Here is a 62,974-nt window from a genome sequence, read left to right on the forward strand (position 1 = left end):
ATGAACCGTCTATACCATCCTGCCATTCCTAAAAAGCTCTGAACCTCTTTCCCCGTTGACGGGGTTGGGTAATTCAGTATTATGTCAACTTTAGAAGGATCCATGCGCAAGCCATGTCTGTCTACAAGGTATCCTAGGTACTTAAGCTCTTTCCTACAAAACTTAGACTTATCCATGTTTATGGTGAGATTCGCATTCTTAAGCTTTTCGTATACACGATGCAACAATTTTACATGCTCATCGAACGTGCTCGATATTATAATGATATCATCTTGAAAACAAAATACTTTATTATCAAATTCCGCACCGAATATCCTATCCATGAGCCTTTGCATGGTGGCCGAAGCCCCCACAAGGCCAAAACACATGACATTAAAATTAAATAACCCCCTTCGTGGAACCGTAAAAGCAGTTTTTTCAGCTGAAAGCTCATTATCGAACGGTATCTGCCAATAAGCGGCAGATAGGTCAATCGATGAGAGATATTTAGCATCTCTAAGTTGGTCCAATATACTAGTAATGTATGGCAGTGGATAAGCATCCGGCTTAGATACTGAGTTGAGCTTTCTACAGTCTAAACACAGCCTTAAGTCGCCGTTCGGCTTTTCAACCATGACTACCGGGCTATTCCAACCAGATTGCGATGGTGATACTACCCCCAAGCTCAACATCCTATCAAGTTCCTTTTCTAAAGCTTGTTGTTTAATAGGAGACAAAGGATAGTATCTCTGTTTGATAGGTTTACAGTCACCCGTGTTGATAGTATGAGTCGCCAAGTCCGTACGGCCTAAACCTACTTTATTCGTATTAATTGAGTCAAATTTTACTATTAAATCGTCTATTGTTATTTTTTGCTGTGCCGACAGAGACTCATATTCTTCTAAACCGTTGTTAGGCGAGACAGACGAAATATACGAATCCACATGTTCTTCGAAATCTAAGTTTGTCTTAAGTTTTGAGATTAACTCATCCGCTAAGTGGAATTCTAACCAAAAATCCACCCCTAATATTATCGGAGTCGTTACCCTCGGCATAACGTGAAAATTAATCACTCTAAGCATGTGATTGAATTCTATAGGTACAGATATATATCCAATACGATCTAAATTCGTACCACAGGCAGAACTAGCATTATTATTCATTTTAGAAGGATTAAGTTTGAAACCGTATTCCAAAAACTTTAAGTGTGAGTTTGCCCCTAACACAGAGCAAAACGCACCCGAGTCAAGTAATCCAAAAACCTCCAATTCAAATATTTTAAGTTTTAAATGTGGTCTATTATCGCTATCATGTTTTTTAAACAGGACTTCCTCGATGCGTCTCACGGGCTTATTATCGTTAGGCACAGTCGCGTCGAGTAGTCCCGGCACTACTAGTTTTTTGAACTAAGGCTACATTCACACTGCGGACGCTTAACACCCTTTTTACCGCACTTAAAGCATACTACCTCTCTAGATTTACATTGATTAGTAAAGTGATTTGTACCATTACATCTAAAACATCTTTTTGAAGATTGATCTGAAGTACTTGGCACGTTAAGTGCAGCAACCTGTTTACTAAACGTCTTAGACACGGGCTTTGTATGCATATCCGCTGTAATGCGGAAATTATTGAAGTTAGGCTCATCAAATTGATCCGCACGTGCGCGTGCTAGTTCCAGCTGTTTACAATAATGTTTTAATTCGTCTATTGTAGTTATGTTGTGGAGTGCCAAATGTTTAATATATTCGGGACGTATGTTATGCATAAGGATCCCTAATTGTTCAGAACTCGATAAGGGAGTGGTAAGTCGCGAAAACATACCTTGCATGATAGACAGGTAAACTACTATTGTCTCGGACTTAGACTGAGTGCGTTGCCTTATTTCCTTGCCTAATTGATAATCTAAATCCGGTATATCAAAATCTCTCTTTAGGCATTCTAACAACTGTTTATAAGTTTGAAAGTTATCTTTATTGTTCCTATACCAATAAAGCACCGATTGGTCAAGTAAGTCCGAGAAAGCCACGAGCATTTGTTTTTCTGAAATGTTTCTAGCCTGCCTAAGTTCCTCCAATCTCTCAACAAATACTCTCACACACGAGGTTCCGTCATATTTTAAATTGAGTGTATTTAAATTAATTGGTTTCTCCCTAACGTATACGACTTTGTTTTCCTCGGTCTGATTTAACTGTGGCGCTTGGGTATCCTCATATTCACTGTCTGCCTCACTATCGTCTGGATCTACGATACTCAGGATTTTCACTAGCCTACTCCGCAATTTTTCTAAATCCGGACTGCTTTCTGATATCCTAGCCAACCTATCTATAAGATAATTAGCACGCCGTGAAAGCTTTACAAGAAGTCTTCGGTCACCTACCTTGCTGGGTTCCGGAAGTTCTGATTCTAGACTCGCGATCTTTAGACTGCAAAGCTTGAGTTCGGACGCCGCATCCGGTGTTCCAGATGGTTCTCCCCTCATGCTTCCTCTCCTTGCTAGTTTGTAGACCTGGCGGATCCGCTTCCTCAAGGCATCCACGTTCACATCACTATCTGTGGATACACCAAGTACACCAAGTTCATATACCAATTCATCCTTATGCAAATAATCAATATACTTTTGGATAGACATCTTATATTAAGTTTAGTACAGTATGTATTAATGTAGTCACAGGTATTCAAGGATGATGAAGTTAAGTTGAGCCAAATTATTTAAATTATTAAGTAAAATTAATTTCCTTGTACGCCTGAGACTATTCAATATCAATTATTTTTAACACAATATAGTAAAATTTGTTTTATGTAAAATTAAGTTACACTTCCTTACACGTGGTTAACCTTAAACTATAAAATTAAACTCGCTATTTTAACACTTTAAGTCCATAACTTTCCAGATAATTATTAATCATCACAACTCAGTTTTTCCAGTTTAAGGCCCCACGTTGGGCGCCACTTTGTAACAGTTAAAATTGGGCTGATTGCTGTTACTCACCGGTTCGCACAGGGTTAGCATGAGCTCTTTCAAATATGTCCTCAGGGCGCCTTACTGGGTTGTGATGTAAATAAAAGTTGCGAATATGCTGGAGAAAGCCTTTTAATTCTGGATATACTACGTCACAGTCACTCTTTGAAGATTGTCCACTGATGTTAAGATAAAGTTCAAATTAAGCTTAACTAACCTTGCAATCACTTTTTAATTACACATACGGAATCCTGTACGCTGACGCTGATGCCTTCAGGAAGCAGGTCCCAGGGTTAAGGTGTGAGGTGGAAAGCAAGCTCAAACACAGGATGCGGTCCGAGGTTCATTTCCCATCAGCTATGGCATTCTCTCGTGCAATTGATCAGGATTTCATAGCGACACAAGGACCCCTATAACAATTCGAAACCCAGCTGTAGAACCAAAGTAATCTTGCAAAGCTGACACGTGCTATGTATAGTTTTGAGGTTAAGTAGCGGTACTTACAGTATTGGGAATTAATTTTCTTCAAAGTAGTGCTTTCTCCAGGTTTTTTATGTTAATATGTTACGACTATTCATTTTAACCGCCCAGGCTGCAAGGTTCCCTCCGGTGAACCACATTTTATAAAAATCAATTTTCAGTCTTGTTTCCCAGTCGCTGTTCGTATTAGAAAAGAACGTCGGACTCTGACGCGCGCGCCAGCTATCGTCTGCGGATGTTTTTGTAACTAACTCCTTATCTACTTGGCTAACACGTATGTGCGCGCGAGTGGATGCCTTGAGCGGGCTTGTTAGTTCGATATTTTATCCCGAGAGGGCGCTGAAGTTAAATTAGTGACTTATTTATAATTAATTTATTAAAAACACAATTTTTTATTTTATGTTAAATATTTATGTTACACGTTTCGTGAGCGTTTCGTGAGCGTTAGTGCCATTCGGCTACGCACCCAGTTGGAGGGTGCTATCAATAATGTTTGCATGCAATGTTTCGCTTTTACAAGCCGTTGTCTCTCTATCAATTAAAATTTATGTGACTGCATTTTCATATTTACATAGTAAAGTCGCCTCATCGACATTCATAATACATTATTAACAATGTGTAAGTTGATACAGCCTATAGCTACCATAATTTAGTCGAATGGAATATTGTTTACAAGTTAAATTCAATCTATTAGAGATAGTTTTGGTTAACATTAGACAAATTGTGCCCCGAGGCGACACTCCGTTTGATATCCTTTCCTTGCTGACGGTGGTAACAAGGGACTTCCCTTTAAGTATGTAAGATTATATGTATAGAACATTTTCGAAAGTAGCTTTTTGATAATATTCGTTTTGGGCATTGTAAGAACATTATCCGGATTTGTTATCGTTTTGAGATGCATTTGAAATAGGATGAATAGGATTCATAGTGACAAAATAATGTAATACCTACACCCTTAGGTTTTTATTTGCCGTGTTAGTGATTGTGATTTGATTGATTTGATACTTGTGCAGATTATAGTTTGTATAAATTATAATTATAGTTTTGTAGTAAGTATTTAAATACGAGCAGGGTGCGTAGCCGAATAGCACTAACGCTCACGAAACGAAACGCTAGTAGATATCTATCTCTATCGCTCGTGCGTATTGGCGCGACAGAGCCGGACTAACTGGCGCGGCGTTTAGTTTTCGTTTGGCATCGGAGAAATGCCATTCGGCTACGCACGCAGAACAGATTAACAATATTGATATATAAAGTCAAAAACCAGTTTTCTGTAGTTATCCTGCCAGGTCTGAAGAGTAAAAAGTACAAGTTCATAACAATTGACGTTGTTGTTACTATTTTATTACTTGATTGCCTTTTAATAAAATATATGTTTATGTTTAAATAGTAGGTATAAGAATGGCCATACCCTACCAGGGTGCCATGTGATCCATTGTACCTATACCTACATATATGAATAACTTTGTACCATGGTTTACAATAAACGATTATCTTATCTCCTTACTGTACATATAAGTAAATAACCGAGAGCAATCTGCTCATAATAAATTGATAATGTAGAATGCATGTGTTCAGTTCAGTAGCGATTGTTACGAATAACAAACAAAAGAGTAATAAAAATGCTCATAGCAAATATAATTCAATTCAGAGAAAGCCATCAGTGAAGATGAAACAAATGACAGGCATCCATCCCCTTCCGCGATAGAGGCTAATGCTCATCACATTTGCACACCGGCGCTGTTGAAGAGATAATGGAAATAGATGTGGCATTTTTAACTGAATAAAAAGTTTTTGATACTACTACTATTGTAATTGGTCTAGATAGAATATATATTTTTTAATGGAAGTTTATACAAATATCAGATAAAATATATTTGATTCTGCTACTTAGAGAATAGATTCAAACCAGTATCAGTTTACCTGTCCCAAGATGTAGTTTATACATAGGTATTTATACATCTCGGATATTAGGCACAATTAACATATTTTCGGTGGCCTTACGTTACTTAGTGAATAAATAAAGATACAAACTATTCGTGCTTTTGATGGATGCAAGAAAAAATATGCTCTCTCATTTGGGATTGTCTAATTTTATAGTCTAATACCAATCATATTCAACACATTAATCAAATTGTATGTTTGAAGTATAAATTAGTAGTATCGTACATTTTCAATAGATGTTTACATGCCGCATCTAAAAAGGGATGGTTTTAGTAAATCCCCCTACTTATACCAAACAAATATCTGCTCATATTTTAGACATGTATCTCTCAAATTATTTGTTTTCATCGACTGTATCTGAACTGACATATACCTTTCCTTATGAATGTTATGATGTATTTTGTCTGCTTTATTTGACGTAATTTATTTCTTCTTTGTCACATGTTTCTTATAGGTGTATATAATAGGTTCGGTGTAGGTAATAACGGTACGATCTTGCAGATATTTGAAATAAGGTATTAACTAAATTACACACCTCTATCATAAACATAAAATAATATATTATGACAATAATTATTATAATGGAACGTTGATCATATAATTCTGGATTCCTACTGTTAAACAGGCATCTTCTGGGCGAGCTCATTTCATCGTAGGCCACGATACGGCTAGTCTGTGGCCAAGAGTACTTATATTTATAAAAAAAAAACCGGCCAAGAGCGTGTCGGGCCACGCTCAGTGTAGGGTTCCGTAGTTTCCGTATTTTTCTCAAAAACTATTCAACCTATCAAGTTCAAAACAATTTTCCTAGCAAGGCTTTAATAAAGTTCTAACTTTTGTGATTTTTGTAATTATTTTTTAAACTTATGGTTCAAAAGTCAGAGGGGGGACGGGGAACACATTTTTTAAACTTTTGGAGCGATTAGTTCCGAAAATATTAACAATATCAAAAAATCATTTTCGAAAACCCCTATTCATTTTTAAATACCTATCCAACAATATATTACACGTTAGGATTGGAAGGAAAAAAATCACTCCCCACTTTACGTGTAGGGGGGGTACCCTAATAAAACATTTTTTTTTCACTTTTTATTTTACCACTTTGTCGGCGTGATTGATATACATATTGGTACCAAATTTCAGCTTTCTAGTGCTAACGGTCACTGAGATTATCCGCGGACGGACGGACGGACGGACGGACAGACATGGCGAAACTACAGGGGTTCCTAGTTGACTACGGAACCCTAAAAAACCGGCCAAGTGCGAGTTGGACTCACCCACCGAGGGTTCCGTATCCGCACAAATTTACAATAGTTAAAATAATCTCATGTTCGTAACTGTTCCAAATTTCAAAGCGATAGCATAAGTAGTTCTCGAGATATTTGAAATGTTATATATAAGGGTTCCTTTTGTACATTTTTGGTACGGAACCTTAAAAAGAAATCTTAATGTAAGTACCAATATTATGTGCAAAGCTATAAAAAAACGGACATATATTCAAATACACTCATATATCTTGAAATACACCGGTCTCAGAACCACACTTTACTGATTAAAGAGAAAATCTAGTCACCTGTAACGTATCCAAGCTAGCACAGCTCAAAATTGGAAAAGGGACCACGATTAAGTATCCACCATCTGTCTTCAATGAGGACAATGAGTACTGACATACTTCGGCCACATAGCTCGCAGAGACATTGTAGAGACTTCTAGTGATGAGGAAAGTGAAAGACTGCCTGTAGAACCAAATCCAACCAGAGGGTGACCTATTAGTTATTTGTTATACAAGGGGGCAAAGTTGTATTTTAACGCCGAGTGTGGAATTGAAAAACGAGCAAGTGAAAGGATTCTATAGTTGAACCACGAGCGAAGTGAGTGGTTCGAGAATAGAATCCTGAACTTGCGAGTTTTTTAACACACGAGAAGTAAAATACATTTGCACCCGAGTGTAACACAAAACTTTTCCCCTCACTATAGCGAGGAAACTACAACGCAAAAAAATGCGTTTATCACTACTTCCAGTATTTCCACAGGTGGTAAATCATCTTTATTACTAGATTCACCTACTTTTATCAATTTTAAAGCAGTTAATTTGACTTTATTCAAGGACAAATTACTTTACCCACTAGTGAATAAAATGCGTTTTTACCCGCTGGTATTAAAGGACAAAACACGTGTTTTCGAGCTAGTGAGGGGAAAAATAAATATCTATCCCGATTGACAATTGACATTACACTTAGCAACAATTTCCTCACGCGATAAAACGATTTAGAGAGCTCTGCTGCCATAAAAATTGTTAGCATGATAGAAGTAACATTCCTCAGCACTGAGGGGCCGACTTAGAAGAAGTGTCGCCTTCAAAATATGTCATAATAAATCAGCAAAATGGTAAAAACAGGTTAAAGGCCTCGACCCCAAATAGAGGTAGCGTAATAAGTCAACTTAATGTATAATTTTATTGCTTTCTCCTTTCAAATAATAGCATGTCTGAAACTGAAATCGATATACACATCGATATTACATTATGGCTGATGTAAGTTTTCTAGGTAGGTGTAGGTACCTAAGCTATCTGTAATTCAACGCTTTGGATGTGGGTGACTAATTTAATAATTTATTAATTTATATTAAATACCTATTTAGTTTTCGATTTCTTTGAATCAGTAAGTTAAACTTTATGGGAAATGTATAAGTATGTCATGAAATACAATATATCGTCACTACTTTTAATAGTTATTTGTTATACAAGGGGGCAAAGTTGTATTTTAACGCCGAGTGTGGAATTGAAAAACGAGCAAGCGAAAGGATCCTATAGTTGAACCACGAGCGAAGCGAGTGGTTCAAGAATAGAATCCTGAATTTGCGAGTTTTTTAACACACGAGAAGTAAAATACATTTGCACCCGAGTGTAACACAAAACTTTTCCCCTCACTATAGCGAGGAAACTACAACGCAAAAACTGCGTTTATCACTGCTTCCAGTAGTTTCACAGGTGGTAAATCATCTATTACTAGATTCAACTACTTTTATCAATTTTAAAGCAGTTAATTTGACTTTATTCAAGGTCAAATTACTTTACTCACTAGTGGATAAAATGCGTTTTTACTCACTGGTATTAAAGGACAAAACACGTGTTTCCGAGCTAGTGAGGGGAAAAAAACTTGTATCTTCATCTGTCAATGAAAAGAAAATTGTAGTAAGTATGTATGGAATGCATATAGACTTACTGCGTTTTAACTTTGAGGAACAGCGTGAGATACGAGATTTTTTAAAAGTAGTGACGATATGTATTTATTTATTTATATTTTAGTTATTTAGTTCCTAAGCAACTAGTGCAATTTTGTGCCCTATGCACTGCGTGACAACGAGATTTTGGCCGTATGGTATTTTGTGGCCGCGGATTGTAAGGGAACTCATAAGGTGTCCATATAAATGAACTATTTCCTATATTTTGCCCTTATTTTTCAGTTTCCCTGAAATACATCACATACGTACGAACTTCTTAAGTTTTTGAAAAGATTGATCCGCCCTAAACCCCTTAATTTTAAAAATACGAAGCAACTGTGACGTTCTGCTGACAAAAGCGCGAACCGGTGAATCTGAATCTACCTCTATAGCCTCGGGCGGTACCTACCTCTATAATATGCCGTACCGCCTTTAGGTAGGTACTCCGTGGGGTAATAGGGTTTCATATATCAACTACATAACAAGCATTTGAAGCGATTAAAGGAATCGAAATTTATTACCATAATACATTTATATATATGGTATAACTTAGACCTTAAATAATGCAAGAAAAATATTGATAAAATTACATTTTAAATACGTATTTTCCTTTAAACATTTCAGCTTTACCACCTTACCAACACCTAAATAGTCACGACATGAGAAGAAGTACCCTGATTCAGCTGATAACAATTTGGCTATGTTTTGTAGCTGAATCTTAAAAGGCAGACAAAATTTCATAAACATAGGTACCTGGGATAACTCCGGGCACGTTCTATGGCTTTGATATCGATATAAAAAGATGATGATATAATTAATAGCTATTTATACTGCTCATACAAAATTTTCTATTACTAAAAAATGGTTCGATAATACAGATAACTTATGATAAAAAAAAAATTAACCTCTCATTCTCAAAAAGTGCACCTTTATGTCGTGTGTAGATGACATAAAATCGCATTTCACAACATCGCATATTGCACAATTTTACTGAGCAATAAAATTGTGTACCTAGATGACAAAACTTGTTAGATATATTATTTTATTTACGCTACAATTTATTAAAATTCCGTGTTTTCTGTCATCAAATTTAGTAAATTACATAAAATAGGAGTCGATTATCGTTCAAAAATGTTTGAGTTGGCAGAAAACCAAGCGTCTGAAACTCTGATCACAGTCATGTTGAAAATTAGAAAGTTAGTTGTCGGGAATTGTTTATATATTATGTTCTTTCCGTGATTTTTGGCTTTACAATAATTTCGTGGTGTAAATTGCCGTGAAAAATATAATTATTTCCTCGCAATCGAAGTGAAAAGCAGAGTCTACAACAAGGGCATAAATGTCCATTTTTACCCTCGTCTACTTTCGCTCACCAAAAAATTGCCTCGCGTAAAAATGGGTCACTTTAGGCCCTTGTTGTACAATTTATTATTTATCATTAAGAACCTAAAATTACTTGAAACATCAAGTGTTGGTCTAACCGCACTTATACTTAGAGCTCTATAGAAAGCTGATAATTTTCTCGTTTTCATTTTTAATTGAAGGGACAAGAAATAGTATTAATTTTCTAGAACATTTTTATATGTTGACAGTAGGTAACATCTATTTATTAATTTTCGATAAAATATTTTGCTACTTCACTTTAGTGTAAGTGCCCCGATTATCCATAAGTATTTTTTTTTATTTTTTCTTTTAAAGATAGAGGAGAATGGAAGAGGAAGACGTATTCGTGGGATAAGGGTAGGAGGAAGAAGAAGATTCATAAGTATTTTTTACCATACTGGTAGGTAGTGATATGACTATTCGTTAGTAAAGTATTTCAACAGAAATAAACTAAAAACCTAAAGGTTTAAAGCAGCCGTTCAGTCATCTTTCTCTATTTATTATTCCTGGGAGTTCCCGGCAATATGTAAGCGTACATTAATATTAAAATTAGTTTTCATTTAACCGGGTTGAAGTCTGACGCGGCTTGGACACTGAGAAATTGCAGTCGGGGGAAAATTTTTAAATTATTATACTAATGTTGCCAGACGCGAACATGAAACATCTTCGTGGATGAACGAATAGGAGCTATGTTCAGATTAAGACATAAGTTATGGTTTTGAATTTTGATACAAATATGATAAGAAAATTCGGCCTTACATTTATACATATCAATGCAAGTTTCCTGACTGAGTCGCTGACTGATTCATCAACGCAGAGCCGAAACTACAAATGCTAGAAAGTTGAAATTTGCACACTATAATGAATTTATAAAGTGTTCAAGAGATAACAGGCGATTTGTAAAAATTCCACCCCTAAATATAGGCATTTATACTTATAACTATTTAACTAAAATAAGCATAACTACATTAAGTTAGATTTTACCCTACATATAGGCTTTTGTGGAAACAGGAAACAACATTCTACAGGAAAACATCTTAAAACTATATACATTTACTAAAAATAAATATAAATAAAGGTTTGTACCTGATATGTAATTTGTATGGAACCTTCGGTGGGCGAGCCCGACTCGTACCTACTTGAGCCTGTTTTTTTGATAATTGACATAATAAGTTTATTATATTTGCTGCTACGGAACCCTTTGTGCGCGAGCCCGACTCGCACTTGGCCGGTTTTTTCCTTTTGAAACACGGAAACCTAAAACACAAATTATTGGATAAGTATTTATCTAAGAGAAATAAATAGGATAAGTATTTATCTAAGAGAAATCTGGGGGCACGGCAGTGCCCCCGCCAAGTCGAGCAAAAATAGGCACGGCCGTACCATACCATCCTTTTCTCGAAGCATTTCAGACCATTTTCGACCCCCTGTTACTCCGTTCTGGATAAAACTAGAAACCTCAATTTTCAGCACCCAAGTAGTCATTGTATAAACACGGTATATTCCAAATTTCATTAAATTTGAACCAATAGTTTAGGAATAATTACTAGCCAAAGTTTCTTAGTTTTGTCACTCACTGGCTGACTGACATACGATCATCAATGATAATAAGACACTTCTAGTACACCTGGAAGCTTCAAATTTAGAATACAGTTAGTGTTTAGTGTATAAATCACACAAAAATTAAAAAATGTTGCAATTTCATTCCAGGTTTTCAGATACACCAACTGCATAAATAACTTTGTAATCTCATGTCAATATATGGGATTTTTGAAAACTTATCCCAAGATTTAGCGTTGGCACTAGTTTTTACGAAAGCGACTGCCATCCGACCTTCCAACCCGAAGGGTAAACTAGACCTTATTGGAATTAGTCCGGTTTCCTCACGATGTTTTCCTTCACCGAAAAGCGACTGGCAAATATCAAATGACATTTCGCACATAAATTCCAAAAAACTCATTGTTGCAAGCCGGGGTTCGAACCCGCGACCTTCGTATCGAAAGTCGCACGCTCTTACCGATAGGCCACCACAGCTAGCGAGAGGTGTCAGGAATTAATTCAGATATTGAAATTATTGTGGAACGATGTATCAAAATGTCGCAGTGTACAACATTCATAAGGTGCAATTAAATGAAAGAAGGATTTTAGTCACTGACAATAAATATTGTCTGGCATTCGCGCTATGGAGTTGAATAGTCATAATATACCAATCAACCAAATGATTACTCAATCGTTTACAGACAATTACTTTTCGTATCGATATTTAAAGCCATCGTAAACATGTGCACTAAAACAATCATAAAAATCGAATTTGAATAAGATCGTAAACATTTTGAATGATGGCAAGCAGTTAGAAAGGCAAAATAGGAAATGGCGAAGCGAATACTAGTGCCTTGAATTCGTTTTTGTTATCTCCAAGTGCATTTTCCAACTTAAATGGCCACCTTGCCCCATTTCATAGAAAAGCATTACGAACCTTCTACATCTATACTAAAAGCCAGGATATGTACGGCATTATTTCATTTTTGGCGATCCATGATTAATCTCTTCCAAATTTCGAATAACTTGAGCAATTGGATTCAAATATAAATCATTATTTTAAATATAATTCTCCAATTTAGGTACAATTCGTTCAATAATAAGGGCACACCCCTAGAAACATAACATACTTGAATGAAGGTAAAGGTAATGCGTTACTGGCAGCGAATGTGAGGGCTTCAAGTGGGTATCTACCAAACAGCGTCACTTTTTCCTATTCAAGCATTTTATGAGAGACAGCTCGTATAAGGTATGCCATTCCTTTTCATTGGTCGTATAGGTGTTTTCTAGACCATCAAAATGGCTTTTGTTATGCATTGGGCACTGAATTTTGAGTTCGAATAGTCCAATAAGGTTTCAAAGGCAATAAGGGCAACCGCTTTGATGCAATGCGTTTGTATAAGTAAGATCGACCGCGCGGAGCGATACGCACTGGACTAATATCTGATAACTTCAGGGAGCGTTTCAGAGTGGCGCGGACGTCAATCTCAGCTTCATACAAATTGGTCGCGCGGATCGCTCCGCGCGGACGGTCCGCGTGACACTAAAACCAGCCTAAGGTCTACAGAAAGTGTTTGTAGAATAACCAAGATGAAAAAGACACGTTTACTACTTCTATAATAGTTTGATCTCTTCCGTTTGAGTCCAAATACAGAGTCCAACTTTCCGAGACTGAGATGGTAGGTAATTCTTTTACTAATAAAAAGAACTGTCACTACTCTCCTTAAACAGTCATTTATCTGTCTGAGTACCTATTCCGAGTAAAAATTATGATACATTTTCTATAATATTAAACAATGTAATGTTTTCTAATTACTTACTTACCCAACACATTATTATTTTCTTTGGAGCTTTTGGACTAATGACTCGCGTACCTACTTGAAATAAAATTGGAAACTGCATACTTAATATGTGGAGAACAAACGGTGTAAAACGGGGTAGATGGAAAACATTAGCATTACACACTTGCACTTAGTTCTTAGTTTTTAAATCAATTTGTTCACAAAATATAAAAAGCTCATCATGATTGACTCGCGGTATTGTCGCGGGACTCCATCCATAGTCGGGGGACTGTTTTTAGGGTTCCGTACCAAAAAGGTACAAAAGGATCCTTATGGCGCCGCTCTGTCCGTCTGTTTGTCTGTCTGTCTGTCACATTATTAAATATCTCGAGAACTACTTATGCTATCGCTTTGAAATTTGGAATACTTATGAACATCGTTAACCTCTACAAATTGAAAGTATAATTTTTTTAATTTATTAATATTAATTACAGAAAATGGCCAAAATGAAAGGAGGGCAAACAGTAGGTACATTTCAAGTAACTAGGTCAAGTTAGGTATAGTTAGAAAGAGCTCAAACTGTACATATCAAAACAATTTTTTATAATTTTTTGGTTGAGGAAAAAAAATGTTTTTTTCAAGGAATATGTAAAAAAAATACCGCCCCCCCCCCTTATCTCCGAAGTTTACCAACATAAATTTATGAAATTTTCACCAAACATGCCTATTATAAAAATACAATCGTACACGTGTCTTGAAAACTTTTTTTTATTTATAAAAACCTTTCAGATTTACGTTTTCAATTTCAACACCCTTGCGGGTGTTTATTGTACCTGTATTTTTTAACAAAATAACAATGAAATTACCTGCTTTCAAATAAAGGCAAAATGGTTACAATCGGTTCACGCAATAAACAATTAGGGGTAGAATCAAGCGACACGTTAAAATTGTATTGTTCCGTTATTGTATGGCCCTGTGTACTAAGTCGTTACGTAAAAACGAATTGAACGCCAAATTTTCTTTTACAAATTATAATAAGCGTATATTCTAAATCGCAAAATCGAGTTAAACGCCATAAAGATGACAATTAATTCGTTTTGGTTTAAAGTTTTGATGATTTATAAACGCAATATCGATTTAACCGCCCTAATGGTGTCGTTTAATTCGTTGTTACATATTTGAAATTGCAGGATATTTCGCTTAATGAGAACTAAGTATCAAGCGGTTTTGTTATATCATAATATCTTATGTGTGTAATCCTGGCTAGTACTAATGAATTATTATTAGTTACAATGCCAATTTTGCCATATATGCTGAATTTTTTTGACATTTATTAAAAAAAGTTGATTGCACAACAAAACTAAATTGTTAGACGGATTAATCCTAATCATTGTGGAGGAAAACATTGTTGTTGATTTATTTACAATAGCACTATTTACTCAAATATATGGAATTTTATTTTATTCCAGTATTCACTTTACCTCTAACAATTTGCATTAAAGAATCAAGCGACAAAATATGTCTCATAGTACGCTACGGCGAAATAAATTAACCTCATCGCAGTATTAGTTCAATAAAGAATCAAGCGGAAAAACGTTAATAACTTCGAAACTAGAATAGGTATGGTGTTATTTATTTTTCTATTTAAATTATGAACACTTTTATAGGTTCAATGTCAAAATTAACTTTTTTGCTTTATAAATGAACTTACAACAACTGATTCAAATTTCAAATCTTTCTAGCTCATTTTCTCGATTTCAACTAACTGTCGCTTGATCGCTTATTCCATAACACTGTCCAATTATCCCATAAAAATCACCTTCCATACTAGCTCGCGCGCATTAGTTTACTCAATTTGCCGATAGATGTCGCTGTACGTTGAACGCTCATTTCCTACATCGCGTTTTTCCTGATATAATGAGGTCGGTTCAGGAGCGTCCTTGCGACATGTCGTAAATTATTAATGTCGTAAGTCGAATAGTCCTTATTTTATTTGGACGTTGTCTAACAATAAAATTGTATATTAAAATATTACTCGTTATGTGGGAAATTGAGTCTTGAGGGATTTAGTCTATGAATAACATTTTGATGATTCAACTATTGAAAGTTTGTACGGAACCCCCGGTGAGCGAGTCCGACTCGCACTTGACCGATTTTTTGTTTTTCGGTTTACGCATATACATGGAATAATAGTACATTACGATACAAGTGCGTAAAAAAGGAAGTTCGAAACGAGTGGCGATAAATTAAAACACGACCGAAGGGAGTGTTTTAAATCGACACGAGTTTCGAATTTCCTTTTCGCACGTGTATCGTACGATGTTTTTCAGTACTTCGGAGGTCCATCTGTACTGAAAAACGTCGTTCGATACACGTGCGAAAAGGAAATTCGTAACTCGTGTCGATTTAAAACACTCCCTTCGGTCGTGTTTTAATTTATCGCCACTCGTTTCGAACTTCCTTTTTTTCGCACTTGTATCGAAATGTACTATTTTAAATTTTACCATATCAGGGCTGTACTATAAACCATCAGCCACGACATTTCTACGACTACATTGAAGCGAGACAGCGATGGGACTTTTCATTCGCACATATGTTGCCGCTGTTGAAAACTAATGTCGTGGCTGGGCCGTAAACAAACCGGAGCTGTCAAATTTGACAGATCCAGGTGTAGTGAACCTTTTTAAAGGTCATTGAAGATCAAAATAGGTGGCTACTTACTTGGTACTTTTTATTTATGGTGAGCCAATTTATAATGATTATAAACACATAAATGGTAAGTAAGGTGAAAGTAACAATGCGATACCTTGTATTTTTAGGTATTTAAAAAACTGTGAACAAACCGTCAAAGGGGTTGTTTATAAGGTAACGTTTGGTTCCTGTTCAATTTTTTTAGTAGTTTTTGAGAAAAATACGGAAAACTACGGAACCCTACACTGAGCGTGGCCCGACACGCTCTTGGCCGGTTTTCGTATTTAAATAGTATTTTATGCAACAGGCGTTTAAAGGAGGTCAAAAAAGACGAGTGGCGTGGGTAACAATTTGAGGCGAAGCCGAAATAGTATTTTATGCAACTGGTGGTTAAAAGAGGTCAAAAAAGGTGAGTGGCGTGGGTAACAATTTGAGGCGAAGCCGAAAATTGTTAATAAAGACGCCACGAGCATTTTTTGACTCAGTTAAACACCGTTGCATACAATACTTTTTCTACGACCAAGCACTTATTTTGAAAGAAAATTATAAATCAACAAATACCTACTTTCAGTCATCTTAGTTATCTAGTGGACCGCCTACCATTTTGAATATGCAGTTTGAGTGCAAACATGAAAATAAAACTGTCTATGGTATGGTTCTTTGAAGCCTGGCCACTAAGACGAATCGAGCCGAGTTGAGTCGAAAAATTGTTTTTAAGACGCCACGAGTATTTTTTGACTCAGTTAAACACCGTTGCATACAATACTTTTTCTACGACCATGTACTTACTTTTTAATAGTTTTCTAGAATAACTTTCGTGAAATTAGTACTGTTCCCTGTATTTTGACTTGTCCTCTGTAATGATCCTGTACTCACCCTGTCGCTCGCACTCCCCCGCGCCGCCGCAACCCCCGGCGCCCCGCGCACCCACGCAGGCTACCTAACAAGTATAAGGGTTAGTACCTTTATATTTTAGTAGTGTTACACTTACACCAAGATTAAAATGCAACCATGAGGAATTTAGATAGTACGCTAGCAATAAGGATCAAATAAGGATACAAAGGATATGATGAAGATATGTTTGTATTTGAGAAGGCGTATATGTTTCGTCAAATTAATAGTACATTACGATACAAGTGCGTAAAAAAGGAAGTCCGAAACGAGTGGCGATAAATTAAAACACGACCGAAGGGAGTGTTTTAAATCGACACGAGTTACGAATTTCCTTTTCGCACGTGTATCGTACGACGTTTTTCAGTACAGATGAGCTTCTGAAGTTTCGACCTGGCATATAATGAACCACTTCTCGCACTAGTGCGTAAAAAAAACACCATCTGTACTGAAAACGAAATTACGTGTTAGTGGAATGAAATGGAAAATAGTAGTGAGCTCAATTTTTTTTTAAATAAGGAAAAAAATTCAGGAACCAAACGTTACCTAATAAACAACCCTCTAATTTGACAGCTCAGGTTTGTTTACTTTTTTCAACGGCCAAAAGTACAAACTATAATAACTTCCTTGATTGCCATAGAATATTTTAATTTCTTGCATTTTTTTCTCTGACAAATCCGTTTCGGCCCTTTGTCGTTAGAAAAGATGGCTGCAAAGCGTTACACTAAAGAAAATTAGTATTTAGTTAGTCTTTTTCTACTCACAAACTCGGTGGAACGATTCGGAAACCTTATGCGTGCTGGCCAGCTTTATTAATTATACAGTTGTTGTATTTTGTATTAATTATTCAGTATCCAGGCCGATAGTCCAATATCATATGTTTATCATAGAAATATGTAACATGCCGTCCTTTTTCTTCACGTTGGAGAAAAAGGGAGGCGTACAGAGCTATGATCATATTTGTATGATAAACATATGATAGTGTACTTTCGGCCGTATAGGGAATTAGGGAAGGTAACAGAATACAACAAAATGTAACTACTTACAACATAAACCATTTTATTTGTACAAGAACACGTAATATACGATTAATTCGTTTTTTGATATAAAAATATACATAAAACAAGCAGCCTTCTTAACAAGCAATTCCTAGGATTGTGACACTTTCCCATCAGCTGTATAATGTCCACTAAATATTCTACACAAAATAATTCTCAATTCAATTTTTGCAAAGCAAAAGACAGCTTGTGCAATAGGCCTGACGTTGTTTTATAACTCATAATTGATGTCAAGGCCAATAGTCCACTATCATATGTTTATCATAGAAATATGATCATAGGTCTGTAATACAGACTCTGTATGCCTCCCTTTTTCTCCAACGTGAAGAAAAAGGGCGGCATGTTGCCTATGATCATATTTCTATCACAAACATATGATAGTGGACTATGGGTCTTAGGCCGATAGTCCACTATCATATGTTTCTCATAGAAATATGATCATAGGTCTGTATGCCTCCCTTTTTATCGAACGTGAAGAAAAAGAACGGCATGTTGCCTGTGATCATATTTCTATGATAAACATGTGACAGTGGACGATCGGCCTAATTGCTTCTTAATTATGATCAACTACATAGTCGCGTGAAAACGATAAAGCCTTCCTGCATCATAACTTGCTTGCCCTAGTCCCATTTACTTGGAGTCGGTGCATCATGTTTGTTTCTTCCACATCTCTCTATTGGACATTGTCGTTATTCACTTGTACTCCTTTAATATCATCGCTCACACAGTCCATCGACCTTTTATTCGGATCCCGCTACCTCCCTCTACATTGCTTCTCTGCAAATCAATTGGTATTCCAACAAGACATAAGGTTTACAGTACCAAGCGAAAAACTTTACTATTGCAGATTACCAGATATTGATTAGCAACTTGTATATTAAAGAGAACAATTAGACAATTACCCTAACTAAGCTGTAGACTAACATACATTATAATGAGATACCTACTTAACCTTACGTTTTATAATACATTGTAATTTGGCAAACTTAAATGTTTAACGAGTATAATATAAACATGGACGAATCATATTAAGTAATACAGGCTTTGCATTGATTGACCTTGTGAGTTTTAAAATAATTCGATTAAAATACCCAATGTAAAAAATCGTTAACTATAACATAACAATGAACATATATAAAAATAACTAGTCGTTTCTAGAATTTAAAATAGACGATTAGCCGATAGTGTTGGAAAGTTAGAATGCACACGCATTTGTCCCTATTCAGAGAAAAGACAAGAACTAAGAGAAAATATACCTCTCTTGCATACTCAGGGCCCAGGGCTCATTTACACAGTGCGAGAACTTGCTTGCGAGTTTGTGGTGAGACATTGTGGCATTTCATTGGTGTGCTGAATTGAACGTAGGCTACACCCCGCAATGTAACTAGTTCGCGCGCTGTGTAAATGGGTCCAAACTTTTATGCTGGGCGCGTGCCTACCTTTTGTAAGCAACTTACTGTACAAATTACAATGTTACATAGGGCCTTCATATCCGCTCAAAACGTACCACAAAATGAATATGTTACGAACTTAAACCAAGAGACTATCTAAGTTATTAGGACCGTCATACTGTGCATATTAATAATTATTTAACATATCTAAATTTTAAAAATGAGAATCTGAGTTAAAATACTTTCAATTATAAAACGCAATTGTTGCATACTTAAGACTATTTGAGGACCTACTTAGTCATTTTTATATATTTGAGGTTCAATATTAACACAACTATAAAATTAGGGCGAACATGATTACTAATTCTGAGCAGTCACATGTATATTATAAAATTAAAACGAGACTAATGGCCAGTTGCATCAACCATATTTGACAGACACATCATCGTCAAGCGGCAAACGTCTACGGAACTTCCCATACAATAAAATTTAACGAACGCTTTAACGGTAACAGACGGTTTGATGCAACCGGCCCTTAATTGCGTAACACTTACGTTTATATTTTGCCCCACGTTTCGGAAGGAACATTACAGCCGTGGTTACGGACAGATTCCCTTGAGTCTGATAAGCCCTCTTATATTTTATAAACGTAAGTGTTGACAATATGAGTGAAATTTGGTCACATGTAATACACTCTTGTTATTCATGTTAATGTGCAATATGTAACAGACCCATTACCAACAACACTACAGCTACGTACACCGAGTTTCTAAAGACAGAAACATTGTTCTAATTATATTCGAAGTCGTTATTATCAGCAGGCGGTCTCGGGTTGTTTATAACCGACTCTAAAGACGTACGCACCGCGTGCCCGTTCAGGATCCTGTCTGCGGTGTGGTGAAAGTGTGGCAATCTGCCGAGTTCCAGAAGCGGTAATCTCAGAACAAAATCTTGGTCTAATGATCTATCGAATTGCAGTCTGGACCGTTCGGACCACGGGATGACCCGAAAGTCTGTAGAGGCGCCTGAAGTGGACTGGCCGGAGGTGCTGGCGACTATGGGGTTGAGGCGGGGGATCCTCTGGGCTAGAGCGCGCAGCCTGGAGCTCTCTGGCCGAGGCTCGGGGACTACGCTCTGTCGGGCCGGCTCCGTGCGCTCTCGAGATTGATTGTTGGTGAACATGTGTTGGTACCTGTAAACAATTATTTTGTCCGTAATCACGTTTGTTTTAAAATGTAGTCATTATAGAACCTATATTTGAAGTGCGTGGTCGTTAAATGGCGTCTTAATAAGGGTAGGAAAGGTAGTCACAAAATGTATAGAGCCCCGCACATTTGACGACTTTTCTCTTTCCGAACAGACTCTAGAGCTGTTTTTCGACCGCTGTAATCTAGACTGCTGATCTCCAATACGAATTACTAAATACTGGGCGGAGGTCCTTGGCCGCTGTAAACATAGAGGTGTTTTTTTTCTCAAAACCATGCAAAATGTCCAGTCCAGACCAGTCTAATACGATACTATCGTATGTTGTTGTGCACTACTTACACTGCATAGACAACAGGATAGCAATATTGAAATCAGCTTTCTATTCTTATGGATAATCCGCCTACCTGGCGATTTCCGTGTGGTTGAGAGGCCTCGCGTCCCGGCCTATCCTCTGCACGGTGATCTGGCGCTGGCCTTGCGCTTGCGCCGGCGACGTCACTTCGTTGGTCTGTGTCTGCGTGCTCGCTTGACTCGAAGTTGGGATGTTCAGAGCTAGGAAGTCCGGCAGAGGGACGCAGTATACGCCGACGTCCTCCTGAAATTGGTTTAATATACATTTTAATTAATCGTTGGCACGAATATGTTTTAATTTATAGACCAGAAACATGAGTACCGTTTTCATGCGAGAATCCATTTATCTAGCACTCCACGACTTCAAGCAAAGACGTGCAATTCGCTCGCAAGTTGCAGTCGCGGCTAAGCATCTTGAACAACTCATTAAACACTTATTTTATGATATTAACAGATACAGTTTACCATAAATGATTATTTTTTTATTAATTATTTCTATTCCTGCCGTATCTATCAAGCACCTATCCGAATTACTAGTGAACAGGTTGTGGATGCTATTAAAAACATGAAAAGAGGTAAATCGCCTGGCCATGACGGGCTCAGTATTGAGCACCTCCATTATGCAGGTGTTCATATTGCCAGACTGTTGTCAATGTTATACACCATATGCATAAGACACGCGTATTTGCCATCAGATCTTACTAAAACTTTAGTTATACCACTGGTTAAAAATGGTACTGGTGACCTGTCAGATAAAACTAACTACAGGTCAATATCATTGGCAACAGTACTGGCAAAAGTTCTTGATAGGATATTAGATGTGTATTTAAGCCGGCAAATTAAAACCCTACATGATAAATAAAGAGTCTTGAAGTCCATCTCGCGTATCATTCATATACCTAGACATGGCGCAGCCGGAAATTAATTAAATTGGTTAATTAACGCGAAAATAGTGCGAAAAGTAAACAAAATAATAATTAGCGGGACTTGGTGTTTAAAGTAAACAAACATGGAAACAGTGCTAACGCCTCCGTTACCATTTACTTACGATCAAAGTTTGTTGAACATTACTTCGGGCAGTTTAAGTGACAGTTGGAAAAAATGGAGTAAAGGATTTCAAATATATTTCGACGCGTGTGAACTTTCTAAAAAAACATCGGTCATACAAATAAATATATTGCTTCATATAGTGGGTGAACAGTGCAGGGAATTGTATGAACAACTAAATGTAAAGTGTACAACGGTAGAACAAGTGTTGGACGAATTTAAGAAATATTTTGAACAAAAGAAAAATCTGACGGTGGAGAGGCATCGATTTTTTACAAGAAATCAGGCAGAAAGTGAAACAATTGAACAATATGTGTTCGATTTAAGGAAATTGTCAACTTCATGTGAATTTGGAACTTTATGTGATTCCTTAATTAAGGATAGATTGATATGTGGAATCACGAGCAAAGCTATTCGAGAGAGATTATTACGCGAAGCCGACTTGACTTTAGAACAAGCTATGGAGATATGTCGAGCGGCCGTAGTATCCAAAGTGTATTCTGAAAATATCATTGAAGAATCGCGGGAGAAATCGGTACACAATATAACGGCAGGTGACAATAACGGCACATCACAAGTAAATAATAATGTGTGGCAAATATCACAACGAGGAAATTACGGTCGAGGACGTGGACGGTTCGCGGGGTCGCGCGGCGGCGGCGGCCGCGGCGCCGGGCGCGGTGGCGGCGCCTGGAGCGGGAGCAGCGCGGGCGGCTGGCGCGCGCGCCCGGCGGCCGGCCCGGCGCGGGCGGCGCCCGGCGCTGGCGCTGGAGACAGTGCTCGTGGTGCGATGGACAACGCGTATAATAAACATCGTATGTGTAACAAATGTGGCACAATGCATGGAAACTATGAGTGTCCTGCGTATGGAAAACGTTGTTTACGGTGCTCGCGTATGAATCACTTTTCGCGTGTGTGTGGTGTATATCAAATTGAAGAATCTGACCAGCAGGTAATATATTGCCTTAATAATGTGATAGATGAATGGTCCATTGTTTTAAATGTTAATAGTCATAATTTAAGGTTTAAACTTGATACCAGGGATGTAACGGATGTGGTTTTAACGGAACCGGAAGCGGAAGCGGAAGTTTTGAATTTAGTTTAACGGAAGCAGAAGCGGAACCGGAACCAGAAGCGGAAGTTATAGATGTTAAAAACGAAATGAAAAAATACCACATAGGTATAACATAAACCAAAACTAATTAAATTACCTAGAACTTTTAGGTGTTTACTGTTCAGCCTGTAATCAGCAGTTTGTAATCAGCCTTTAGGCCCACTTAGGTTTTAAAAACGAAAAGAAAAGTTACCTGATATTTTATCTTAAGTATATCATTCATTACAATCCAAAAATTTAAATCACCTTGAACTTTAAGATTGTTTGTTGTTTAGGTAATCACTAAAAATCACATAAGAATCCTTTTAAACCTTTGTGCGATAATGTTTAAGCGGACTGTAAATTTTGGGGGTTTTTTAATTTTGATCGACACAAGGTTATGAACACGAAAAAACAGTTATGAGATTACTTCGAAAAACACCTTGAAATTCAGAGGGAAGGCAACTAACCTGGGCTTGTAGGATGTAGAAGCTCCTGTGTCAGGCGGCGAGGTCCTCAGAGACCAGATCGTACTCACCAATACTCCAAGGTTACCTGCACGCCTGATATACCACAGCTCCAGTGTCTTCTTCTTCTGATCTCAAGGCACAGAATCTATTTCTAGCAACTTTTGACTAGTTTAAACACAGCTAATACGAAAATTAAATATTCGACGAAAGCGGGCTACAAAATGCAGCTTACCGCGCGGAGCTTTTACGAGCAAGAGGGGAGTGACTTGACGCTAATTTTGAACCAGTGTTCTATTGGTGTTGCCATTACGAAATATATACATATATTTTTTTTTAATTCTGAACATTACCGCCCACCAAAAATACAGTAAGTTATTTTTTTTTTTAAGTTTATAAGCTATATGGAAAGTAATTATATCTAAATTATTGCTAATTTTTGTCACACACTTGAGTTTTATTCAGACTCTACATGAGTGACGCACCACGGGGACGTTAGTTATCGTTAAGAGGTAAAGGGCACAGTTTTACAACTGGGCGTTTATACTGTCCAGAGGCTGTGCGAATGGTGGCGACGCGACAAATCCCGTCGTTCCCAGGATGCAATTGCACGATACGGCCTAAAGGCCAATTAAGTGGGCTGCATTGCTCATTAACAATGAGAACAAGAGTCCCAACTTTTAAGTCAGGGTGTTTGTTGAACCATTTTTGGCGTTGGTGCAAGGTGTGCAAGTATTCCAAGTGCCATTTGCGCCAAAAATCTTGGTGTATTTTTTGAAGTAGTTTCCACCTTTGAAGTGGACTAATCTTAACATCAGTGAAATTGCTTTCTGGTAATATCGTTAAAGGTTCGAGTGTGAGGAAATGACCAGGAGTTAGTACCGATAGGTCGTTAGGGTCTGAACTGACGGGCGATAAAGGCCGTGAGTTCAGCATAGACTCTAATTGGGTCAGGACAGAATAAAATTCTTCATAAGTCAAACGTTGTAAACCTATTACCCGTGACAGATGAGTTTTAACTGATTTGACTCCAGCTTCGGCCAAGCCCGAGAAATGTGGACTACCCGGCGGGTTGAAAACGAATTCAATTTGCTCCTTCTGGGAAGCATTCGCCATTAAATCTTTAAGTATATTGCTGGCGCCAATAAAATTTCGGCCTTGGTCCGATATAATTCTTGAGCAGCGGCCGCGACGCGAGATGAAGCGGCGCAGGGCTGCCAAGTAGGCTTCTGAAGTGAGCTCAGAAACGAGTTCAAAATGGACTGCCTTGGTGGCAGTGCAAACGAAGACACAAATATATGCTTTGTAGGATTTGCTGCCTCTTGCCCTACCCAACGAAATTGTGAAAGGCCCTGCATAATCCACTGCAGCAGAAGAAAATGGTTTCAACTGGCTAATACGAAATGACGGTAAGTCTCCCATGAGAGGAGGTGGGGCCACTTGTGGGCGCACGCGAAAGCATCTGATGCATGACGAAACGACAGAATGGATCGCCCGCTTAGGCGAGAGAATCCAGAAATCCTGAACAATAAGGTTGTGCAGGGTTTGTAACCCCGGATGGGAAAACCTACGATGATATTCTTCTATCACCAAAGCCGTCAGCCGATGTTCACGCGGCAACAGCATGGGGTGTTTCTTATCGTAGTCGAGCGTGTGATTATGGGTCAACCTTCCGCCCACCCTCAACAAATCCTCTTCATCGATAAACAGATTTAATTTCCGAAGAGGTTTGTGCAGGGAGTTAGTTAAACCCTTTTTGATGAGACGAATTTCGGTCGAAAAGACATGCTCCTGGACATGCCTTACGAGAAATCGTATCACCGAGTTGGTTTCACACGTCGACAGGGTCAGAACCGAGGCTTTCAACGAAGGGTTCATGAAATTATGAAGAAAACGAAAGCAATACGCCAAAATATTTACGATACGACGAAATGACGAATATTTCGAAAGGATTTGCTCGATAAAACTCGAGTTCATTGCGCTAAACAATGTTAAAACTTTTTCTTCCTCGAATGCCGCTCCGTCACTTTGCACGAGGGACTTTGGCCAATCCTTTTCAGGACAAGACAACCACGTAGGCCCCGCCCACCATGACTGGCACTGCAATAAGTCAGCGGGAAGCAACCCCGAGATCCGTGATCCGCTGGATTATCACCACTCGATACATGGTGCCAGCAATCAGGAGCAATTTGCTCTTGAATCGCCGCGGTCCGATTTGCGACAAACGTTTTCCATCGCGACGGACATGACCGAATCCATGTCAAGGCCACGGTGGAATCAGACCAAGCATAAGTTTTGACGTCAAAATGGAAGTCCTTTAATGCATGACGAACTGACGTTACAAGATCAGCTAAAAGCACAGCAGCCAACAATTCCAAACGCGCAATGGACAACCGTTTAAGTGGGGAAATTTTACTTTTGGCGCAACAAAGACGAATGATAATGTCTTCGTCATCATTAACCATACGAAAAAACACTATTGCGCAATACCCTCGCTCCGAAGCATCACAAAAGCCATGAATCTGAATGTCATGGGACAAAACCATGCGACGAGGTATTGACAATGCGCTCAAACACGACAGTTGAGATTTTAACTTGAGCCACTGTTCAGCGATGGGTGCTGGAGCATCCGCATCCCAGTGGAGTCCGGAGGCCCACAACAACTGCATAAAATATTTTGCCAGGAAGACCACTGGCGAAAGGAACCCCAAGGGATCAAAGATCCTAGCGATCTCTGAAAGTATCGACCGTTTTGTGCAACGGCACTCAACGTTGGAGGTTTTAAACGAAAATGTGTCAGATTTAGGTTGCCATAACAAACCTAAAATCTTTAAGGAGACGTCGTGAACGTCTTCGAAATTACGAAAATGTTCCGAATATAAATCGGAATCTGACAAATTAGCAAGGAACCCTTGATCGTTGGAAGTCCATTTCCTTAAATGTAACCGAGCAGAAGTTAAGATTTCTATTAACTCATCACGAATAAGTATGGCATTTTCTACCGAATCTGCGCCTGATACGATGTCATCAACGTACGTGTCCCTGTTGAGAACGGCGGCACCCAGGGGAGCAGTATCGCTAAACTCCTGCGCCAGCTTCGAGATACACCACAATGCTTGGTAGGGTGCACAGGAGACGCCGTAAGTTACCGTAAGCAGGCGAAAGTCCTTAACAGGTTCAGAAGGAGACGGACGCCAAAGTATGCGTTGATAATCACAGTCTTGCTTATCCACCAAAAATTGGCGATACATTTGTTTAATGTCCCCAGTGAACACGACAGCATGCCAACGAAACCGAATTAATAAATCGAAAATATTCTTTTGTAATTTTGGCCCTGGCAGCAGAGTGTCATTAAGAGACTTTCCCTGACTATCCTTGGCGCTAGCATTAAAGACCGTCCTCAAAGGGGTAGAAACCGAATCGGGGCGTAAAATTCCATGATGAGGTATATAATAAAAAGGACCTTCAGCCGACGAAGGAGCCTTGACCTCCTCCATGTGACCACACTCCAAATAGTCATTCATAAAATTGACATATGCTGTCCGAAATTCAGAGTTAATATCAAACTTCTTTTCTAAATTTAGAAGTCGCCTAAGTGCGATTTCATGAGAGTTGGAAAACCGGGGGCGATCCTGAAGGTTATTGAAAGTCAATGGGACCACCATTCTTCCTTCAGGATTCCGACAATATTTCGCACCCATAAGGTTTTCACACGACAAATCATCTTTGCTCAAAGTAACAGAGTTTGGGCTAACGACACTTTCTATTTCCCAAAACCTTTTGATACTATTGTCCAAAGACACCGACGAAACGAGAAGACACATCTTGGGATCACTCAAGAGGCCATCGCCACTACGACACGATAAATTGGTTTTAAATAAATCAGTACTAGGACTTACGACATTTTTAATTTCCCGAGTCTGATTATTATTTTCTCTTAAAGAGAGCGACGAAACATGATAACAATCCTTTTTGTTTTCAGGAGTTGTTCGAGAACGAGAACGATAACGAGAGGACTCAATATCTACGCCACAGTCACCCATGACTAACCAACCAAAGACAGTGTTGATCGCTGCGGGTTGACCTTCCTCACCCTTCACTAGTCCAGGTTGAAGGGCTGACACCAAAAGACCCACATTCATTAGAATGTCAACAGGCCCTGGGTTATAATACTGAGGATCAGCAAGATCAAGATCCTTCAGATATGTCCATGCCGAAGAATCCAATTCACTATAAGGCATATTCGGACAAATTGTCGACAAAACGAAGGCTTCGAAAGAAAATTTGTTATTTCCCTTAGTGGGAAATATTTCACAAACTGTGGACCCCAGTGGTGCTGTTGATATATACTCGATACCGTTGATAGATCGGTGACACTTAGTTATTGGTAGCCCAAGTCTCTCTGCAAACGGCTTAGTTATAAAATTACAAGCCGAAGCGTTGTCGAAAAGAATCCGTACAGGCACCAGACGACCCATACCATCTTTAATGCGGGCGAGAGCAGTAGCAAAAACTACTGGTGTGTCATGAGTGTGCACGGACAATGCAGTCAACTGTGTAGTGGGTTTGGACTCTTGACCATCCTCAACCACCTTTTCCTTTTCGAAATGAAGCAGGGAATTATGTCGAAAACTACATTTATTGCAGCGAACAGCTGATCTACAATGTCTCATACTATGAGAGGGCTTTAGGCATACAATACACAGCCTCTTCTCTTTCACTTTCGAAAATCTATCAATGGGAGATAAGTTTAAAAAACTGGGACATTTTTCCAACTCATGACCAGTGGAAGCACACACTGGGCAGTTTAGAATAGGCGCTGAGGGCACCATCAGTGAAGTTTTATTTTTAACTATATGAGTAACGGGTTTATTTGATTTATTATTTACCGCAGGTACTTTTATTTTACTATTGGAGTTTTCCAAGGCTTGACCTCTTTTTTCTATAAATGACTGTAAGTCTTCAAATTTGGGAATATCCACATTAGATTCCAACTGTAACTCGAAGGCCTCGCGTGTACTAACATCCAATTTGGACCACAAAAGATAAAACAGCATAAAATTCTTGTCAGGCAATTGAAATTTAGACAAAATGTCAAGATTTTCACAGAAAAGACGGCTTACTCTGTCAATATCATGCTTATTTTTCATCGACTCGCAATTTAATAATTTTTCATAATATACTATAGCAATTTGTCGCTTTTTATTGTAATACTTTACTAATGTTTGATATGCAACATCATAGTTGTCATCAGACAACGGAAATCCTTTTATCAAATCATAAGCATGACCCTGACAGCTGGTTACTAAATAATGCAGTTTTTCTACCTTAGGTATGTTCCGCCGATGAATCAGGGAGTCAAACAAATCACGAAATGCAACCCACGACTCAAGTTCTCCATCGAAGGCTTTTATCGAAATTTTGGGCAAATGAGCCAGGTTCAACGGGGTCGCGACCTCTACTGGTTTGATATCACTCAGTAACTGAGCGCGCAATCTAGCTTGGACAGCTTTCAATTTAGTCTCAAATTCTCTTGTTAACGCACACTCCGACTGCCTCTGTACAGCGCTTAAACTTGCTAATACTTTGATTTGAGCTTTATGAAACTGATTACTTAAATCAATCAAGTCTTGTTCAACATAACCAAGAAGATTGGAGGCTTCTATGTGTTCCAATCTAAACACAGCATAGTCACGCGCTACCCGCGAATTGTCAGCACATCCCGGTTCATCGTCACTCATTGTTGATGAATATAAAACTAGGCACTACACTACGAAAAGGTTTGAAAACTTCGAAAATACCAAGTTGTTTACGATAATATGACACAAGACAAGTCTAACGTCAATGTCACTGTCACTAATGTCTATGGTAAAGTTGCGTTCCGTTTCACACAATTTCCACAGACCTATACAATTTCACGTATCTGTGGAGTCACACACGAAAGAATTTATAATTTTATAAGCTTACCCTCTATTTTTGGTGGGAACACGAAACGAAATATTTTACACCAAATTAATGAAGAATAGCTTAAAACACGACAAAACTAAAGCTCCACAGGCTCTTTCCAAGATCCGGCTCGAAGGACCAAATAATAAATGTGCGATAATGTTTAAGCGGACTGTAAATTTTGGGGGTTTTTTAATTTTGATCGACACAAGGTTATGAACACGAAAAAACAGTTATGAGATTACTTCGAAAAACACCTTGAAATTCAGAGGGAAGGCAACTAACCTGGGCTTGTAGGATGTAGAAGCTCCTGTGTCAGGCGGCGAGGTCCTCAGAGACCAGATCGTACTCACCAATACTCCAAGGTTACCTGCACGCCTGATATACCACAGCTCCAGTGTCTTCTTCTTCTGATCTCAAGGCACAGAATCTATTTCTAGCAACTTTTGACTAGTTTAAACACAGCTAATACGAAAATTAAATATTCGACGAAAGCGGGCTACAAAATGCAGCTTACCGCGCGGAGCTTTTACGAGCAAGAGGGGAGTGACTTGACGCTAATTTTGAACCAGTGTTCTATTGGTGTTGCCATTACGAAATATATACATATATTTTTTTTTAATTCTGAACAACCTTTATTATGCCGTAAAAGGTTTTAGAAACGAAAAGAAAACTTACTCGTAGGTAGTATAATACAATCCAAAACTAACCAGTAAAAATTATATGTGTAATTGTTAGCACACAATTAAATTTTTAAATTAAATGGAGTGATTGTAAAAGAAGTAAACTGTATTTAATAAACAAATCTAAGGGGAGCTTCTAAGGGGATCGTAGATAAGCCCTGCACCACTGAATAGTTGTTCACTCGCTACTAACTAGGTGGACAGGACAAATATTGGCGCGCAATGGAATGAAGCGATTAATGTTTAGTATCGCAGCACGTGGCAAGCGGAGAGATGAGCAAATGATAGGTATAGACCTGTTGGTCTTTGATGTACGCCGCTCATGTCCCACCGTCGCGCTAGGTTCCGACATCCGTTATAACTTCCGTTTGAAAAATAACAGAACCGGAACAGAAGCGGATGTGTAAAACAAAACGGAAGTTCCGCAGTAACGGAAGCAGAAGCAGAACTCCGTTACATCCCTGCTTGATACGGGAGCTGAAGTTAATGTATTACCATTACGCTACTTATCTCAGATCGGTTTAAGCAAAGATAATTTGATGGTTACAACGTCACGCCTACACGGTTATTCAGGAAAAGACTTAGATGTTTTAGGCAAATGTTTTTTGAAAGTGGTTTATAAAGATAAAATATATTTTTTGGAATTTAAAGTGGTAGATGTGCCGTCCTCTCCCGTACTAGGCAAATATGATTGCAAGCTAATGAATTTAGTTAAAAGGATATTTGAAGTGAGCGAAACGGAGCAGAACTCTCCGTCGTTTATTTCAGAATATAAAGATGTATTTCAGGGTATAGGTTGTTTGCCTGGTACTTATAAAATTAGATTAAATAACGAATGTAAGCCTGTTGTGCACGCTCCAAGAAAAGTACCAATACCATTGCGAGAAAAATTGAAGGCAAAATTAGAAGAGATGGAGCGACAAGATATCATTGCAAAAGTTGAGGGCCCTACCGACTGGGTCAACAGTATGACTATAGTGAAAAAACCAAATGGAGACCTTAGGATATGCTTAGATCCAAAAGAATTGAATCAAGCTATAAAACGAGAACATTTTAGATTGCCTACGTTAGACGAAATAGTGTCAAATTTGTCGGGGGCTCAGTATTTTAGCACGCTAGACGCTACTAATGGTTTTTGGCAAGTGAAAATTGAAAATAGTGAGCTATGCACTTTTAATACGCCGTTTGGGAGATATAGGTTCCTACGTATGCCCTACGGAATATCGTCTGCTTGCGAGGTATTTCATCGCAAAATTTATGAGAATTTTGACGATATCGAAGGAGTTTGTATGTATGTAGACGACATTTTAGTGTTTGCAAAAACGAAATCGGAACATGATGAGAGGTTGAGACAGGTATTAGAGAGATGTCGTAAAATAAATTTAAAATTAAATTTTTCTAAGTGTAAGTTTGGTCTCGAAGAAATTAAATACTTAGGGCATAAAATAACAAAAAATGGTCTATACCCAGATGACAGTCATATCTCGGCTATTATTAATATGCCTAGGCCACAAAATAGCAAGGACGTTGAACGTTTGTTAGGACTAATAACGTACGTGGGTAATTTCATACCTAATCTTTCTGATAAAACAGAACCACTCAGAGAATTGTTGAGGAAAGATATAGAGTGGCATTGGAACGAGACACATGAAAATAGGTGGAACGTAATTAAAAAATGTTTGTCTGAAAAACCAGTGTTGCAATATTACAGTATGACTAAGCCCATAACACTTTCAGTTGATGCGAGTAAGAGTGGTCTAGGATGTGTTTTATTACAATCTGGTCTGCCAGTATGTTATGCTTCCAAAGCACTTACAAAAACGGAACAAAGATACGCACAAATAGAGAAAGAGTTATATGCATGCGTACACGCATGTGAAAAGTTTTATGGATATATTTATGGGCGCTCAGACATAACAATTGAAACTGACCATAAGCCCCTGTTGAGCATAATAAAAAAACCAATTGTGGATGCCCCGCCGAGGTTACAGCGCATGCTGTTAAGACTGCAACCTTACTCATTTAAGCTCGTTTACAAACCCGGCAAGCAGCTACATATCGCGGATGCGCTATCGCGTGCTTACGAGCCGGCCGCGGCCGAGTGCCGCGACCACAACGACCTGCAGGACGAACTCGCAGAGGCGGTGCACACCGTGTGTGCATATAACGAATTAACCGATACGCACTATTTAACACTACAAAGAGAAACAGACATGGATAGTGAAATGCAGCTGTTAAGAAAATATATTAGAAGAGGATGGCCGGAAGAGAAAAAAGACGTAGATGATGTGGTGAAACCATACTGGCAATACAGAGAAGATTTAACAGAAGGAAATGGTTTATTATGGAAAGGATGTCGAATAATTATACCTAAAAAGTTACGCGGTGACATGCTTCAAAAAATACATTATGCGCATTTTGGTCTCGAGAAGTGTTTATTAAGAGCAAGAGAGTTATTGTTTTGGCCTGAAATAAATAGCCAATTAAAAAACTTTATATCTAATTGCCAAGCGTGTTTAACATATAGAAAAAACAATACAAAAGAAAAACTAATTCCGCATGAGGTACCAAAGAGACCATGGTCTAAAGTAGGTATTGATCTTTTTCATATCCATCGGAAAGATTATTTACTGACTGTCGATTACTATACTAAATATGTGGAGGTACGTGAATTGAGTAGCACACTCTCTCGTGCGATCATAGATGAGTTAAAATGTATATTTAATAGTCATGGCATACCCGAGATAGTTATGTCTGACGGAGGACCGCAATTTACTTCTCGCGAATTTAATAATTTTGCAAAAGATTGGCAATTTAATCACGTACGTTCCTCCCCCCACTACGCCCAGTCAAATGGTCAATCTGAACGTAGTATACAGGTAGTAAAGAATATTATTAAAAAATGCACGTATACGTCGACGGATTTTCGCCTAGCATTGCTAGAATATCTTAATACACCTATCAGTGAATATTTACCCTCACCGGCAGAGTTACTTCAAAATAGAAAGTTGCGAAGCATTTTACCTCTACGGGAAACTGTCCTAGACGAGACAGTTAACCATAACGTTAGGAACAGATTAATTGACCGGCAGAATGTTTTTAAACGGTATTACGACATAAACGCAAAAACCTTACTCCTCTAAAAGTAGGGCAAAAAGTAAAGGTAAGGCATAACAATAACAGTATTTGGATGAACGGCACGATTAGTAATATTTTAAGAAATCGATCATATCAAATATTAATGACAAATGGTAGTAAAATAATTAGGAATAGACGTCACATAATAGCGGACTCCCCACACCGGCCAGGTGCGGATCGGGAATGTAGTTTCGACCTTGATCACATGCTCCCGAGGCAAATGCAATCCTCATCAACTTCAGCTCCCAGTTCAAATGATGTTAATGTAAATACAAACCAAACTAATGCTTATGTAACTCGTTCTGGCAGGACAGTGATACCACCTAATAGGTGGGGCGATTGGAGTACATAGCTGGAATTCAAGTACCTACCTACTGCCTGTTGGATAACCTTTGCCTATACATATTATATAAAAAAGAGAATGTTCAGTTTTAATGTAATAGCGGTATAATTAAAGTCTATTATAGTTTAGGTAAACATTGAATATATTAAATAATATACCCTATTAGTTGTAAATTATTAAAACACATTTAGTATTGTAAAAACAAAATTGCATTGTAAAGTATTCAGTATGTTATCAATGTACCTAATAACTATAAGCATGAAAAAAGTGTATCATAAATAAATAAAAATAATTGTTAATTATAATGATTGTCAAGTAATTTATAGTTAAAATTCTAAAAAATAAGCAGTTACTTATCTAAAACCAGTTTATAATAATGAATAAAATTGTATACTACCTTTTCCTTTACAATCTATGAATGAATTTGCATAGGTTTGTTTAAAGTACTAGGTTAGTGGAATTAAGGCTTTGCATGTATATTTCAACATTCATAATATTATGCATGTACTATTATGCATACTTTTTTTTATATTTTTGTTTTAAAGAAGGAAGATGTCGGTAGTTGAGTATTGTATATCCACCCTACATGATAAATAAAGAGTCTTGAAGTCCATCTCGCGTATCACTCTGAATAGGGTCGACTTAACTTAGTCCGATTTAACCCCACCAAGACACAGGTTTGCGCGTTTACCGCAAAAAAGTTAGAGTTTGTCGCATCACCCTTTTCTGAGAGCACTCCCCTCACTGCCACAGCCAGTATAGGAATTCTAGGCGTTTACATTTCGAGTGCAGTCCAGTTTCGCGGTCATTTAGAAGGTAAGGCCAAACTGGCCTCAAAAAAGCTGGGTGTGCTCAATAGATCGAGACAGTATTTCACTCCAGCCCACCGCCTTCAGCTCTATAAGGCGCAGGTTCGCCCACACATGGAGTACTGTTCTCATCTATGGGCAGGGGCGCCTCAGTACCAGCTTCTCCCTCTGGACCGCATCCAACGACGAGCGACTCGAATTGTCAAATGCCAGCATATCTCCGATCGGCTAGACCCCTTGGCGCTGCGTAGAGATGTGGCCTCGCTCTGCATTTTCTATCGCATGTATAACGGGGAGTGCTCCGAGGAATTGTTCGGATTAATCCCTACCGCTTCTTTCCGCCATCGCCCTACGCGACAACATTTCCATCGTCATCATTTAGATGGCTGGCAGTCCTCAACTGTGCGTTTCTCCAGAAACTTCCTGCCCCGCACAGCTAAACTGTGGAATGAATTATCGCCGGCGGTATTTCCGGACCGATACGACCTTCAAACCTTCAAGAAAAGAGCGTACACCCATCTTAAAGGCTGGCAACGCACCTCCAACACCTCTTGTGTTTCGGGTGTCCATGGGCGGCGGTGATCGCTTACCATCAGGCGACCTGTCTGCTCGTTTGCCTCCTATCCCATAAAAAAAAAATTAAATGTCAAGAGGGAAACGCCCATCTATGCCTGTTTCTTAGATTTAACTAAGGCATTTGACTTAGTGTCCTATGATATACTTTGGGCGAAGTTAAGAGAGAGAGGTGTTCCACCTGAATTAATAGGTATATTGTCACATTGGTACAAAACTCAAATTAATGTACTTAAGTGGGCCAATGCCTATTCTGATCCATATACACTTAATTGTGGCGTGAGACAGGGCGGTTTAACTTCGCCTAGGCTCTTTAATCTATATGTAGACCAGCTCATCGGCAGACTCAGTAACATGCACGTCGGATGTAGAATAGACAACACAGGTGTTAATAATATCAGTTATGCTGATGCTATGGTGTTGCTGAGTCCGTCGGTAGCGGGTATGCGTAAATTATTGGAAGTGTGCCAAGAATATGCTGTGCAACATGGTTTAAAGTACAATGAGAAGAAAAGTGAATTTATGATAATTACAGGTAAAAATAAGGGCCCGGCGACTGATCTTAAATGGAACTGCTTTAAACCGTGTTACCAATTTCAGATATTTAGGTCATATAGTGACTGAGGATTTAAAAGATGATATGGACATGGAGAGGGAGAGAAGGGCTTTATCTGTTCGAGGTGGCATGTTGGCGCACAGGTTCGCTAAATGTAGCATTGAGGTCAAAATTACTCTATTCCGATCATATTGCCAATGTTTTTATACTAGCGGTCTGTATCGTGGACCAACTTTAAATAGAAAACCTTTCACTCTCTTAGGGTTCATAAAATATTGTAATTATCACCTGTACGCGGACGACATTCAGATCTACATCGCCTTTAATCCAACTTATACGAGTCAAGCTATAGCCAAATTAAATGAAGATTTAGAACATATTACAGCTTGGTCAGAATCTAACTGCTTGGTGTTAAATCCAAATAAGTCTAAGGTTATGTATTTCGGCTCCAAAAACCAGATTAAGCTCATCGAATATCATAAACCAACAGTTATAATCTCGGGAAATGAAGTAGAACGTGTATCCGAAGCACGTAATTTAGGACTACTAATGGATGAGTCGTTGCGTTTCGAAGGGCATATCGCAGAAGTGACGAAAAACGCATTTTATAGACTCAAAATGGGTGCGCCAAAGTTCATATAAAATTGTTATATAGATTATTGGTAGTCCGAAAATGTTTCTCATACAATTTTACATTATAACGATCATTATTTATAACAATTTTATGTTAATAACTATCGTAACTTCGAATGACTTATGTTCATAATGTCATTCATCATAAATACGTTTTATACTAATGTTTATGTTTATATACTTATTGATCATAACGATTGCGAGTAATATAATTTATCGTTATATTATTGTTAACAGAACAGACATCACAAATGACAGTCCAGTTAGGTGCTATGACGAGCGTAGCGAGGAGGAGCGTGTTAGGTTGACCGTGAGCGAACCAGAAACGAATTTTTAATGTAAATTGTATATGTCACTGTAAAAGCTTCAAGCGCGCTTCTATAAATGGCACAAGTTTTTCATAGAACTACCCCAAAATTTTTTAAATCATTTAATGATGAATGATTTTCTTAAACACAAAATTATGAATGTTATTAAATATTTGTATAGAATTTATGATTAAAAATTTTCGACTAAATGATTATTATGAACAGTGATAGTAGTACTATTGATAATAATGAAACAAAATTATGATAAGTAAAATTATGAGAAATGATCATTCGGAGCACAAATCGGTATAAACAATAATTTTATAACAAATAATTTTATATGAGCCAATATGGACCCACTCAAAATACTTTATAGAATACGGAATTTTCTTAGTGTCGATTTGCGTATTAAACTTTGTAATTCTTTAGTACTTTCCAAATTTGATTACGCTGACTTGGTCTATGGTCCTCGCTTGTTAGCCCGCACAGACCGTGTAGTACAGAGGGTACAGAATGCATGTGCTCGATATTGCTTCGGAATTCCGCCTCGCGAGCATGTGACGTCTTACTTGAACTCGGCAGGAATTCTGAAAATGGCACTACGCAGAGAGCTGCACCTGTCATCGTTATTGTTTGGGGTGTTTAAAACCTCAGAGCCACAATATCTGTACGATAAGTTCAAGTGGCGTTCAAGCCGGTCGAGCTTATATGGCGTCAGATCGGTATGTAACGATCTGATATTACCACGTTGTCAAACTGCTGCGTTTCGAGGTAGTTTCAAATATACTGCAACTAAATGTTGGAACAATATACCTCCACCTCTCAAAAACTTAAATATAATTACCAGTTTTAAATTAAGGGTAAAAAAACATCTTTTAAGTATTCAAAAAATGCTACCTCCTGGTACTAGAGCCACACCGACATATTTATAACAATATTTATATTGATTGTATCTTAAAATTAATATTAAATTATTATATGTTTTTGCCATTTTATATTTCTCTTTTTATATTTATTAACCGACTTCAAAAAAGGAGGAGGTTCTCAATTCGACTGAATGTTTTTTTTTTTTTTTTTTTAATGTATGTTACTCGATATCTCCGAGAATCGTGGACCGATTTTCAAAATTTTTTTTTGATCGAACGGGTATAACCCCGAGATGGTCCCATTGGCACCAAGTCGGGATCTGATGATGGGATCTTGGAGAAATCGAGGGAACTCTTCAAATGTTATAGGCACATGTAATGTTTTTAGTGTATTTTTCAAAGGTACACCAGTATTTACGCCTGATGGTAATAATTTTATGTGGCTGAGCTGATGATGGAAGGTCAACTCCTCAATGGTTAGGAGTTAAAGGATAATTATTTCACTACTGTACATATATTCGGACTGATACATATAATATCACTAGGAACCACTAAAAATCAACAAATAAATTAACTTTTTAACAAAAAATAAAACCGCCTTCAAAAAAAGCGTGTTACAAAATACGGAGAAACTAAAAAGCCAAAAATAATAAACCTTCGAATTCAGATTTCTTATCGGATTGCAATAATCTAAACATCCAAATTATAAACAAATCAATTATATTTGGAGTCGGGGCCAGCCTGCGTATGATTGGGTGGGGCAAACAGGAAATAGCAAGGCGACGAACAGGTCTGGTACCGACTACAAAAATAATTGATTTGTTTATAATTTGGATGTTTTGATTATTGCAATCCGATAAGAAATCTGAATTCGAAGGTTTATTATTTTTGGCTTTTTAGTTTCTCCGTATTTTGTAACACGCTTTTTTTTCCTACTCCTACTCGTACTCCGATCTTGTGACTATATATATTATATTATTGCGAACACTACTCCAAAATGCCATTCTACCATTTCTTTATTTACACACAACTCCACATTCAGCACAATTTTCAAGCCAATCGGTTTTCGACTAACAGCTGTAAGGTGACAATATATCAAGGGTCTGCCTGAAAACCAGCGTTGTAGTTAGCATGCTGCAACATTATGCTGAGGCAAGTTCCTATTTAACGCACATGAATATTTTAATCTCACCTGTATAACTCATTTTCTTAGATGCTTAGTCTAGATTTAAGTTTTTTTACTTTATCAAATCCTTATGTAACACTTCATTGTTTGTAACATTTTCATGTGATGTTGAATAAAAATTTTCTATGTCTATGTCTATGTCAATATAATAACATTTTCAGGGCCCTGTTGAGGCTTCTCCGATATTGTAGTGCCTCTGGCATGTTCGCGAATGCGCATGTAGATGACTTTTATGCCATTATGCGAAAGTCTAATGCTTCAGTGGTGCACCGTATGCGGGGGAGCGCCAATGGGATCCTGGAAATGATAGCAGAGCGAATCGACTCTGACATTTTGGGGCGATATATCGAATTACATGTGTACAAACATGTGATTCGGTAAATCACTCAATTCCCTTTGTATTAGGCATTAAAATATGTAAGTAGATTATGTTAGAGTAAAAACACCAGGATACCACTATTAATTATACAGTTTATTAAACGGAATCTCAAAATACAAGTTCAATGACAAGCTATCTTCAAGTGACGCTCTGAGTCCGTCTGCCGCCATTTTTTGACAGCGATGCTAGTGAAGGGGACGTTCGACTAGTGATGTCCTTATACTCGACCATTCTGACCTTGACCTTTCGTCCCGAAAGTCTCTGCTATCCATGCTGCTACTGATGACTGCCGCAGTCAACGCAGCCGAAGCAGGCTGCGCCTCCAACTGGTGGCGGTAGACTTCATCTGTTCATTTGTTCTTTTCTTTTCTGCGGAGTGAACAAGAACTTTGTATACTCCAGCTATACACTCAGGCCCTGGTCCTTTGAAGTGATTAACTCGAGTACCGTTGGAAACGGCCGGTGTAGTTTAAGACTAACTTACACCAAGATATGTAATTGGTCTCATTTTATAGTCGAATCATAGTAATGACATAACTAAACTCAAGATTGCATGACCAGACTAGCCTAGTACAAGTAAGTCAGGTCATTATTTAACAACTCCACAGCCAGTAAGGCTTTAAAACTATTAAGGTGCGATGGTACGAAAAGTACATGTTTTACCGCCATGATCGATACTATATATTAGTCAAATTAATTATGTAAAATAGATGACATCTAGCGGCGGGCAGGTAATTACTGGTGTACAAAACACCATCTAATATTTGCTTGTAAATAACTTCACCCATCAATACATTTCATTTATTTTCAGGTAAGTATTATGCCATTTATGCCTTAAGTTAAGACTTACGTGAGCGGTGCATTCCAAACTAACCAACTGCTCAATATAATAATGATGATTGGCGTCGTTTAAATAGCAAATACATGGAACAAACTCACAGTTGGCTCCGTCGCTGTAGGCTGTGAAGCTCCCCGCACGCGCAACAACGCGTACATCAAACTCGTGAGAGGTGAACATGACACACTCCATGCGTGAGCATAGCCGCCTTCTAATACAGCAAGCAGCAAGAAAGCTCTTATTAAAAAGCTCTGTAACATACATGGGAAATACTAAGTTCCTTAATGTAACGAGAACGTGATAATTTTTCCTTGGAACTAAGCCAGTAGGTGATAGAATCAGTACAACACAACTGTCGTTCAAGTAACATGATAAGGTTACGAGAAATTAATGTACGATTGGCATAGTCGATGCTCTCAATTACAGACCCGGCTTACATAGCCGTAAAATAATTTAGTAATAAACAATGACAATGAAGATATTAGAAAATATTGTCATGTAAGCTTTTTTTTTATGAAAATATATTAAGCAGAATACATGGCTGCTCCTTGGCAGGACCTTTAACAACTGCTAATTATTTATCTATCAACATGATAAAATTAATAAAAGGTAATAATCAATGTGTACTAGCCACTAATTTTGCTATAAGATAACAAACATTACCATATCAAAGCTTCATACGCAAGCCACGGTGATACGGCTGCTTTCGAGGCTGGCGGCGCAACGACCGCAGACGTTGGCCCTTCATGACAAGGTTGTCGCGCAGCCTGTAGCATGCACTCTATTGGAAACCGTAATTCCACCAGCAACCTCTGGAAAGTATTAGCGCAAGCAACCCTTTCAAGGTAACCTTGAGATCACTACTCTTTAAGGTCATAAAACATGCTTTTGACAAACAAGGTCTCAAGCTAACCTCTTAAAGATAGACTATATAACACATGATGGTCCGTCTCCAAAGACCTGCATCACAAATACCAGAAACAGAACTAACCTCGCAAGGATAGTCTATATAACACATGATGGCCCGTCTCCAAAGACCTGCACCACAAATACCAGAACAGAACTAACCTCGCAAGGATAGTCTATATAACACATGATGGCCCGTCTCCAAAGACCTGCACCACAAATACCAGAACAGAACTAACCTCGCAAGGATAGTCTATATAACACATGATGGCCCGTCTCCAAATACCTGCACCACAAATACCAGAACAGAACTAACCTCGCAAGGATAGTCTATATAACACATGATGGTCCGTCTCCAAAGACCTGCATCACAAATACCAGAAACAGAACTAACCTCGCAAGGATAGTCTATATAACACATGATGGCCCGTCTCCAAAGACCTGCACCACAAATACCAGAACAGAACTAACCTCGCAAGGATAGTCTATATAACACATGATGGTCCGTCTCCAAAGACCTGCATCACAAATACCAGAAACAGAACTAACCTCGCAAGGATAGTCTATATAACACATGATGGCCCGTCTCCAAAGACCTGCACCACAATAATAGGTCTTATGCACATGGTCCGCCTCCTAAGGCCAACATTGCATAAACAGAACTATTTAAGAAACAATAATCAAAGTAACAAATGTATAGCAGACATTAAAGTAATCATTATAATTATGATTCACACTTTAAGTGACGGAAATCACTTCATTTTTACTTGTGGATATCACATTAGTTACACTACCGTGGATACCACAAGATTCAGGTACAATGTGCTTATCAGGAAACCCTGTGAACAGAATATATTATTAACATCATGTATAGGCAACACAACTCGGTTCTTAATCCGGCGTGTATATATGCAATGGCAACTCGGTTCCTAATTTGAGAGTAATAGCACAAGCACAACTCGGTTCTCAATCCGGCGTGCATATATGTAATGACAACTCAGTTCTTAATCTGAGACTAATAAGGCAAAACACAACTCGGTTCTCAATCCGGCGTGCATATATGTAATGACAACTCAGTTCTTAATCTGAGACTAATAAGGCAAAACACAACTCGGTTCTTAATCCGGCGTGCATATATGTAATGACAACTCAGTTCTTAATCTGAGACTAATAAGGCAAAACATAACTCGGTTCTTAATCCGGTGTGCATATATGTAATGACAACTCAGTTCTTAAATCTGAGAGTAATAAGGCAAAACACAACTCGGTTCTTAATCCGGCGTGCAACTTGTTTTATTTTTCCCGTGCCCCTAAATAAGGTAACACGCTTACTATAGATAGCATTATTGAGATACATTTCAGCCAGCCAAAAATAATTTTATGAAACTTGGCTTATTTTTACCGTGCCCCTAAATAAGGTAACATGCTTACTATAGATAGCATTATTGAAATACATTTCAGCCAACCAAAAATAATTTTATGAAACTTGGCTTATTTTTCCCGTTCCCCTAAATAAGGTAACACGCTTACTATAAATACCAGTATTGAAATACATTTCAGCCAACCAAAAATAATTTTATGAAACTTGGCTTATTTTTCCCGTGCTCCTAAATAAGGTAACACGCTTACTATAAATACCAGTATTGAAATACATTTCAGCCAACCAAAAATAATTTTATGAAACTTGGCTTATTTTTCCCGTGCTCCTAAATAAGGTAACACGCTTACTATAAATACCAGTATTGAAATACATTTCAGCCAACCAAAAATAATTTTATGAAACTTGGCTTATTTTTCCCGTGCTCCTAAATAAGGTAACACGCTTACTATAAATACCAGTATTGAAATACATTTCAGCCAACCAAAAATAATTTTATGAAACTTGGCTTATTTTTCCCGTGCTCCTAAATAAGGTAACACGCCTACTATACCAGTATTGAAATACATTCCAGTCAAGCAAGAATAATCATATGGCACTTGACAAAGGTATTTATATATCATCATCAGGCATGGTGCTTATTGATTAAACCATCAAGCTTGCCAGACAATGCTTCAAAAGACACACTAGAGAGATGCTATAGCTGTAGGTATATGTGCAATTTAAAGCACAACATTATCCATATAGCTGCCACCTGCACAACTACATAATTTTGTTAGTTGTGTTAATACTATGCATATGCAAGAATACTTAGTACAGGTGATTGAGTTTTTATAACAAAATATCATTATTTTCGATTCTTGCAAAAGTCACAAAACATGTAAAATATATATATTCTTGTGAAATCAAAAAGCAATAGAAGTGTACAGTTATTTTTATATTTCAAGGAACAGAACATATTAAAAGTAGACAATACTTGTCAACTTCAAACGGTAACCTGTTTGTCATGCTTCGGTTCGGAAACATTCCTTCGCAGTGAAGTGGTTAAAATTATTAGAAGCTCCAATTAAGTTATTTACCTCAGATTATTGCACATCTTTTAAAAACTTAACTGATTGGCATGTTTCAAGCCCAATTCCAAATCAAACTGATTTGTTGTAACAGACAAGTATAGCATGTAGACCGTTAAAGTCCATCGGGTCTATAAATATCAAAATCTCTTACCATTAGCTATGACAAATTTTACCAGTGTCATAAATAGTTCAATAGATATCCAGTTTGGTGTTTCCAGCTTTTAGCAAGATTTAACCTCAGGAACTTCTGGAATCATGCCTTACCAATGCAAGTATTTTCAACTTATGGTCAATATTCACCAGGTTACCGGCAGGCAACTACTGTAATCAATAAATTAATCTGGAAAGGAATGTAATTAAGGAACAAATTATATCACTGATAATGCATTAAATGGACACTGGACTATGTCATGATAATAAATGTTCCAAATGTCTGTCTAGGTAATATATTTGTCTTTGGTTCAATTTAGAACATGATTACATTGATTACATTTCTTGTCAAAAATGTTTGCAATGCTAAACCAGCATTATTATAAACAAAACAGCATCAACAATACACTATACTTCAGTGCTATGCCCTTAATTTTAACACACATTATGGTTTTAACAAGATGCATAATTAACCTCATCAAAATATTATTATTATTTTATCAACATTTTTGATGAATTTGTGCCATGTAATATAGCAACATGTTTCCTCATTTAGAAAAATGCAAGATCATACAGAGTTTATATGCATAAGAATGTCACTAAGACAGATTTCAAAATACAGTCCCCGGAGAAGTGTTAGTGAACTTATAACAAAACACAAACAAGACAAGACAGTTGTCAAAGTTTTCTTATGCTTATTTACTCATCCCTTTATACCAACCTGTAGTGAATTTAAAATGTATTTACTGTCAGTATACTTACATAAGCCAGATGCAATGGTACAATATTATTGAGTAGGATAAATACCTTATTCCATGTCATTCCGGACAAACTTATATTTAATATGACAAATAGGGCAAGATAATGATCATCTCTCTTTGTAGATCATAAAACTCATAAAGTCACCTGTTATAAGGAATCATTTAGGTGTAATTTAGATCTAAGTACTTGTATCTTATACTCTGTTTCACTGTGACACCGTGACAATTGTCAATATATCCCAAGTACAATATGTATTATGAATCTGAAACTCATTATTGGCTAATAGTGGATGTTGATCACTTCAGCCCCAGAACACTGTGTTTGGATCACTTTTACTTCCGATTTCACACTCATTATGATCAATTATTACTCCAAAGTGTGAATATCTCGTAAACTGCAATGAATAAGCTGAAAGAAAACACAAGACACGCCAGCACACTAGGCATGTTCTATCTCTTTGTTGGCACAATTACGGACAGGTATTTGATCAAAGCCTTTGCCTTAGACTTTTAACTGTAGTATATGGTGCTAGTGTCTTTACTCGTCGAATCAGATCGACTGGTGTTAATTAAATACTGTTGGATGACAATGAATGGTTACGAGCGCGGCGCGAGAATGATGACATTGTCAATTTCGGACAAATTTCATAGTACGGGCGTATATGGGTAACTTAATATCGCGCTTCTGAAACTGTTAGAGTAAAAACACCAGGATACCACTATTAATTATACAGTTTATTAAACGGAATCTCAAAATACAAGTTCAATGACAAGCTATCTTCAAGTGACGCTCTGAGTCCGTCTGCCGCCATTTTTTGACAGCGATGCTAGTGAAGGGGACGTTCGACTAGTGATGTCCTTATAATTATAAGTACGTAACATAGCATGTAAGTGTTCACTAACAACTATAGACTGTAATTGAGGAGTGTTTTTTCAAAAGGACTTATCTCTATAAGTCAACAAGGTTTATTTCTCTAGGAAGACATAGATAAAAATAACCTCTGTTGACTTATAGAAATAAGTCCTTTTGAAAAGACACTCCTCAATTGTCTGAAAATAAACAATTTTTATTTTATTTATTTTTTTATTTATAAGCAGGTCGCCGCTCACTCCTACGAGTATCACCAAACTGCCTATGATGATCAATATCTATACCATATACAATACTCACACTCGCAGCCTGCACTCTCTCCACACTGCCCGGTACAGGAGTGAGGCCTCTCTCCCCTCAGGTAATCCTTGACCTTATCTTCTTCGAGCACCACTTCAGGTATTACTTGTAACTCGTCAGAAAGGATGACTGAGCTGGCTATGATATGTTAGTATACAATACTCACACTAGCAGTCTGCACTCTCTCCGCACTGCCCGGTACAGGAGTGAGGCCTCTCTCCCCTCAGGTAATCCTTGACCTTATCTTCTTCGAGCACCACTTCAGGTATTACTTGTAACTCGTCAGGAAGGATGACTGAGCTGGCTATTATATGTTAGTATACAATACTCACACTAGCAGTCTGCACTCTCTCCACACTGCCCGGTACAGGAGTGAGGCCTCTCTCCCCTCAGGTAATCCTTGACCTTATCTTCTTCAAGCACCACTTCAGGTATTACTTGTAACTCGTCAGGAAGGATGACTGAGCTGGCTATGATATGTTAGTATACAATACTCACACTCGCAGCCTGCACTCTCTCCACACTGTCCGGTACTGAAGTGAGGCCTTTCTCTCTTCAGGTAATTCTTGACCTTATCTTCTTCAAGCACCACTTCAGGTATTACTTGTAACTCGTCAGGAAGGATGACTGAGCAGGCTATGATATGTTAGTATACAATACTCACACTAGCAGTCTGCACTCTCTCCACACTGCCCGGTACAGAAGTGAGGCCTCTCTCCCCTCAGGTAATCCTTGACCTCATTTTCTTCGAGCACCACTTCAGGTATTACTTGTAACTCGTCAGGAAGGATGACTGAGCTGGCTATGATATGTTAGTATACAATACTCACACACACTAGCAGTCTGCACTCTCTCCGCACTGTCCGGTACTGAAGTGAGGCCTTTCTCTCTTCAGGTAATTCTTGACCTTATCTTCTTCAAGCACCACTTCAGGTATTACTTGTAACTCGTCAGGAAGAATGACTAGCTGGCTATGATATGCTAGTAAGTATACTTACACTAGCAGTCTGCACTCTCTCCGCACTGTCCGGCACAGGAGTGAGCGCCTTGCTCTCCTCAGGTTTGTCCTTGACCTTGTCTTCCTCGAGCACCACCTCGGGCACTACTTGCAGATCATCGGGGACGCTCGGGACTATAACTGAGCTGGCTATGATGCTCGATAGCTGGTCTAGCACCTGAAAAATATTATGCTTTATATTAGCGATTTTCTTATTGCATGCTATATCCATACTAATATTATAAATGGGAAAGTGTGTGTGTCTGTTTGTTTGTCCGTCTTTCACGGCAAAACGGAGCAACGGATTGACGTGATTTTTGAAGTGGAGATAGTTGGAGGGATAGAGTGACATAGGCTACCTTTTGTGGCTTTCTACCCCCCCCCCCACTTCCTTAAAATTGGGGGGTGGAAGTTTGTATGACGCATTCTGCAATTTTCGAATTTCACGCGAGCGAAGCCGCGGGCAAAAGCTAGTTAAATTTATAATCGGACGACCGGTCTGACTCAGTCGGTAGTGACCCTGCCTGCTAAGCCGCGGTCCTGGGTTCGAATCCCGGTAAGGGCAATTATTTGTGTGATGATATTTGTTCCTAAGTCATGGATGTTTATTATTTATCTATTTAAGTACGTATATGGTCGCTTAGCACCCATACTACCTATAGTACAAGCTTTGCTTAGTTTGGGGTCAAGTTGATCTGTGTAAGGTGTCCCCAATATTGATTTATTTATTAATATTTATAAAATACATTTTGGGTGTTATAGTGGCAATGACATTGCACTTTAGTCCTCGTCCATTAGTGCGGGTGTGAACGATACAGCACTATAATATGTTTGTGGAGCGACGTCCCGTTCACCTGTCATTGCATAAGAAAACGGAATGAAATTAAGACTACACCTTATCTATTATTTAAATATTAGTTTGATAACATGAAAGGTCCATAAATAAATTAAAGTGTTCTAAGAAAAAATTTTTTTTATTTACCTCATCTGCCAGGAGTCTGTGTTTCGGGTCTTTCACCAACAACCTCTGGATAAGAAAGACTGTGTTGTCCGAAACTTGAACCGAGTTACCATCTCTGTAAAAGATAAATTTAATTTTATTTTTATTTTTGTAAATAAAAATCTTTCATTTCCAATTACATAAGATTTCAGCATAGTGTGCAACTTCACCCTAAGGGGTAATATTCTTGTGTTTGTTCTCATATATTTCTCAAATACCTTAAAAAACAGATTAAGACAGACGATTTGTAGCTAATTTATTAAAAGTACAATTAGTAACGCTATTTGTTTTCTATCAGTGATTACACTAAATTGCTTAATCTACCACAATTGCTTTAAAAGGGCGAACAAATTTACTAATTAAATTCACTAAACCACTAGATCCAAATTCACTTGCCGTTTATTTGTGCGGTGGGCAACAAAAACTAAAACTCATGGTGTATTATAGCTAGCTGCTTGTATTTAAAGGTTGAACACGCCAAAACTGAGGCATATAAATTCATTTGCTGCTTCGTTATAATAAAAGGTATAGAATTTTTTTTGATGCCAAATAAATCGTAAAAAAGTATAGTTTTTAAATATATCAGTTACTTTTGTGAAAGATTTATATATGTAGCGATATCGAACAGGCAACTGAAACAACGTGAACTTATTTTGCACGAAAACACAAAAAATCCAAAACTCAGCTACAGGGATGTGGGTAAAAGATTAAAATTTCCACAATCCACTGGTTGTTGCGTATTGAAAAGGTTTCGGGAACGCCTAACTTTAGAACGAAAGCCAGGAATTGGTGGGTTGCAGGGTACAAAGGATAAAAAAAAGAAGGAACGCATCTTAAGGATATTTGCTTCAAATTATATGATGTTACCTCGTGACGTGGCTAAAAAGTAAAGATGTCCCAATCGTATGTTCAAAAGGTGAAACGTAGAGCAGGGCTAAGAAGTTTTAAAGCACAAAACGGCACTAGATCGGAATGCAAGGCAGAATTCAATAGCAAAAACTCGATCGAGAAAATATACGAAAATTTACTAACAAAATTTGACTGCGTTCTGATGGACGGCGAAACTTACATAAAATCCGAATTCTAACAAATCCTTGGCCAAGATTTTTATACTAGCAAAAATAGCACAGAGGCTCCCAAAGCCTGATAAATAAAAAAAGATATAAGTTTCCAAAAAAAAAAACCTAGTTTAGCAGGCAATTTGCAGTTGCGGGAAAAGAAGCAGCTCTTTTGTCACTACCGGAACAATAAACGGCAGCATCTATCAAAAAGAGTGCTTACAAGAGCGGTTGCTTCCGTTTTTTAAGAAACACCACTCCTGGCCTTTATTTTGGCCAGACCTTGCCAGATGTTACTACGCGAAACCTGTCATGGAGTGGTACAAAGCAAATGGTGTAGCCGTGGTACCGAAATATAGCTATCCACTAAATTGCCTAGAACTCCGGCCTATCGAGGAATATTGGAGTATAATGAAAGGGTTTCTTAAAAAGAGAGGCGGGGAGGTTAATTCCGCGGAGGAGCGGCGAAAACTGTGGACCTGGCGACAAAGAGGTATCCTGTCGTGATGGTGCAAACTCTTATGAGTCGTGTTCGAAGAAAAGTACGATCGAGGGCTTATTCGTCGAGAAACCTTGACTAATTATGGTTTGCATTTAAAATACATTAAATTTGCTCATATTTAAATCAAACATCTTTTATTTATTTATTATATTTTTTTTATAAGAAACATTTAAGTGTGCCCCATTTTTGGCGTGTTCAACCTTTATTATTTATTTGATAGACTAGCAGCTCTTAGAGCTGATGCATGTATATCAATGCACTTGTGTAACTTGTGTTTATTTTGCACTTTTTGCAATTGGAACTCCCACTCCTTCCACTCTCCTACAACCCTCAACGCCTACATGTCTCATTACTTGCCGAGGAATGGCTTGCACATTTGAACATCTGGTGACATCTGATACTCACGGTGGTATATTATAGCTGGCCGCCTGTATCCTGCTGAACAGCTGCGCAAGACTGGTATCACAGAACGGGAACTGGCCGTACAACATGGTGTACAGCACAACCCCCAACGCCCACATGTCTGATGGCTTGCCGAGGTACGGCTTGCACATTAGGACATCTGGTGATATGTATGCTGGTGACCCTGGAAGGAGAAACATCTTTCAATAGGTAGACAATAATTTAATAGACTACAATCTACTTCAACACTTCCATGACATTGATTGAAGTTATAGCTTGTTTGTTGTGATAACAGTGATAAGTACTGACTATTCATTACATACATAAGAGAAATAAGATAAAATACCTCTTTGATCTTTTAACAAATCCCTATCACTGCCAAGGTGAGTCCCAAGACAGAAATTTGTAATGGTGATGCGGCCAGTTCTCTGATTCAACACAATGTTTCCCAGCTTCAGGTCCCGGTGTACGACATTCCTCTGTAATTTAAAAGAACATTTCAAATCACACTACAAAAATTATGGGAAGTAATCAAATGATCAGCCATTTTTAAAACTGATCTGTAGTTAAATTTCAATCCAAAATGAAAAAAAATTATTTAGTTACCTAATAAAGATTTGATTAATAATAGATAACTTTCTACCCATCAAAAATTTAATTTCCTACTTAAATTAATTTAGAGCAGCCCTGTTTAAGCAGCCATAGCAGCCAATGCAGCCATATTACATACTGGTTCAGAAATACTTGCTAACCTTTAGTTGCTGTAATGCAATATATGTTTTTGTTCATCAAATTTGGAAGTTTTCACAGATCAATTAAATGACACCCAAAAATTATTGTACTTTTTGACTGCCCCTCCCCTTCTTTTCTCACATCGCCCCCTCTTAAATTTTCATATATTCAATAAAATATTGTTCCCTATTATTATGACTAAACTTACCTTATGCATGTTTGCAACAACTCTCACAATATCATAAAAGATTAAAAGTGCCTCCTTTTCTGGAACCTTTTTGACTTTTGTCACATATTGCTGGAGGTTGATGAGCTCACTACCTTTCTCACTGAACTGGTGAGCATTTACACAGTCAAGTACAAGAAAGAGCCTCTCACGGACTCGGCCTGTGTAGATACGGCCAGATCCACTGCCTTTATATGCTCGGTTAGATCCAAAATAGCTGGGAGCTTCCTCTAAAGCATAATCCTGGAAATGTGAACATGTTTGCAGCAAATTTGAATAATATAGCCAATATAGGGCACAAAACGGTATCATTCATGCAAAAAAAATTATAGCATTAGAGAAAACATAAATTTAGTTTTAGGCTGTTACTTATTGCTTATGCACCAAAAAAGGAATCAAAGAACTAAAAACCACTAAGGAATGGATCCCTACTCTTCATCAGACGGATGGTAAGAAAAGCAAGTCACGCCAGGATGTCATAAACATAGCTACAGAATTCTACACAAGGTTATATAGTCAACCTAACTCTATTCAAGAAGAGGAGATAAACACCCATAGCATATCTTCAAACATTGAAAAGTTTCAAGAACAAGAGATTCTCAAACAAATACACAAGTTAAAATCTGAAAAGAGCCCAGGTCCTGACGGGATTGCCAACGAACATATTAAATATGGAAAAACAGTACTAATAACCCCGCTAACCATCTTATTCAACAAAATTCTTGAAGAAGAACATGTACCACAAAACTGGAAAAAATCCGAAATAATACTCTTATATAAAAAAGGAGATCCAGGAAACATTGGCAATTATCGTCCAATCAGTATCATGCCATGTCTCTATAAACTGCTGTCTTCAAGCTTACTGGAAAGAATATCACCAATTATCGACAAACATCAGCCATGCGAACAAGCCGGTTTCAGGAGAGGCTTTAGCACTACAGATCATATTCATGTGATTGAGCAAATTATAGAAAAATACATGGAATTTCAAAGACCACTTTTCTTAGCCTTCATTGACTACAAAAAAGCCTTTGACAGTATTTCACACAAAAGTATATGGGAAGCTCTAAACAAACAAGGAATAAATAACACATACATAAACATCTTAAAAGATATATACTCCCAGAGCACAAGTAGAGTTAAACTAGACAGATTAGGCACAGATATAGATATTGAACGTGGAGTAAGGCAGGGCGACCCACTTTCTCCAAAATTGTTCATAGCTGTTCTTCAAAATTTGATGAGTGTATTACCATGGTCAGAAAAAGGAATTTGTGTAAGTGGAAAACATATAAACAATTTGAGATTTGCGGACGACCTAATACTGCTGTGCGAAAACCCATCCAAACTGGAGTCAATGATAAATGAATTAATGGCTGCTAGCGCAAATGTAGGACTAGAGATGAATCTCGAAAAAACTAAAAAAAGACCCCCGTTCGCGTAAACTTCATTCTCTAGCTTCCTCCCTAAACCTCGAAGTTCTGCCCCTCGGCCCTACTCACTTCCCACATAATGGCCCTCCCTCTCTCTTAGATTTAATTTTAACGTCCTCCTCTGATATCGTGGCTTGTCATGGGCAATTCAATGCAGCAGCGTTCTCAAATCACGATCTCATTTTTGCATCGTTTAAAATTCGGGCCCCTAAAAGACGCCATAAAATATTACTGCGCCGAAACCTTCACGATGTTGACCTAGAGGCTCTCAAAATGAGCTGCGAAATGCTGACTGGTCAGCGCTAGAGTTGGCCGATGACGTTGAAGTGAAGTTGGGGACCTTTAATGACGTTCTGCTCGCGACTTTTGATAAGCACGCTCCTTTGAAGCCTACTCGAGTTAAGCACTACCCTGCACCATGGCTTACAGATGAGATTAAAGCACTTATGTCTAAACGAAATCGTGCCCGTGTCAGACTTCGTAAAGACCCATCTGATAGCAACCTGCGTACGTATACTTCTTTACGGGCCCAGTGTAACAAAGCATGTAGAAGCGCAAGACGCAAGTACATACATCAGACCATTGACGATTGCCCCCCGGCGAAGCTTTGGAAATTTCTGAAGTCTCTCGGAGTGGGCAAAGGTCAGCAAAACCAATCAGATGTGATTGATTTAGAAGCCATAAATCGGCACTTTAGTTCATCTCCGGTTAGGCTTGACCCTTCTGTAAAGCAACAGACATTATCACTTCTTGCCAATACTCCCCGGCCCGATACGTCCCAGTTCTCCTTTCGGCCGATTACTGCGCAGGAGGTATTAGCAATTCTCAAGGTCATTAAAACTAAAGCCGTTGGCGAAGATGGTCTAAGCTTGGGCATGGTCGTGCTCGTGGCGGATATTGTCTCTCCCATTCTGGCCCAAATCATTAATTTCTCCTTTGCATCTGGCTCCTTTCCCTTATCCTGGAAACTAGCTCATGTAATTCCTTTCCCAAAAGTCTCTTGCCCTACATCCTTCTCCCAGTTCCGTCCTATTTCTATACTTCCACTCCTCTCCAAAGTAATTGAGCATTTTGTCAACAAGCTTCTCTCGTCCTTCCTTAATAAACATAACCTTTTGAACCCCCTACAGTCTGGTTTTCGCCCCGGGCATAGCACTGTTTCGGCGTTGGTCAAGGTTACTGATGATATTCGGTCTAACATGGAGGAAAAAAAGTTAACGGCTCTGGTTCTTCTAGATTTTAGCAGTGCATTCAATACCGTGGACTTTGATGTTCTTCTAGCCATCCTCCGTAATTATAATCTGTCCCCTTTAACTCTGTCCTGGTTCCGGGATTATCTATTCGGCAGGCAACAACGAGTCATGGTCGACGATTCAGTTTCCTCATGGTGTGAACTATCGACGGGGTCCCTCAAGGTGGCATATTATCTCCTCTCCTTTTTTCCTTATTTATCAACGGGATCACAAATTCGCTTGAATCTTCGTATCACCTTTATGCAGATGATTTGCAAATATACGCAGCAGCTAGTATAGATGACTTAGAGTCCTTGATAAGTCAAATTAATAGGGACCTGGATAGGGAACTTTAAATAGAAAAAAAAACCAAATGTAATTTTTTTCAGAATTATGAAAAAAGTATTTACGTCTGATGGTAAAAAAAGCTGATGATGAGCACCTTGGTTTTTTTTTAAATATGGTTTTTGTACATGTATTCGGACTGATACATATAATATCACTAGGAACCAAAAAATACGACAATAACGGTTTTTCGTGAGTTGTAACGTGTTTCAATAACAATAACGTACATTTTAATTCAGTATACAAACGTTTATTGGGAATCCCCGATGCGGCGTGTAGCGTGGAGAGGCGGTGGTGTTGCCAACAGTAAATAGTGATAACTACAAACTACAGATTTCGTAAATGTTACTTTTATAAGACCAGAAATTAAAGTTATTTGATTAAATTCGTTTAATAGTTAACATTAAGTCTAAAAAACCGTATAAAAGTATTAACTACTTTGCAAATTTTGAGATTTCGTACTTTAGAAAAAAAAATACTCCAGAAAAAAATTCAATTATTTTTGGAGTCTGTTTTTTTTCTGGTACCGACACGGTTTTTTTGGATGTTTAACTATTGCAATGTTTTTTTTATTATTTTTGGCTTTTTAAGCCAGAAAAAATCAACGGGATCACCGTTTTTTATCACAACCCTAGACCTGGAAGCTATCCGCGTCTGGGCATCTTCTTTTGGGCTGATGGTTAACGCGAAAAAATCGCAGGCGATCCTCGTCGGAAGCCCCTATTTTATCTCCAAGTTGTCTGAAGTGACAATGCCTAAAATTCTTTTTGATGGAACACACATTCCTTTCTCACCCACGGTAAGAAATCTAGGCATTGTCATGGATCAAACCTTATCTTGGGTACCCCATGTGACGGAAACTAGCAGGAGGCTCTTTGCATCATTGCACTCGCTTCGCCGTCTCCAGAGCTTCCTTCCTGTCCACACGAAAGTCATGTTAGCCCACTCTCTGTTGATTCCCATCCTCGATTATGCGGACATTGCAACTCTGGACCTCACTGAGGAGCTATTGGACAAACTTGAGCGTTTGCAAAATGTTTGCATTAGGTACATATTTGGCCTTCGCAAATTTGACCACATCTCTTCTTTTCGCTCACAACTCAAATGGCTGCCGATTCGACGTCGCAGAGACATACATGTTCTTTCCCTTCTGTTTAATGTTCTTTTCTCTCCTTCCTCTCCCCCTTATCTCTCTGAGAGATTTAAATTTTTAGCAGACGGCAGCGGGCACCGCCTTCGTTCCAGTGCAGATCTCACCCTGTCTATCCCACCTCACAAACATAGATCCTATGACAAGTCCTTTACTGTTTACTCTGTCAAATTATGGAATTCATTGCCACCTCCCCTTCGACAGTGTCAATCGGTCGCATCGCTAAAATCGAATTTAAAAAAGTTATGGCTTTCGGACGCATCTTAATCTAAAAGATGTTTGCGGTTAGGTAGATTGTGTATGTATGTAGGGTAGTCATAAAACTGTATTATAATTATGTATAACGTATTTATTTATATGATATAACGTCTATATTGCTGTAGTTTGTAGGTTAGGTATAGGTTTAGCTTAGGAACGTCTACCATCTCCAATTCTCCTTTAACTGCTCTAAGGTTAACTGGAAGAAATCCCTTAATGGGATAAGTTCGCCTTTGTACAAATGATGTGTGTGTTCTTTTTTTTCTTTACTGTGTGTGTTCTTATCTTTGTACAATAAAGTGTATTACTACTACTACTACTACTACTACTAAACTTATGACTTATAAAGAGATACCAATTTTAGCAAACAACACTGCACTCGAATATGTCAAAAAATATATATATCTTGGTAAACAAATATCATTTAACCCTGAAAGACATACAGAAGAAATAGAAAGAAGAATAGCCAATACATGGAAACAATTTTGGGCGCATAAAGAAATCCTTAAATCACAACTTCCGATACACCTCAAGAAAACAGTAATGAACTCAACCATATTATCTTGCCTTACCTATGGCTGTCAAACATGGACCCTAAACCAGTCAACCAAAAATAAAATACAGACCACGCAAAGAGCAATGGAAAGAAGCTGTTTAGGCATCAAGTTAAAGGACAAAATAAGATGCTCAGATATTAGACAGAAGACGCAAGTAACTGATGCCTTACGCTTTGCTCAAAGCATGAAATGGAGATGGGCGGGTCACATGGCAAGGCTAAACGATGACAGGTGGACAGGAAAGGTTACAAAGTGGAAAGGACCACAGGGATCAAGAAAGAGAGGACATCCACTATCCAGGTGGCAGGATGACATTGTGGCTACTGCAGGCAAGGAATGGCAAAGCATGGCAAAAGATAAAACAAAATGGAAACGGCTGGAGGAGGCTTTTACCCAGAAGGGGTCTACAGAATACAATCTATAATAAAAACTAAATCAAAAGAAAAGAAAAATCTTTCTGTAGAATAATAAAGCTTAAATAAATAAAAAAATAAATATTGCTTATGGTGCAACAACTGTATATAAATACAGTATCAATAAGTAAATATTAATGGGTTTCACTATATTGCTATTTAGTGTTTTTATTACCTTAAATAATCCATGGTGATGAATCACTCCATCTTGATCTTTCAATAATGACAATAAAGAATACTCAGTATGCAGTAACATCTTCCCCTGCCTGTCATCCTGTGTCTCAGCTTGATCTTCATGTCGTAAAGTCAAAATTTTGATTTGATAAAAGTCATCAGTCTTTTCTTTTCTTGCCAAACATTGAACTATACTTTTTACAGGACTCGGTCCTAGTTTAGGCCCTAAAAGATATGGGCCGGCCTTACGAACCCGTTTTTCTGGCACAGGAGTTCCTGAAGCTGGCACATCACTAATATTATATGATAGTTTTGTCTTCTTTGGCACACTAGTCCTAGGACTTTTCTGACAGTTTGTTGATGGTTTGTCGTACATGGATAATCGAGCGATCTTCGGGCATGGCTGTAATAGAAACGGCCGTGGCCTCTTTCCAGGGTTTGATGAATTCGAACTGCCTTCAGACTTATCTTGATCCATAATGACAATACCTACGCTTATATTTACCGAGTTCACTTATTTCACCCACTTTGCGAAAATAATTGATGACCTAATATCATAAATCTTTATAGGCACCATCAAACGCATATCACTTGATTGATTTACCCATTGGCAATCACAGAAAAGTAAAATTAATAAACCACATTATTTACTTCATATTTCTGCGAAAATGAAATGTATGATTACGTTTAGAAATGTTAAAATTATCATATTGCAAATAAATTTCTGAACGTAAAGCCGTATACCACATTCACAAAGTACGGTTTTTTCATTTTCATCGATTACAATTCTATCGAAATATGTCTTCGCCCTAGCTGGTCAGTGATGTGCCGAACCGTAAATAGACTGACAAGAAATTCTAACCGTGTTTGTCAGAAGTCATTTCACACAAATAATTGTTATGACGTTATTCTCAGTTAATTTTCAATAGTATTGTGAAATAGAAATCAACATTTATCATTGTAAATAGTCATTTCTATATATCAACATGTGGAAAGGGCTCAGGTTAACCCAAACTCAGTTATCAAAATTGCAGTTCAATGGCCATAAAATTCAACCAGTCGGTGTTGCAGCACTGGATTCCGTTTTGAACCAGTGGTACAGATTTTGCCAGAAACCTCCTAAAGGCTTTGAAAAATATTTCCAACCTGGAACGAGTCAAAAGCAGCAGAAAAAGCCGGAGAAAGATGACAGCCCAGCGCCGTCAAAAAGTTCACCCCCGCCATCCAAGCCAAGCTCTTCAAAAGATGACAAATGGAATATGAACATGTTTTCAAACACAGGCCCTGGGAGCGGTGGCGGTCGCGGCTCCTATGAAGGCGGTGACAGGGAGAAATGGATGATGTTCGGTGCTATGGGTATCGTAACCTTACTCGCCTCGATAGCCTACTTCGAACTTAGATACAGAGAAATAAGTTGGAGAGACTTCGTTAATCAGTATCTCAATAAAGGACTTGTGGAAAAACTTGAAGTTATTAACAAAAAGTGGGTGAGAGTGAAGTTACAACCAGGATCAGCACTAGAAAGCAAAGTTATCTGGTTTGCTATTGGCAGTGTGGATTCCTTTGAAAGAAATCTGGAAAACGCACAAATTGAAATGAATGTTGATCCACCCAATTTTATTTCTGTGATTTATAAGACGGAAGTGGAAGCATCTAGTTTAACTGGCATGTTACCTACTTTGCTCATAATTGGGTTCTTAATTTACATGATGCGCCGCTCGGCCGACATGATGGGCCGGGGAGGCCGCAAAGGAGGCGGCCTCTTTGGTGGAGTGATGGAGTCAACGGCTAAACTAATAAATCCAACTGACATTGGTGTGAAATTCCAAGATGTTGCTGGCTGTGAGGAAGCCAAAATTGAGATTATGGAGTTTGTTAATTTTCTCAAGAACCCTCAGCAGTACCTAGATCTGGGAGCCAAAATACCCAAAGGTGCTCTGCTCACCGGGCCCCCTGGAACTGGTAAAACTTTACTGGCTAAAGCCACTGCTGGAGAAGCTAATGTCCCATTCCTCACAGTTTCTGGGTCTGAATTCTTGGAGATGTTTGTTGGTGTTGGACCCTCCAGAGTAAGAGACATGTTTTCTATGGCTCGTAAACATGCCCCTTGCATTTTATTCATTGATGAAATTGATGCAGTTGGTAGAAAGAGAGGTGGACGCAGCTTTGGAGGTCATTCAGAACAGGAGAACACCCTTAACCAACTGCTGGTTGAAATGGATGGGTTCAACACTACCACTAATGTTGTTGTTTTAGCTGCAACTAACAGGGTAGATATCCTTGATAAAGCCCTATTGCGTCCAGGGAGATTTGACAGACAAATATTTGTACCAGCACCAGACATTAAGGGTAGAGCTTCCATTTTCAAAGTACATCTCCAACCATTAAAAACTACTATAAACAAGGAGAACCTAGCACGGAAAATGGCTGCATTAACTCCAGGTAAATTCAGTGTTGAAATTGTTCTATTTAATATGATTTTTTTTCATGAATTTCCATTATTAACCCAGCCTGAATCCATCCTTTGCATTGCAATTTTTAAAATCTAAGAAAAATTATAGACTTCAAGCAAAATTCAATTTCCAATCCTAAAACTTGCCAGTTTAAAGTTTGCAGATAATTTTTCCTGTAATTTTAAATGTTGTAATATTGGTTATGTGACATAACATTTACTGCTTAGTAATATATGTCAAGTTTTCCAAATCAATGAGACAATTTTCTGCTACAATTTGTTACTTGTATATTTTGTGGTATGCATACTTGTATTATTACAAACTTGTAACTTGACACTTGTAAAATTGTAATTGTAAGTATTTGTGGGATAGGGCACTGACCCCAAGTAGATGGGATAAGGAAAATAAGAAGATTATGAAAGTTATTAAATAGTCCTTTTTATTATCATTTCCAGGTTTCACTGGTGCAGACATCGCAAATGTGTGCAATGAGGCTGCCCTGATAGCTGCCAGAGAGCTGGCAAATAACATCACACTGAAGAACTTTGAACAAGCCATTGAGAGAGTGGTTGCAGGTATGGAAAAAAAATCCAATGTACTACAGCCGGAAGAAAGAAAGATTGTAGCATACCATGAGGCAGGTCATGCTGTAGCTGGCTGGTTCCTGCAGCATGCAGATCCTTTGCTCAAGGTTTCAATCATACCAAGGGGTAAGGGCCTTGGGTATGCCCAGTATTTACCAAAAGAACAATACCTTTACAGCAAGGAACAGCTGTTTGACAGAATGTGTATGACTCTTGGTGGAAGAGTTAGTGAAGAGCTGTTCTTTGGCAGAATCACCACAGGAGCACAAGATGACTTAAAAAAGATAACTCAGAGTGCATATGCTCAAATAGTTCACTATGGCATGAACCCTAAAGTTGGTAATGTATCATTTGAAATGCCACAGCCAGGTGAAATGGTCATAGATAAGCCCTATTCGGAGAAGACAGCTGAACTGATTGATGGTGAAGTCAGAGTATTAATTGATGAAGCACATAAGCACACAACAACCTTATTGACTAAGCATAAGGAAAACATTACAAAAGTTGCAGAGAGATTGCTAAAGCAAGAGATTTTGAGTAGAGATGATATGATTGAGTTACTCGGACCTAGACCATTCCCAGAAAAGAGCACATATGAGGAGTTTGTTGAAGGCACAGGATCTTTAGACGAGGACACCACATTACCAGAGGGACTTAAAGATTGGAACAAAGACAAACCAACTGTACCAGCCCCAGAAAGTATAAAAGAATCCAAAACAAGTACTAGTACTGCGGCTAGTTCAAGTAAAAACTAGGGTGTGATCAATGATTAATAGTAGATTGTTGAGTTGTTAGTCAGTTTTATGTGAAATAAATATTTTAATTACCTGTAAGACTTAAAGCTTTTTTTTGTTTACAGTAGTTGAGATTGTTTTAATTTTATTTGTAGTAGATGAGTGATTTAAAATCTGGAATTGGATCAGAATGTATAGATTTTTTCAACAGTTCATATTTACTCTAATCATTTGACACAAGCTGCATGGCCTTATTTTTTTTTGCATTTACATGATAGTTCATGGAACTTACTACTGACTGATAACAATAGTAAACTAATGACTTTAATAAATATGAATTTACGCCATTGAAGATCCAAAGCCCTTCTGGAACTTCATGTGTGCTCATTCAACTCAATCATTTTATTACGCTTTTAATCATTTTTACAAACATGTACGCGCACGTATTGTAAAATAAATAAATTCCAGTCTATTGTTGTTTTTCTTACGCACGAAATCAAAGATAGGTACTTTGTGAGAGACTGCCTGGCTCAAATTGGCAATCGTTCACGCTTCTTAGGGCCACTTGCACCAACGAAAATGTAGGGTTAACCCAAAGGTTAACCCACCATTTATTTGACAGGGAACTCTTAATATTTGATTTGATAGACTAAAAAGAGAAGGAATTCACGTAAAAAAAATTCAATTCAGTTTACGACGGCTCTTGTTTCCAGTGTTACAGGAAGAAAATTATGTAATAAATAAAATAATTCAATAGTAAAGATAAGCCCATTCATGCGATCAATACGATTCCCAGGGAACTTTAGGCACTGGTCCCATCGCGAGCTAGGAAACTATGAACTTGCGGTTATAAAAACGAACAAAAGATAATCAGTCCCGTGTGAATAAAAGAGACACGGCAATGTTTATATAGTTACTCGCTCAGCGGTGAACTATCAATATCGCCGTGTCTCTTTTATTTGCACGGAAGTGATTATCTTTTGTTCGTTTTTATAGCCCACTGGCTTTTGCCCGCGACTTCGCTTGCGTTAGAAAGAGACAAAAAGTAGCCTATGTCACTCTCCATCCCTTCAACTATCACATCTCCGCTTAAAAAAACACGACAATTCGTCGCTTCGTTTTACCGTGATAGACGGACAAACAAACAGAAACACACTTTCCCGTTTATAATATTAGTATGGATAGCTCACAGCTTACACTAGCTCCCAGTGGGACCAGTGCCTTATCAATCATCTTGCAATACAGCGCCATCTGTTGAAAACTTCGTGGCGGTTAGCCAGAGACATTTTATATTTTACTAGCTTTTGCCCGCGGCTTCGCACGCGCAGAAAAGTAATTTTGTTATTTTTATTTAATTTATGCATCCCTTTGTAACTATATCACAACATACATACATAAAATCACGCCTGTATTCTCAAACGGGGTAGGCAGAACTTATGAAACTACTCAATCGTCAGGGCCACTCTTCTTAGCAATTAAGAGGTTAACAGAAAACGAAATTGTGATACAGTGACAGGTTGCCAGCCCATCGCCCACACCCAAACGGAACCCATTTTTTTTCCCCTCGCTTAGCTCGGAAACACGTGTTTTGTCCTTTAATACCAGCGGGTAAAAACGCATTTTATCCACTAGTGGGTAAAGTAATTTGACCTTGAATAAAGTCAAATTAACTGCTTTAAAATTGATACAAGTAGGTGAATCTAGTAATAAAGATGATTTACCACCTGTGGAACTCCTGGAAGCAGCGATAAACGCATTTTTTGCGTTGTAGTTTCCTCGCTGTAGTGAGGGGAAAAGTTTTGTGTTACACTCGGGTGCAAATGTATTTTACTTCTCGTGTGTTAAAAAACTCGCAAGTTCAGGATTCTATTCTCGAACCACTCGCTTTGCTCGTGGTTCAACTATAGAATCCTTTCACTAGCTCGTTTTTCAATTCCACACTCGGCGTTAAAATACAACTTTGCCCCCTTGTATAACAAATAACTATTATTCTACGTCCGTGGCAAACAAGCGTATAGCCCGCCTGATGGAAAGCGGTCACCGTAACCTATGGACGCCTGCAACTCAAAGAGTGTCACATGCGCGTTGCCAACCCATTAAAAACTTGTACATTCCCTTTTGCTGCGTTAAATACACAGTAAAAAGGAGTGCACAAGTTCCAAGGAGGGTTCGGGTTGCCGACGATTCAAAGGACAATGGAAGGAATAAGTCAGTTCCGTAAGTCCTCCCGTCCCTGGCAGCCTTACTCACCGGCAGGAACACAACACTATGAGTAGGGTCTAGTGCCCTAGCACTGACCGCAAGACCGCAGCCAAATACCTATATTTGGCTGCGGTCTTCTGTAAGGCGGAGGTACTACCCCAGTTGGGCTCTGCTCTAGATTCGAGCGAGATGATATCCGCTGTGCTGCTGCTGTGGTGCTGTGTGCTGTGCTGTAACGAAGTTAACATTTCAGTTAACGGATTAACTTTTAAGTTAACTTTAAAAAATGTTAACGGATTCGTTAACTTCCGTTAAATTTCATCGAGTCCGTTAATCGTTAATCCAGCACCCCAAGCGGCTCGCTGCGCCGCGAATACCACGTCCTGACTGCTACTGTAAAAGCCCGTAGTACGGCAAAACCTAGGATTTATCGGTAAAAGCAGATCCGTCGGTTATAAACAGTCTAAAGACCAATTGGCGACTTTGGATCACTTATTCGAGATCTTCTAAATCTTATTAGACGTGCTAGATCGATCACTAACGCCTTGTCTTGCGTGGGCGACGGTCGCGCGACCGTCGCCGTCGCGTCTCCTACTTCCATATCGATAAGGTTTGATTTCGTATGCGTCGCATCGCCGTCGCGCGACCATCGCGCGACCGTCGCCCACGCAAGCCACGGCGTAACCTGGGAATAGAGTGCAATCATCAGGCATGACAGACAAATCGCGCAACCGACGCATCGAGTTAGAGTCCGGCGGGCCCTAGATTACTCTACCAAGTTATCGTGGCCCACAGCATCGAGTTGTCGTCTCAAATCTCAATCTGAAGAACCGACACACCACGATCGCGACCGCATGAATGACCAAATAATTACCAATACGAAGTAAAACCTAGGATTTAGCCAACCAACGGCGGTAAAAGCCCGAAGAGACCGTAATTATTACATTTCGGTTTTTTACCGATTGGCGTCACAGGTTTTAATGGTTTTTGGTGGATACTTAGTAACATAGCTGGGCATTAACTCGTTAATCCGTTAATCGTTAATTACGAAGTTAACATTTTGGTTAACGGATTAACTTTTAAGTTAACTTTAAAAAATGTTAACGGATTCGTTAACTTCCGTTAAGTTTCTTCGAGTCCGTTAATCGTTAATCCAGTTCCGCACGCGCCGAGTAAAACTTGCTCTGACCGCTACTGTAAAAGCCCGGAGTACGGCGAAACCTAGGATTTTCCCGAAAATTCAGTCTACTTATCAATTGGTGCCTTTGGATCACTTATTCGAGACCTGCTAAAGTTTATTAGTCCTACTGCACCCATCACTAACTGCGAAAAAGAATGTA

At 38.3% G+C, this 62,974-nt stretch overlaps 3 protein-coding genes and 1 long non-coding RNA gene across 4 annotated transcripts; 2 read left to right on the forward strand and 2 right to left on the reverse strand.

Moving 5' to 3' along the window:
- Positions 1-3,055: 3,055 nt before the first annotated feature.
- On the reverse strand, positions 3,056-3,542 carry LOC125231406. The gene is made up of 2 exons (XR_007177611.1): positions 3,446-3,542; positions 3,056-3,351 (listed from the first exon to the last, which is right to left on the reverse strand). It is a non-coding gene; the product is annotated as an uncharacterized LOC125231406 (long non-coding RNA).
- A 14,365-nt stretch (positions 3,543-17,907) lies between these two features.
- Positions 17,908-56,325, reverse strand: LOC125225112 (serine/threonine-protein kinase 40-like). The gene is made up of 8 exons (XM_048128708.1): positions 55,663-56,325; positions 50,082-50,342; positions 49,488-49,620; positions 49,145-49,325; positions 47,162-47,255; positions 46,181-46,357; positions 20,932-21,122; positions 17,908-20,513 (listed from the first exon to the last, which is right to left on the reverse strand). Exons 1-8 carry the CDS (start codon positions 56,137-56,139, stop codon positions 20,111-20,113), a joined length of 1,917 nt encoding a protein of 638 aa, XP_047984665.1. The 5' UTR covers positions 56,140-56,325; the 3' UTR covers positions 17,908-20,110.
- LOC125225183 lies at positions 21,793-34,054 on the forward strand. The gene is made up of 2 exons (XM_048128802.1): positions 21,793-22,877; positions 33,562-34,054. Exons 1-2 carry the CDS (start codon positions 21,888-21,890, stop codon positions 33,577-33,579), a joined length of 1,008 nt encoding a protein of 335 aa, XP_047984759.1. The 5' UTR covers positions 21,793-21,887; the 3' UTR covers positions 33,580-34,054.
- Positions 56,326-56,493: 168 nt separating the features above from the next.
- LOC125230213 (AFG3-like protein 2) lies at positions 56,494-59,902 on the forward strand. Its single transcript, XM_048135300.1, has 2 exons — positions 56,494-58,103; positions 58,570-59,902. Exons 1-2 carry the CDS (start codon positions 56,648-56,650, stop codon positions 59,451-59,453), a joined length of 2,340 nt encoding a protein of 779 aa, XP_047991257.1. The 5' UTR covers positions 56,494-56,647; the 3' UTR covers positions 59,454-59,902.
- Positions 59,903-62,974: the final 3,072 nt, after the last annotated feature.

The sequence above is a fragment of the Leguminivora glycinivorella genome, chromosome 1 (genome assembly GCF_023078275.1).
Source record: "Leguminivora glycinivorella isolate SPB_JAAS2020 chromosome 1, LegGlyc_1.1, whole genome shotgun sequence".
In the NCBI taxonomy this organism is placed as follows: domain Eukaryota; kingdom Metazoa; phylum Arthropoda; class Insecta; order Lepidoptera; family Tortricidae; genus Leguminivora; species Leguminivora glycinivorella.

Excerpts from the sequence above, each read along its gene's own strand:
- LOC125225183 (XM_048128802.1), top strand. The coding sequence starts at position 21,888 with ATGGAAACAGTGCTAACGCCTCCGTTACCATTTACTTACGATCAAAGT.
- LOC125225112 (XM_048128708.1), bottom strand. The coding sequence starts at position 56,139 with ATGGATCAAGATAAGTCTGAAGGCAGTTCGAATTCATCAAACCCTGGA. Across the intron at positions 50,343-55,662 it reads ATCACCATGGATTATTTAAG|GATTATGCTTTAGAGGAAGC; the intron begins GTAATAAAAACA and ends TCACATTTCCAG. Across the intron at positions 47,256-49,144 it reads GCCAGCTATAATATACCACC|AGATGGTAACTCGGTTCAAG; the intron begins GTGAGTATCAGA and ends TATCTTTTACAG.
- LOC125230213 (XM_048135300.1), top strand. The coding sequence starts at position 56,648 with ATGTGGAAAGGGCTCAGGTTAACCCAAACTCAGTTATCAAAATTGCAG. Across the intron at positions 58,104-58,569 it reads AATGGCTGCATTAACTCCAG|GTTTCACTGGTGCAGACATC; the intron begins GTAAATTCAGTG and ends TATCATTTCCAG.